The sequence below is a fragment of the Amblyomma americanum genome, chromosome 1 (genome assembly GCF_052857255.1).
Source record: "Amblyomma americanum isolate KBUSLIRL-KWMA chromosome 1, ASM5285725v1, whole genome shotgun sequence".
NCBI classification, from domain to species: Eukaryota; Metazoa; Arthropoda; class Arachnida; order Ixodida; family Ixodidae; genus Amblyomma; species Amblyomma americanum.
The window spans coordinates 73688790-73760878 of NC_135497.1; the positions used below are offsets into that span (position 1 = coordinate 73688790).

Here is a 72089-nt window from a genome sequence, read left to right on the forward strand (position 1 = left end):
GGCGCGTCTCTAGCACTGCGATCGTGCACCTCCTTCCTGCGCTTCGCCGCTTTCTTTAAGGACTCCTTTGCGATGTCCCTCGCCACTTGCAAGCGCGATTCTAGCTCAACCTTATAGTCGTCCAGTGAAGCGTATGGGACACGACGGGGGCCCTCTGGCACTTCACTAGGCTGGTCCGGGTCTCGGCCGTAGAGAAGAAAGAATGGCGATTCCCCCGTGCTCTCGTGTGCTGCGGAATTGTAGGCAAACATTGCATACGGGAGCCACAAGTCCCAGTCCCGCTGGTCGCGCGAAACAAAATGCGACAGGAACCCGGCCACGGTTTGGTTCAGTCGCTCCACCGCGCCGTTGCAAGCCGGATGGTACGGTGTTGTCTGCTTCTTAGCGATCTTAAGCAGCTCGCAAACTCTCCTCATTAGCTGCGACACGAAGTTCGTTCCCCGATCTGTCAAGAGTTGCCTCGGGGGTCCATGTCGGAGCACGATCTGTTCGACAAATGCTCTTGCAACCGTGTCTGCCTTCTGATCGGGGAGTGCTACCGCTTCCGCGTATTTTGAAAGGTGGTCGACAAATACTAAAATGTACTTGTTTCCGGAAGTGGTCGTGGGCAATGGGCCCATTATGTCCATACCTGTCCGCTCGAAGGGAGCCGAAACCTCAGGGAAGGGCTGAATTGGAGCTGGTCTTCGTCCCTTGGGTGTTTTTCTTTCGAGACAGGAATGACACTTCGCACAGTAGTCTCTAACATCCCGTCGCATGCCACTCCAAAAGTACAAACGCTCCACACGCCTGCGTGTCTTCGCTACGCCAAAATGACCGGCGCATGGCGCATCGTGAAACGCGCGAAGAACCCTTTCTGTCCACGACCGAGGTATGACGACTCTCTCCCAAGCGGTTTTCTCTGGTCTCCCTTTCCTGGTTGGCCTCGTGCGCCGACACAGGGTGCCGTCTTTGCCAATGAAATAACCTAGCTGTTCGGGGTGAGACGGTGCGCCCTCTAAGCTTTCGATTATTCGCTTCAGGTCAGGATCTTTGCACTGCTCTGTGCGTAATTCGGCGGGGTCGACTACGGGGACAAACTCATCTATAGCTGCCACGGCAGCTGTGCGGCTGAGTGCATCAGCATTCAGATGTGTCTTTCCTGACTTGTGCTCAACTTCAAAGCAGTATTCCTGCAGGTGTAGATTCCATCTAGCGAGTCGCGAGCTAGGGTCCCTGACACTCATCACCCATTTCAGAGGATGGCAGTCTGTGACTAGCTTGAATTTGCGGCCCTAAAGGTAGCATCTGAAGTGCTTTACTGCCCAGACAACGGCGAGGCACTCCCTTTCCGTAGCTCCGTACTTTTGCTCTGTGGGGCTCAGCTGTCGGCTAGCAAAAGCAACGGGATGTTCTTTGCCCTCGATAACCTGAGATAGCACGGCACCAACTGCGAACTTTGACGCATCTGTGGCCATAACGAAGGGCAAATTAAAATCCGGGTGGCGCAACAGCGGTGCACTCATTAGCTTCCTTTTCAGGGCCCCAAAAGCATTCTCCGCGTTTTCGTCCCAGCGAAAGGCGACATTTTTGGCTGTTAAGGCGGTGAGCGGCTTAGCGAGCTTGGCGAACTCCTCTATGTGCCTTCGGTAGTAACCGATCAGGCCGAGAAACTGCCGGACCTGGCGGACGCTAGTCGGGGATGGAAAATCCGAGACACACCTTAGTTTCTCAGGGTCCGGTCGCACGCCGTCAGCTGAAACAACGTGCCCGAGGTATTTCACCTCGTTTTTGAGGAATTGGCACTTAGAGGGCTTCAGCGTGAGACCCGCTGCTCTTAGTCGCACCAAAACCTGCTCAATATCGCGCAAATGGTTATCAAAACTGTCACTGTATATGATAATGTCATCCATATACACGAAGCACAGCCTCCCCAGAAGACCTGCCAGGATAACATCAGCGGTTCTCTGCCAGACAGCAGGGCTGTTGGCCAGACCCATCGGCATTCTTTTCCATTCATAGTGCCCTGAGGGCGTGTTGAATGCCGTTTTCTCGGCATCTGCCGGATCCATTGCTATCTGCCAGAATCCCGCCGCCATGTCCACTACCGTGAAGTACCTGGCAGAGCCCAGCTGAGAAAGCGTCTCCTGTATATTGGGGATGGGGTATGGATCGATGCGAGTTACGGCATTTAGTTTGCGGTAGTCCACTACCAATCGATACGAGCCATCTGGCTTTTCCACCAATAGTGCTGGTGCTCCCCAGGGTGACTTTGAGTGTTCGACAATGCCGCGATCAATCAGGTCCTGCACCTGCCGCTCCATCTCCTCACGTTGGGAGTAAGGAATCCTGTACGCACGCTGGTAAACGGGCGATGAAGTGCCGGTTTCTATCCTGTGCTTTATAACGCCACAGCAGCCCAAATCCAGGTTGGACGCGGCGAATACCTCCGAGTAGTCGTTCAGCAAACCAGCCAGAGCCTCCCTCTCCCTGGATTTTACGTGAGAAAGATCGAACGACACCTTTGGAGCAGCCGAAGAACTAGCATGCTCTACAGTTGCGAGTACCGTATCGGTGGGCTCACGTTGCTCTATCGCAGAGGTGAAGAAAGCCAATGTTTTGTTCTTGGGAAGGCTCAGTGGCTGCTGGCTACAGTTAACCACCCGTAGGGGCACTCTGTGGGCGTCATTAACTGTCACGAGGCACGCGGCTGCCTTCAGGCTATTGCTGAGAGAGTCGACCGGCTCAAGCACTCCCACGGCGCCGCTCTCTACATCTGAAGGCACAAACGCGTACAAAATGTGCTCCGACCAAGGAAGGACGACCGCCTCCTCGACCAGCCGGACGGCAACCCGCGAATATACCTTCTCCAATGATCCCACTGTTTGACGGGTGTCAATATCGGTAATGCGAATCTCAGCCCCTCTCCTGTTCAAAAACGGAACTTTTGAGCCGCCCGCATTAACCTCTTCCTCAGAGAATGAGACTACTACCTTCCCTTTTCTCAAAAAATCCTGCCCTAATATACCTGACACTCCGTTTGGCAGAGACACCGTGTCCGGGCATACGTAGCAGTTGTGCTCCAATGCAATTCCGCCGAGAGAGAAGTGTAACCGGTAGAGTCCACTTATGCCAAGAGGATCCCCCGTTATGCCTACAAATTTGGTTGTCATACCACCAGACGCTTCCAACACCTCGCGGTCCCCCTTCCTTCGAAGCGTGTTAAAACTGCTCTCCTTAAGCAATGTCACCTTTGACCCCGTATCTATCAACAATTCCATACAACAACCATTTAACTTGCAACGCACAACAGGGCATGCCTCGTCGGCCACACAAACTACCACCACCTCATCATCTACTGCTCCCTCCCCACGCTCCTCAGGCTGGGGAGGACTAACTAGTTTTTTGACTCGGTATCTGGAGCCCCGCTGTAGGCTTGCTTAGGGCGTGTCTCGCCTGCTTCTCTTTGTGGCTCCCCACGGCGCACGTTTTGGCAGAACCTGGCGATGTGTCCGCGACCCTGGCAAGCGAAGCATACGATTTCTTCAAAATCTCGCATACCGCGCCTGTAGCTTTGTGGCGGTCTCCGGTTTCCAGCGAATGGGCGCTGTTGAGCGCGCGCTTCAACCTGGCATTCTACCTGCTGAGTTAGCAGCTGTTCCAAGCGATCTAACCGCTCTGTCAAGAGAGCAACCTCAGGGTTGAGCACCGCTCTCTCTATGACGCGTACTCTCGCTGCGGCTGTTGTTAACGCCTCATTTCGTTCCTCATCCAATGCGGCCTCCACGGCTTGGTCGAAATTGCTCGGCTTGCGCGAGAGCACGAACCGGCGCACGGGGTCTTGCAGACCAGCCACGAACAAAGCGGTCATTTCCTCTTTAAGTATATCCTCTGCGTATTTCTTCCTTAGCTGGTCTCCTTCCTCCTCCCTGCTTAACGTATCGCGTGCTAGGCGCTGAAGCCGCGACGCAAATGTTCGCACGTCCTCCCCTACCATCTGTCCGGCGTCACGGAACCTCTGTACCCGCACGTGACGTGGTTCAGTGTCGAAATGCTCAAACGCGAGCTTCTTAAATTCCGCAAATGATTTTGTGGATTTTACTTTTTCGTCTCGCCAGGCAAAATCATGAGCAACTCCTGCCATCTTACACCTCGCCATTCCCAGCATTTGAGCATCGGACCATCCCCCCATTTTCCCAATCTCTTCTAGCATGGAAAAGAAATCGCAGATTGGAACCCCTGTCTTATCTCCCGTAAACGTTGGAATGACGCTTCCTAATGCCAGCATGCTTGCTCCGAGCGACGGCTGTGGAGTGGGAGCTCCCTCAGATACAGTCATTTTTTTTTCAAGCCCTCCAGTGCCTCAAGCCTCTCAAATGGGGTAAAAGTCCCACAATCAGTCCCGTGATTCCCTTTTGATTACAATTTTGAAGTCATGAATGTCACAGCATTCAGAGGACATTTGCTTTTGAGACCCCACTTCTGACACCAGTGTGATGACCCCCATAATGCGCAGGTCCACACGGGACGGAGAGGCAAAGAGACACCGTATGGCTCAGTTTAAACAAACAGGTATATTCAATAATTACACATGATTAAGGTTATACATCAGAGGCTGGGGCGTCCGAGCTTACGTGCCGACGACTTCATGGGGGCGATGGAGTGGCTCCGGAGTTGGGCTCGAGCGGTTGCTGGCAGAAGCTGCACGCCGTCGGGCCTCGGCGCTGAAGGCCCTCGTGGCGAACGATGTCGTCTTGAGCGTGTATGCAGTAGAATTTCAATAGTCGTCCGTTTCTTCGAGGATGGTTCACAAACCCTTCCTCTAGTGTCGTTCGGCTTGGAAGATGAACAGGAGGCGAGCTTGTAGATGATGACAGCAGAGCATATTTTACAACATACATATGCAGAGAGTTAAACTGGAAAAAGCAGAACTGAATTTACAAAAGAACAAACTTTGGACTACTTCACTCATCGACCGGGCAGGTTAGTGCCTAAGTAGCATCACATTACATGCTAAGCATGGAGCCCCAGCTCAGACTGGACTGCATCCGTTTACATGTGCTTTTAAGCACTTGATTAACAAAGGACTCAGGGCGGTCATTTCCAGTGGCCCGCCCAAAGCATCAATTCTCCAATCCAAAATAACATGCGAGATGGGGACCACCCCTTGGGTTGGGCTTAGCCTCGAACCCAGAGTCTGTTAACGATACAAACTAAATAAACAACAAAAACGCCACCACTCTCTCTCAAGTGAGAGTATACACAGGCTCTCTCTTCGGAGCTAATTCACTAGCGCCTGTCTTTCCACATTCTTGGCGAGTACTGCCTGTCCGCCATGACAGGTGTCCGTCGCGGCCCTTCTGGGAAGCTGTGGGTGCCTTCCCGGCGATAGCCCACGACAAAGGGGGGGGGGAGGGAAAGAATGTCGTCTTCGCGGTAGCGCATAGCGTCGGCTGTGGTACGGCGCGCTCTGGCCCGCTGACAGCTCCCTTGTCCTGGAATGTGCCCGGAAATTGGGGAGGATAAAGCCTGTTTCACCGCGGCGGCGGCGGCGGGTCTGGTTGTTCTGGTCGTCACTCAAAGAGCATGGCTGGGTAATTGATGATGCCGCTGTCACGGGTCTCCGTCTACGCCGCGCCGTCGAACGTGGATCCTCGTAGCACACACGGAATGTCACAGTAAAAAGGAAGGAAAAGATTTTTGCTAGCCCCGGCATCTGCCATCGATACTGAAGCACCGGAGCTGGGGCAGCGGAAATAACAGATAACAGACAGAATGGTGAAATGAAATGAAAGAGGTGAGGGGACAGAAAGAGAGGATAGGGGGAGAAGTAATATGTACAAACTATTTACACAAAAATAAATGTGTCCAGGTTGTGCGCGTGATTAGTTCATTTTAGAGGACTTAAATCACACACGCGCACAGCACTGTGTTGGCTACAACTGGAGTGGGGCGTCCAGTTATTAATCGTTCAAGGTAGAACTCGCGGAGCGTTAGGTCACTGCGTGTAACTTGCTGACGGAGAACAGACGGGACGTCAAGCCCGTGTGTTCGAGAAATGCACAGAGGCTCACCAAAGTTCGCTCACGAGAGCGCGCACTGCCCTGCGGCCACAATTGCGTCTTGATGGAGTCTGGTAGTATGCCCTGCGCCCTATAGGCCGCGAGCATATCGCGACGATCATCGGCGAACGCGGCACAGTGAACGAGCAGGTGTTCTACTGTTTCCACTGCACCGCATCCGTCACACACATCACTCGTCGCGATTCCGTGACGCACCCGTCGTTCCCCGGGCCACACGCAGCCAATGCGCGCGCGGAGAGCTCGATGACCAAGGCATGCCATATGACACTTTCGCGCAGACGCACTGCGAGTGCTTGAGCAAGCACTTTGACGTCGCAGCACTGACCAGAAGTCTCAACTGACATGCATAAGAAAGTTTGCCATGAGTTGTCAGGTTTTTGTGGCCTCATCTGAGGCCATATTTGTAACTCAAGGGCAAGATAGGCAACAGCGTCCCAGCGACATGCACTGTATTTCCACCAACTTGCCTCCAGAACAAATCAATTCAACAGCCGAATTGGCAGCTTCTCGAGCACCTGTGCACTTCTGGGATGATGCGTGGATAAGCAGTCAGTGCACTCCCGTTGTTTACGCGGATGACAAAATCTTCAAAATCAGGATGGTGGGACCATATTACACATTGAACGATGTACTTCTGATTGAAGAGTTATATGACAAAGGACTCATCTACGTCAGCAAAGTGGATGTTCAAATTGACTAAAGAGGGACAAAATTTCTGACGCCCATTTTCAAGCTCAGTGGCGGTGCAAACAAAAAACTAGAAATTTTGCACAAACCATGACCAATGAGCAACATTTTAGCATCGAAACTAAGTAATTTTCATTACTTAAGGCAGGTAATTGTGATATAATGTCATTACGTTTTGAGACCAGTAATTTGTAATGTTTTTTTAATTACTTCTGTGATTTCTAGGAAAGTAATTAGTAATGAAATTTAATTACTTTTCAAAAGTAATTTTGCCACGTATGATGTGTGGTCAGCGGCTGCCTAGGGAACTTCTCAGTGTCCTTAAGTTCTTACGCAAACAATGACACATCACCCATATTCCTACATGTGCAATGTCCATGAGAAAAAGGAATATTGTAACAAAGACGACGAAGCTGGCTGTGGTGCGTTACAGAGCACTCGCGCTGGGCCAACGGCCATTAAATTATATCTCTGCCATCGTTCATCGCGCCTCACTCTTTGGACGGCCACCAAGTAACAATATTATAAACCACACACCATTTGCATTGAAGGGAATGGCCAATAGCATTTTCCATTTGGTTTTCTGCATGCTAAAGGAATATAGACACGTAATTTTGGTGGCATGTTTTCTTCTCTACAACGATGCAGAAAATACTACTACGCATGAATCACAACGTGATATTTGCCCATGGCCGTTAAATAATTTTTAATTGAATTTTTCATTCACGCTGTTTCAGTTTCAAGAGCCGAACAATTGCTGTGACGTCAAAGATTGCTTTTGTGTCACGTGAGGCACGGGAAAACGCCCATATAATCGCTGCTTCATCGTTATGATTTACTGCACTGCTGAAGCCAGCCTTCCTCAAGAGCCGTAATGAAAACTAATCTGGAAGCAGCGATTATATTTCAGTTTTTTCATGCCTCACGTGACCTGTAAGCACACGTCACGTGAGGCATCAGTCCTCATTCGGCTATTGAAACTGTGACCGAAACAGCACGAGAAAGAAATGCTATTATAAATTATTTAGTGGTTATAGGAGAATACCAGGTGGTAATTCATCTACAACAACGCCTTACGCATCATTACAAACAAAAACACGCACCAAAAAGTTACGTGTTTATAGACCTCCTTCACCCCGCGACGTCACGAAGATGCGGTGGCGCTGATGTCAGCAGCGACTTTCGCATGGTAGGCAAAAAAATGGCCAGGCTTAGCTTGGTTAAGCCAAGAATGCGTTGCATGTCTCGATGGAGTTCCGTTCTGCTCCGTTGACTCGATAGGCTATTGACTCGATCGCCATTGAAACTGCCCGTGTAGCAGCGCTCGATCGCCTTTGAGTCGATAGACTATCGGTTCGAGGGCCCTCGAAATGCCCGTGTGACAGGGGTATAAGACTGTCCCGGCGAAGGAGCGCAGCTCTTTTATACATATGCCGTGACGTCAATCAGAGCGCAGCGCCCCTAGCGGGAGGAGTGGGAGTCAGGTGGTGGCTGCGGCCGCGCGCGACCGCGCGAGTTGGGGCCCAGCTTTTCCTCCGTGACGTCACGCGCCGGCGCAGCGCCCCTAGCGGGAGAAGCGGGAATCAGGTGGTGGCTGCGGCCGCGCGCGACCGCGCGAGTTGGGACCCAGCTTTTCCTCCGGCTGTCGTGACGTCACGTCACGTGGTTTGGTGGCTGCCCGGCCGCGCCCAAGGGCTGAACTGAGTGATTGCAATATGCAACGCATAAAAGGTTCCGGCTGCTCGTGCCTACCGCAGCTGCCGCAGCTCCGGTGGCTGCATGATACCTCTGCACTGCAGAAGCAGCATGTATTGACCAGCTGCGTCACTGTTGGATCCGTGTAGTAGCATAAAAGGAAATTTTAATTAGCCCCGATAGGTTTCTTGCACATAATTACCGCATTAGGAAACTGCCTAACAAGCAATGGGCAACGGCAGTAAATCGTGAAGTATGGGAGTCGATCGGCACTGCCACTCAATGCACTTAATACCATGCAAGTTACTGCGTTCTTTCACCTGAACATCGGGATAGTAGGTTGATAACTGCGCAAAGAAAAAAGTACATAAGTAGCTACGCACGTATTTATCACCTTGGGCCGGTGTGCAAAGGGCGCTGGCAGGTTCACTCGCCCCCAAGGAATATATTCTTTTGTTAAAAGCACAGCACATTTTAATGGCGCGTTTTATGGCATTTAATATTTACTTGAAACTGTTTCTGAATATGATCGATGGAATTATTTGATTCGATTAGAAAGAAGTTTGGTAAGTTGTGTCAATCTTGCGCGGTCGCGTTGGCGTGCTTAGAATAGCTTACTTTAAGTGTGCTAAATGCCACATTCTTTTTCAATGCATCATGCTTATGTCATGTTTCATTAGGTAGTACATGATCGCGAAGCTTGTTTGGAAAGAAGCAGCCGCAAGCTTGCTACTAATAGACACGTGGCTAGATTGAGAGGGGACGCGGCAATGAAAAGTGTCTTCGTTATTTATGCATACGATATGCAACTAATCTTGGTGTAAATATGAAATTGCTACCCTAGTTTCAGTAGTGCCTTTTATTTTTAGCTATACCTGGTGCAGTTCCGGGTAATTATAATTGTCACCCCCGTCAAGTCACCCAAAGTCTTAAATAATTGAGTAGAAAATGCGCAATTTTTTTATGCCAGCATGTACAAAAAGCCCCCTGTTCTGTATGATGACGCGATTAGTTCTTTTTTCAGATGTTCAGTACTTATGCACGCATAGTTACATGAAAACGTCTCTTACAAAATAATTACCATAGTACTGCACAAGTAGGGAAAAAATCGAGAGAGTTATTACGCTCCTCAACGTCTCAGGAATAGTTTGCGACAAATGGAAGCATTTTATTTTCATGCGTTACGGAGTTACGAAGGTGTAAGTGATGCCAGTCGTAGAAAATGTGAGAGGTCAGAAAACGAACCTTAAAGTTTATTCCCTCATTTATGGCCTCTTCGTTTTCGCTTTGGTCAAAGAAATGCGGCACTGAAATCAAAGAAATTACTACACAATTTTCGATGGCCACAGATCTAAAAAGCGTAATTTATAATTTTCTACTGAATATTTTGCAATAATTTTTCGTCACGAAACAAGACTCCAGGGCTAGGGAAGAAAATAATTCTAGAAATTAATAATTTTCACCAAATCGACCAGCTTAACAAGGAGAGAAGTCGGCCTGGCTGGTGCGTGACCATGCGGCCAAAAACAGCGCTTAAGCGAGACAGATGAGATCGGGGACACGACGCTGTCCCCACTTTTTGCACAGCGCGACAGGTATGTCAAGAAACGGTGAGCGCACGTCTGCTCTGCCTGAAACAACGCCAGCACTTCTCCTCACTACTGTCCCGAAGTAAAATCACACCGGCTTGTGCAGAGTGTCAAGACTTTTTTTATTCAATGCCTAGCGTATAAATCAACGGCAGAAACGCTTCTTACGTGTTTACTACTAACGCTATATACAATGCAAAGTTGCAAACTATTTATCTGAATACGCTATACGTGGCCTACGCGGGCTCGTGTACTTCGAGAAATTACTAAGTTGGACGCATCAACCGCTGCTGTGATTCGCAGAAACTGGAAACGCGCCTACAAGCCTTGAAAACCAGCGTTCAACACCTCTCCGCGACGGCACTCCCAGGCCTTTTGCCTACCGCGAGCCCGCTAGCGACTGCAGCGCCACCTCGTTTGTTTACAAAGATGCAGGAGGTCTATACTCCTTTAATTCTTTAGACCAACCATTCTGCTTACTGATCTTGGTTTGCAGTTCATCTGCAGAACGACTTAGCGATATCACCTGAGAATTGCAGATTACTAAAATATTCTCCATTAACTCTTATCCCGAACTGTTCCCAATCCAGGCCTCGGAATAGAGCAGGTATTCTAAATACCTCCTTTTTACAGGAGTGATTTTGTTGCAGAGGACGCATTGCGGAGACTCATTTTTTTGCATGATTGGTGATGTATTAGACACTGCAGTCCAAGACTTCTTCAGCACAGTTTGGTATTGACACTGTTGCTTCCATCATTTCCAAAACGCAATCCAATGAAAATAACGCCTACATAGAAGCTGAAGACTGCTAAACTTGTACTGTTGGAAAAAACTGCATGCGTACTAGACAGTTGCTTGTTCACTCAAATACAGCCTAAAAGAACAGCTGGGACACGGGACCTGGCTTACATACCTTCGAGGCCGCACTCGTAGCTATGTGATTAAAAGGTTTCACCTGCGCATTCTTTGAAATGCCTAAGGTATCATCTTTTACCAGGTCAACGAATATACTCAGGCTGCTTTCAGTTTGGGCATATTGTTACGTGGCGACCAGCCGAAGAATAAGCGGCGATGAACGATGGCAGTGAGATCATTCTAATGGCCGCTCGCCTATAGTGCGACATTTCTGTTCCCGCACTACTGCCAGCTTCGTCATCTTCGTGACAATATTGCCGCTTTGCAAGCAGTTTTTCCACAGTGCCGCGAGGTATGCCTTAACGAGGTTTTACTGTACCTGTGAGTACTAACGTTGCTGAATTTGATGCGTCTCAATGTGAAATCTGACCAATTTATACACCTCCTGCAGTAAGGCCCATGATCCAACAATAAAATTGAAGCTCTGATCTATTGTTATGCGATGCATTCAGAACAGGTGCTGCCCTTGATGGTCTCACAGATAACTTCAACCACAATGGCAACAAAGGCATCAAAGGTTGCTTCCAAACTATAGCTCTCCACCATTCGTGGCATGTTTTCCGCTGCTCTACTGTCTTTTTCCACAGTGGCCCACTCATAACTCACCTCAGCCCTGAGTGCGGGGCCAATCCAGCAAACATGTCTTACTCAGTGCTGTTCGGATGGACCTTATGGCCATGCCACTGCTCTGATTACACCCCACCACTTTTACTTGGCCCCATGGCGACATTCCTAACAGAGGTGGGGGAATGATTAAGTTGGAGCACCATGAAAGCGAAATGTACAACAAGGACGTAGTGCAGTGGCCTCGCTCAAAGCTCTTGCCCTGAGCTCAAACAGCACAGGTACTTCTGGTTGAGCTTATAACTTCGTCATGCCCGAGCTGACAGCTCACCAGCCACACACATCGAAACGAATTTTTAATTACACATGCCAACAACGCCACATCTATTAAGATATGGAAGATGGTAATAAGCCATCTATGCTCTAACCAACCCAAAATTCTTACGACTGTCAAGCAGATGACCTCGGTTCTCTTCGCTAATACATCCAGCACATTACTGTTCACAGCTATGGTAAATTGTCATTTTGACCTCTCAGATTTTCTCACCAAGAGACACGGGGGCAATTGGTTAACTGTACGGTTCTTGGGACCAAGCGCCATTAAGCAATCACTACAAGTTCTGGGCAAACACTCCCTGAAGTGGCCACCGAAAATGTTGCACCAAAGCTGCAAATTATACTGTGTGAAAGGACATTACTTTTTTATTTATTTGTATCTCAAAGGCCAACTAGGGAGTATTACATGAGGGGTGGGCTGACATGTATTAAAACCTCCTGCCACAGAATTTTTCAGAAAAGGCAAACTGAAGAAGTAAACTATTCATCTGCATCATTGAGGATTTTTTTCCCTCCCGTAATTCCTACTCACGTAGAAGCCGTGTGTTGGTGCTTGAATCTTAATGCCACACAGCCATATGCATGTAGCACACATCCTTTTAACGGCATAGCACCACATAAGATCGTGTCAATGCCTCATTTGGGGACAAGGGGTGCAAGCACACAGAACAGTAGGAACAAAACGCACACTAATGTTGTGAGAGTCACTCCTGTGCTCTGTCTTTTGGGCCACATGTCTCAAGTGAACAACCCCCTCCCCATTTTCCTCAAAAAGTGAAACTACAATAAACATCTACTCCTAACTTGTGAAAACAGAACGACGAACATAAAAGGAAGAACATAAACATGTCTTGTCCTTGTCTTTCCATGCATTCTTCAATTATGCGAACTTCTACTTCGTTCAGCTCCCTGTTCTACATACATTCGTCTGTGGCTTCTCGCTCCTCGCCACTGCTTGTCTCTAGGGGCACAAACGTTGCCAGTTTCACAGCAGGAGGCCCACTTTCAAAAATATAATTTGCTAGATCCGTGACAGCCTAGTTGCTTTGTTCACTATACAGGCATGCTTTGTTCATTTGGGGACTGCAGGTGAAAGCTGTTGTCTTAATAGTGAATGTTTCCACGTTTCCTTCTTGTTTCTTCTTTCTATGTAATGGCTAGGAAAAAAACTGTCGCCCACCCAATGCAAAGGAAATAGCCACATAATCATAAGGACCCTTCCATTTGGCTGCACTTGTTCAAGAAGTGCAGCACGAGTTCTAGGCTGGCTTGCACTTGCCGAAATGGAAGCGCAGCTGCGGTGCAGCAATACGGCGGCGCCCATGTGTAGGTAGAAGAAGCGGAAAAGGTATGGTACTAGTTATTTAACGAAATGATGACAGTTCTTTGTTAAAACTTGTGTGGTTTAAGGGGGTTTACCGTCCCAAAGAGAGTCAGTTTATGAAGGATGCCAAGCGAAGGGCTCTGAAAATTTCGACCACCTGGGGTTCTTTACCATGCACTTAAATTACAGTTCACGGGCCTCTAGAATTTTCCCTTCATCGAAATTCGACCGCCGCGGCCAGCATCAAACCCACGTCTTTCGGGTCACGGGTTTCATCCCAGCCTCGGTGGTCGAATTTCGATGGAAGCGAAATTCTAGGGGCCCGTGTACTGTGCAATGCAAGTGCAGGTTAAGGGAGCATAGAGACCTAATTTTGGTGGCATATTTTCTTCTTTATAATAATGCGGAAGACACTACTATGCATGAATCATCATGTGGTATTCGCCTATAACCGCTAAATAATTTATAATCGAATATTTCTGTCATGCCGCTTCGGTTTAAAGAACCGAATGAGAGCTGTGACGTCAAAGAGAGGTTTTAGGTTATGTGAGGCATAGAGAAACTGCGATGCAATTGCTGCTTTATCTTTTTTATTTACTGCAGTGCGGAAGCCAGCCTTCCTCAAGAGCAGGAATGACAACAAATGTAGAAGCACAAATTATATTGCAGTTTTTCACGCTTCACATGACCTAAAACCTCTCTTTGAGGTCACAGTCATCGTTCAGCTAGTGAAACTGAAACAGCACAAGAAAGAAATTCAGTTATGAATTATTTAGCAGCCATAGGAGCATACCGCGTGGTAACCCGTGTATAATAAAGTCTTACACCTCATTACAAAAAAGATTGGTTTGGTTTATAGGGGTTTAACGTCCCAAAGCGACTCAGGCTATGAGGGACACTGTAGTGAATGGCTCTGGAAATTTCGACCACCTGGGGTTCTATAACGTGCACTGGCATCACACAGTACATGGGCCTTTAGAATTTCGCCTCCATCAAAATTCGACAACCGCGGCCGGGATCGAACCCACGTCTTTCGGGTCAGCAGCCAAGCCCCATAACCACTTAGCCACCGCGATGGCGTCATTACATTAAAAAGAAGAAACCACGCACCCAAAAGCAAGGTGTCTATGCTCCTATCATGATCCTATCATGATCAATCTTAACAAAGTATAGTTTGGGCTTGTTCGTACAGCATATTAGCAGACATAGCGCAGCACAATGGGACAGAGAAGGCGGCTCAAGGTCGTTCGTCGGCCGCGGCATACGGCTAAGTGCGCGAGAAGCTGAAATGGCTCGCTGGCTGGCGTAGTAAAGGTTCCGCTTTAAAAATGAAGCCTACACACCACCAAGCAATGGACACTGCTACCGTGAACTACGCTATAGTTTTCTGTCGGGCAGTATATATGCGGGCCGGGAGTGGATGTTTAGTACATGCTAAGGCGACTCAGCAGATCCGATCTACCGGGAGGAATTCGCACCGCAATTCGATGCTTTCATGACGTTAAGAGTCATCTGTATTCGGGACATATACGACTTCACCTTAGTGGACGATCCTACTTATTTGTATGGTCGCCGAAACGTCCACAGATGCGTCTACGAAGGCATAGAAAACGTTTGTATTAAAGAGTCTGCGTGCATGTGCAACGAAACACATACACTCCAAGAAAAGAACAAGCCAACTATTGGCTAAATCAAGCCTGTTGCTGCAGCTGCTCCACAATCCCATTCTGTAGAAGGCGCAAAGGCGCGCTGGTTCCCAGCTAAGTTGAGCTTAACTATGTGTGGTATTTAAAATACAAGTATCCCGACCACTTAACGGAATCACTTGGAAAAAAAGGCCTTAGTCTTCTAATCCAGAGGTTAGGCAGAGAATCTCACAACGCAACAAAATTAATATAGCCTGTTGCTTTCGCAGTACTTTGAAGTTTGACGTTTCACTGAGGCTCCATGTCTGTGCAGAGCGCGAGAGAGTGAAAAAAAAGAACTTTCGTTTAGAGAAAAGGAAATGGCGCAGTAAATGTCTCACACATCTTTGTGGACACCCAGACTGTGCCGTAAGAGAAGGGATAAAGGAGGCAGTGAGAGAAGAAAAGAAGAAAAGAATTTGCAGCGGTTCAACTACTGCTGAACCTGGTTAGCGATCCTCTATTTTTTTGTGGCCGCTCAACCGCGGGGAACGCCGTTGTTAGGCGCCGTTCGCGCTAGTACGCGAAGCTGCCGACGAGTGGCGCGCGCAGCCCTAGATGTAAGCATAGTGTTGAACTATATCGATGCTGGAAAAGGCAGATCAGGAAGGAGACATTTTATAATAACTCAAGAGGCAGTGCCCTCCTATTTGAAGCTAGGTCAGGGTGTCTAAGAACGCGAAGCTACAAAAAGAAATATAACGAAGAAGATGACACATGTGCTGTGTGTGGTAAATCTGTAGAAACAATAGAACACCTAATTATAAAATGTGATGGTATCCATCCCGATGTCGATGCAGGGACCGTCACTCTTCCTAAGGCCTTAGGGTTTAGAGATAACAATAGTCATGCAAATAAATCTGCGGTGGAAATTAGCAAAAAGCGATTGGAGGATTTGTGGCTCAAAAGCAGAGAGGTGACAAAAGTTGTAAAGTGTAGGAAGACGTATTTCAAAGATAATGGCGAATTGTATTAACAACTTACAGCAGAGTTAAACAAAAATGAAGGAAAAAAACAGCATGGTGGCAACTACCACTGCCCCGTTTCAAAGGGGACGCTCCTACCTTAAACCCATCCATCCATCCGGAGCAGACAATGCGGCAGTAGCAGCAAGCAGCGTAAAACTCGGCGCGCAATCCTGCTACTGTGTATACTCCTCTCCTTTTAGTAAGAGTGGTATGCGGGCACGATAGTTAAATGCTAAGTTGCTTCTGTTGAGCCATGTGCACATGTATTTATTTATTTATTGGTACATACTGTCAATCCCATATAGGATTATAACAGGAAGGGCATAAGTTGAACAGTCTAATAAATAAGCACAATAAGGCAAGCAAGCATAACACAAAGGTAAACACTCAGCGTTGTGAGGGTAAGATGTTTAACAAGAACTCAAGAATAGAAGTAAAAGTGTATAAACTTTCAAATGGACGGAACAGACAACAGTAATCAAGGAACAGAGAACAGACACTGGAAGCCAATGAATCAATATTTTAAAAATGAAAGGCAAAAATGTAAGGTAATGGAACGGAAGAACATGTAGAAATGCGCACACAATGAACACGATCTGTGCCTGACGGGAAGGCGGGTACATATGCAAAGGTGCGTAAAGCATTTATTCCGTACCCAGTTGGTGTTCGACGAGGCCTACAAAGGTATTTAATGATGAGCAGCTTGTGATGGTTGGGTCAAGGGTATTCCATTCGCGTATGGTTAGCGGGAAGAATGAGTGTTTAAAGCAGTCGGTCCGGAAAGTGTACTCGTTTAAAGTATGAGAGTGCTTAGGGTGTGTGGGCCTGGTATCTGTAAAGGATAAATATGTAGAAGTGTCAATATGCAGCTGATTATTGAGCAACTGGTGCATGAATCTAAGACGTGCTAGTTTGGCTCTCTTCTGCAAGGTAAGCATACCAGCTTTCTGGAGTAGGTCAGTTGGTGAGTCAGTTTGGCTATATTTATTAAAAATGTATCTGATTGCCTTCCTTTGTACTCGTTCTAGTTTACTTACATGTTGTTTAGTAGAGGGAAACCAGACAATATTAGAGTATTCAAGAATTGGCCTTACAAGGGTATTATAGGCTAATAGTTTTGTCTCTGATGGGGCTACTTTGAGGCGCCTTCTCAACAAGAAGAGTCTTTTTAGAGCCTTGGATGTAATGTGAGTTATATGGGAGTTCCATCTAAGGTCATGGGATATGATTACACCGAGGTATTTGTGTTTTATTACTTGGGGGAGTGGGATATTATTAATGACATACTGAGATGCTGATTTTTGTATTTTCCTGGTTATTGATAACGCGGCGGATTTTTTTACATTTAGGTTCATTTGCCAATCATTACACCATTTATTTACTGTTTCAAGGTCGTCGTTCAGAGCTACATTGTCTGCGGCTGAACTGATCTCGCGGTATATTATGCAATCGTCGGCAAAGAGCCTGATGTTAGAGCAAATATTTGATGGTAAGTCATTAATATAGATGAGGAAGAAGACAGGGGCTAATACGCAACCTTGTGGTACTCCGGATGTTACAGGCACTAAGTTCGAGTTTTCCAGGTTAAGCGAGACGTATTGTGATCTGTTTGTTAAATAGTCTTTGATCCAAGTAACTATGGGGCTATTTCCTAATGCAGATTCCAGCTTCATTATTAGTTTACGATGGGATACGCGGTCAAATGCTTTCGAAAAATCTAATAGTAATAGGTCTATTTGTCTTTGATTATCGATACCGGAGGATAAATCATGCACTAATTCAATTAGCTGGGTAGTTGTGGACAACCCCCTTCGAAATCCGTGCTGTAATGGTGATAAGATGTGTTCCCGTTCCAGGTATGTCGTTATATGTTTTAGGACGATGTGTTCCAGGAGTTTACAAATCGTGGAAGTGAGTGAGATGGGCCTGTAGTTTGCGACATCATCCTTGTTTCCGGATTTGTGTATCGGTATGATTTTTGCAATTTTTCACTCATTCGGAAGAGCACAGGATGACAATGATTTGTTAAAGATTATGCATAGATATTTGGCTGTCCATTCGGCATATCTCTTAAGAAATGAGTTCGGCAGGTTGTCTGGGCCTAGTCCTTTCTTTGTGTCTAAAGCAAGTAATAAATTTAGTATTCCTGACTCGGTCACAGTGAGTGGTTCTAGCTGCTTTTCGTTGGTGTGGATCAAAACCGTTATCTTTAGTAAAAATCGATTGAAAGTAGTTGTTTAGGGATGTGGCAGCAATATGGTGTACTTCTCTTGAGCCTTCAGGTTCACTCTTTTTAGGGTTTATATAATCCCAAAATTTCCAGGGTGCGCGTTCCAAAAGCTTAGGAAGCGTTTCTGCCAAGTAGTTAGTTCTGGCTGCTTTGATTTTTAATTTCATTGTTTGGATGGCTATTGTAAGTTGATCTTTGGCTTGTGGATTTGACTTCAATTGCTTTCGCAGTCTTTTCACGTTCCTCTTGGCGTGAATGATGTCCCGCGTAATCCAGGGATTTTGTTTCTTTGTTTTAGTTCGAACAAAACATTGAATGCAGTGCAATACAATGGTTTTGAACCTAAGCCATAACATTTCAATGTCTGTTGAAGCGTTGGAAGAGAAAACCTCGAAATGTGAGAATTCAAAATTCAGGTGATGTAGGATACTGGTGTCGTCTGCGTTACAAAAATCAGGGTACAAAATTTGCGTTTGAGACGAGATTACGGCATCATGGACGGGAACATTGCATAAAACCAATTTCTGATCAGATATTCCATCTAGGGTTTCAGTTTGAGCTTTGTCAGTAGGAAAATGATCGCTGAGAAATATTAAGTCAAGGATGTTCGATGCGAGTCCCTGTGATCGTGTGGGTTGATTTACTACTTGTAATATGTTGAAGTTGAGGATGAAATCAATGATAATTTCTGAGGAAGGAGAATTAAACTCTAACGTCTGCCAGTTGATGTCAGGAAGATTGAAATCGCCGAGTAGTATTAATCTGGACCCAAAAGCATAGTGGCGCATGTAATTATATAGAGACCACATACAGTCACGATCGGCTGTAGGGCTGCGGTAAACACATCCAACGGTAATGCTACGTGAGCCAAAGATTAGTTTGCAAAATAACGCCTCGATGTTTTCGACGTCCGGGAAGACTGTGTATGGTATTTTATTTTTGATGAAGATAGCCACTCCGCCGCCACGTGTTCTTCTATCTTTTCGTATGACAGAATACGTAGGTGGCGTAATCTCAGCGTTCCGGACATCGCATGATAGCCACGTTTCGGTTACGGCCACAAAATCAGGTTCCAGGCACAGAAGCAAGGATTCCAGTGAGTCTGTCTTGTTTATAATACTGTGGACATTTATGTTTAGGAAGCTTATTTGGGACGGTTCGCTTTGTGACGGGTGCGCGACGCCGGTGCATCTGCCTGTTCGTTTTTTTCGCTGTGGGGGGGGGGGTGAATCAGGCTCCTGTGGAACGTGTGAATCTGTTTCAATGAGTACCTTATCATTTGTTGTGTCATCCCAATGGTAAAGGTTTCCGTTTATGCGTATTTTATCGTATACCAAATGTACTTTGTCTCCACTATCCTTATTTGGTTTTGCACACTGCCATCCCAGTCGAAAAATGCAACAAGAACACAACAAAGAACTTGGCTTGTCGTATTTTTGGCATGTCGTATGTCTATTGTCTGTCTTGTGTCGTAATTGTCTTGTCTGTCTTGTCTTATATGTGTTGGCCTGTCTTCTGTTGTGTCGTATTCCTGTTGTCTGTCTTGTGTTGTAATTGTGTTGTCCTGTCTTGTGTTGTGCCGTATTCATGTTGTCTGTACCCTGTCGTAATTGTGTTGTCCTGTCTTCTGTTGTGTCGCATTCTTGTCGTGGCTTAATGAGTGAATATACAGTAAAACCCTGATAATTCGAACTCTATTAATTTGAAATCCTGGATAATTAGGATTTCTGCAGTCCCGCAATTTCTGATATAAATTTTACAATGCTGCAGCGTGCAGCAGCTCAGTTAATTCGAAGACCTGAAATGCCATGCGAGGATGTCTGATCCCGATTTCGCTGCAAACCAAAGAAGCGATGGCCCCTTGGAGCCATGAGGTGGCAATGTAGGGCGATGCCTATTAGCAACGTCGATGCTCGATATGCAAGGCACCCAAGTCCCAGTACATCTCAGCACAAAAACCGATCTCATACAGCTTGTAGACCGCCGGAGCGCACGCCTGCAGAGAAGTCGTGCTTCACTGCAAAACAGGCATGGATAGTAGTTTGAAAGTTACATGCTATCGGCTATTAATTCATCAAGACATGGCCAGACTGATAGCAGCGGTGCATGTGCTCCTCTCCAACCTGGCCGCGATCAAGGCAGCATCTAAAGGAGGCGCTGGCATTGAAGCATCCGGCCCTAGCAGTGTCAGTGCATGTCTAGCGATGGTTAACTGCGCACAATGCTGGCAGCGCCGCTTTTGTGAGTAGTGTTCCGTAGAGCGATAGGTCGACCAAACAGTAGCGCCGGCCTCTTTGCGCCTTAGGTAGTTTTGGACAAGCGCCAGGTAGTATATGCACCCCATGCCGGTACCTGTTCCCGGCAGGAAACATGGGCTTGCTCCATATGAGTCAAACTTTGTCAATTCGCACACTAATCGCTTCCGCTGAAGAAAATTCGAATTGCTCAGTTTATTCAGCTCTTTCGTGCTGGCGGTCACTTCGTCGGACAAGCGGAAGTGCGAGGGCAAACTTGATTCCTATACTATCTAGGTGTCCAAGGCGTACGTCGCACCAGAAGCCGAAACTTCGAGCGTTTACAGTTCAGTTTCCTGTTCGGGCAGCACGTGTGTGTTTAGGCAGGGTGGAATGCCGCTTTTAAAGCGAAAGCTTTACTGGCCTCACACCGCTGAATTTGCCATGGGCTGCAGTTTGACCTTGAACGTCCTTGCTGTGCCGCTACCACAGCTACGCATCACGTGACTTCGCCGCGCAGCCAAGCAGTCTTCCATCGCTGTGCCGGGGCTCCACAGCTGCGGAGCGGCTGTTGCCTGACCACGTGATCTAGCCAAGCAGACACAGCTTGGAATCTGTAACGAGTGCGTTCCATACACTGGATAGGCAACGCGCCCACCCTGCAGGTAGCATTTTATAGTTGATCGTGAGCGGTTGGTCACCCAATGAACACTGCTGCCTATTGCTGCAGTGCTGCGTGTTTGCCACAAGGTTGTAAGCGCTAATGCATGCAGCCCACATCTATCACCACCGCCATGAACCTCAAAGCGCGACTGAGGTGTCCACTGACCCAGTTATGTGCCCTTCCTTTTCTCAAAAGTCATCAGCGTCTGGAACACTGTCAATGCCAAGGCCAATGAACACAGTGAAAGCTGACAGCTTTCACTTTGTATACCTTGGATTAATTGAGTTATTCCACATTCATTTTTTCACTTTTTATTTCAATTGGCTTCAGATTGCTGTCTTTGTGATGGCATCATTACACATTTGTTGCTTTGAGTTGCACGTGCGTGCCATGCCATCCCGTGGAGAGCTACAAAACAAAATGCAGCAGTGGTAAACGCAAAGTTCGCCCAGTATTGGGGTAGCGCATTCCCGCAACAGAATTTTTCGCCCGTCTCCATATTTTTGCTGTGGTCAGTTAATTCTAATAATATGCGTGGTCCCAACGACTTAGAATTGAGTTTTTACTGTACTTCAGTCATTGCCCAGTTATTGAGCAGCTGACTGGTCGGCTCTGTATGTGCACTCCAGAACAGATACGAAAACACCTTACTTGAGCACAACCATATTTATTGGCCGAAAAATGCCTTTATCGATGCTCTCCTAAGGTGCACGATGTGGTTCACCAGACAATCGCCTCCCTCCAGGCAGTCCTGAGAAAAAAATAAGCAAGAAAGCTCGTATTCATGCCAAACACCATATTTTTCACACACATTCTAAAATTGGATGCAAAAGGCACAATAAATGGACCACCACAAAACCAGATGCAGAAGAAAACTGTACTTTTCGAAGCAAAATGATATGCATCACACTGGCCCACTGTGTTACCCTGTAAGTCTGGCTTCCTGCAGTGAAAGATTGCGTTCAAGGTTTACCATTAACAAAAGAGAGCTGAACCCTCAGATCAGTCACTCAGAAGACGAACTGCAAAGCATGATCAATGAGTTAGACAATCAGATTCGAACAGTGGGTCTAAAAATTAATATGCAGAAAACTAGACGAAGTAATGCTCAACAGTCTCGGAACGAAAAAGCACTTTACAATTAGCAGCGAGGTGCTGGAAGTGGTAAAGGAATACTTAGGGCAGGTAGTGACCGCTGATCTGATTCACAAGAGCGAAATAACTATATTAAAAATGGGGTGGAGCGCATTTGGAAGGTTCTCGCAGATCATGAATGGAATGGCAGTTTACCAATATCCCTTAAGAGAAAAGTATAAAGCAGTTGTAGTAGAGCCCCTCATAACGAACCTGACATCACACAAATTCTGTTCGTTACATCCGACGCTCGTAGTTAAGTGGACTCTCCGTATAACAGCCAAAAATACTAAGGAAACCGAAGCGGCATTTATTTCGCATAATTCTGCTTTATGCGTGCCTACTTGTGTCATGGCTCCTTCCAGGTTTCTAAGGTATCACTAAATCCTTGACAAAACCCTTGCTGCCAACTATCAAAATTACAGTTGGGATTTAACTGAAGGTTGAAGTGTCCACGGCAGCTGGTGGCAGGTCAGCCACATAGATTCCTGGCAGTAGGCGAGTGCTCGCACTTGGTGTTCAATGTCTTAGTCAGAGCATGCGCCTATGCGATTTCGTGGTGCGTAGGAACATCGTCATTCGAGGAAACATCTGGCAGCTTTGCATTACAAAATGTAGTGTTTCGAACATCATCTGTTGTTCCTTGGCTCATGCCCAGGAAAACAGTAGCACAGCGCTCATGGCAGAGTGCATCAGCTGCACTGTCCGCTGTATTATGCTGCCTGCATGCGGTAGCAGCACAAAAAGATGGAGCCGACTGCGCAGGCGATGCATACTACTTGGCCAGCCTGGCTTTCAAAATTCTCAAATTGCTGCTGCTAGTTGATCTACGGCCAAGGTCATTATATCTGCTTTCGACGATGCCCCTGTCTTTCCACGGCAGTGTCCAGAAGGGTGAAAAACGCTCCTTGATCTCTGTGCTTGCTGGAAGCATGACCTCTTCAACTTCTAGACGTGTCGATGCCTTCCCATTTACTATAATAAGAGTGGTGCGGCCAAAATTGTTCGCTGTATCCACGACGAATCGCTATGGACTTTATGCGTAATTTGACGGTAGCAATGCATCCGTTCGTAATAAGCGAGCATTTGTTATATCTACGGGCATTATAAATGGGTTCAGCTGTATCTTACCGGTACTCACCTATGGGGCAGAAATGCTGAGGATAACAGAGTTCAACCTAATAAAATTGAGGACCACGCAGCAAGCTATGAAAAGGAACATGATAGGTGTAGCATTCAAACAGAAAGAAGGCAGAGTGGGTCAGAGAACCAAAGCGGGTTAAAGGGAAGATGAAGCACTTTTCGAAAAAATGACTTCTCAACATCATTTTATAGCTTTTGGTCCGCAGCAAAAGAATTTCTCATTGAAAAAGAGCGGAAATAAATGCAAAAAGTTGTTTTTTAGAAGAAAACGCGCCCCACCGCCTCAGGGCGCCGAGCGAACGCTGCTCTTGCCCGTGATTGGCCAGGACCCTCGTGATGTCATCCACGGGGATCTCCGGCCGGCACTGACGGCGTTGCTGCGCAGCGCCTTGCTTCACCTAGATTTTAAGAACTACGTTGTGGAAATTATGGCTAATTCAAGCAGTGTTGAACAGTTAGTACTTTCGTCATACATGTTCAAACCATCAGCAGCTTCAGAAAGCGGTGGAACCAACGACGCCACGGAGTGCGCCTGCAGTGAAAGTCAAGTCGCGACGTTTTCACGTGTTGGAAATCTCGACTGGATGGATGGGTGGATGACAGCTTTTATTTCCACGAGAAATAGAGACCCCTTACTACTCACAGCCCCGGCATGCAGGCCTGGAGGGCGCGGGCTGGAACCTCCGTGACTAAAGGCTAACAAATATTTTCTCTTCGTGGCATCAGCCGCCAGGCGGATTGGCTTGACTCTGCCGAGCGGGTTCTTCACTGCGCAGCAGGGCTTTCCTGCTTTCTCTGCTATCAATATCTTCGCCGACTCAGGGGTAGTCGGCGCACTCCCATATTCTCTGCTTCCAGGTAACTGTGGAACCGCCGGACTGCAACATGGACGAGCATGCACAAACCTATTCCGAAATCGTTGAGAACTACAGACTAAACAGAAAACTGGTGCCCCCGCCTGATAAAAAGCTAAGAAATAGAGAAGGGACCACATAACGGTGTATGCAAGCCGGAAATTTCGTTAACCCAGTATGGGCCTTTCACGTCCTACCAGGGTAACACGAAAACCAAATCTTGACTGATACGTATTCTTTGCGTAGGTGCATGCGCGTGCATATCTTTTATGTAGGTGAAGCGGCAATAAGAAAAAGCAAATTGCGTCGAAACGTTTCGGTGTACCACTGATGCATAAAAGCCTGGCCACGAACTTCTTGTAACGCCCGTAAACATGATCTAATTCAGATCACCGACAAGCTTACACGAATCATGCGAGGTAAAGCATTTGTTTCATCATTTATTCATAGTTACTTGCCTAATTACTCCCAAAGGCCTTTTAGAACTACAAATAAATGCCAAACTAGATGAGTTGGAGTGGGTGTACGGCTGTACTGCAGCGCGAAGAGACGAGGCGACCAGGAGGAAGCTCCCATGTGCACTTCTGTCGCATTTTCGGGTTACTGTTCAACCATGAAACTTCTGCACTTACCCCCGTACATTGTTTTTTTTTGCATGCTGAATTCGCTTTTGAACAATAATTATGACTGCATTTCGGAGCTCGCAGTGCTGCTAATCAAAACTCGTGTGCTGCGAGATATAGTTGCTGCTGTTGCGTATCGAGATAACCGGCACGATTGCTTGTGACAGATATATGTGTACCGCGGCTCGACAACTTTGCCGTTCTGGCTCAAGGAAAAATTTGCATGAATTCTGGTGCCATATTCAATCGTCAGCCATTACCAAGCGCTCATGAATGCAAATGTTTGCTTTGCTCAAGTATGCTAGGCTTAAATAATCGGTTTTTATTGTTCAGTTAGGTGCAGCTGCATGTGCTGTGCACTGTTGAAGGATTAAGAGAATTGCTTGTGCTCCCATCAAGTGCAAGCAATCAGGAAAAAGCCAAAAGGCATACAGTGCGTAATGAGCTCAAAAGAGTTCAAGACTGTGCCTGAAAGACAATGCTGGAAGTGGCCTTAGCTCAACATGGATGTGAACCAGCTGGAAGAGGCAAAGAGTTTACATACAGGTAAGAAATTAATATAACAAAAAGAGAAATATTGATGCACATATTTTGTGCAGGCAGTTTCGGCATGCTGCGTACCACTAGATTGTCAGGTTAACGTGGAGGAGGCTTGGGGAGAACCGACGGATTCTACCACGATGTGTGCTGAGCGCGGTTCGAAAGAAGTACCATGTCAAAACTGGTTAATACACAGGCTTCAAGCATTACACGGAAAGCCCGAACGAGAGAAAGTAAACGGCACTGGCAGAAGATTACGGTAGTCTATGGTTCGCCAAACCGCGGGCCGCAGCGAAGCAAGCGCAGCCGGACAGCCGGCCGACTCTCCGTGAATAGCGTCACTTCCGCCAGTTGGCCCTCTCTGCCGTACCCCCCCGCGCTTCCGGAAGCGACGAGGGCGTGCCGCTGGCGGGTTTTGAGAAGCGATTGCAGCTCCCTTTGCGGATAGAATCGGGAAAAAATCTACACACATGATTTTCAAGTTCCTTTCTTCCCAACCACAGCGTTTCGTGCGATTCGAAAACCATTTCAGCTTTCGTTTAATGATGTCCTAGTTAAAATCAAGAGGACGAAATGGGTGAAGGCAAGATAACCGATGTTTCTTAAGATTAATGGAATGGATTCCAAGAGAAGGCAAGTGTAGCAGGGTGCGGTAGAAAGTGAGGTGGGCACACGACAGCTGGCAGACGACAAGGTTAACGGAGATATGGGAGAGCTCTTTGCCCTGCAGTGGATGGAATAAGACCAATGATGATGATGAAAGAAAATTATCAGCTCACTTACTCGATTAGCGGCGTAAGTCCGAGCACTTTTGAGCCAAGTAACGAGGTAGGCGCTTGTGGCGTTTTAGCATCTCATCACCAAGGCAGCCTTTAAGCTTCAAAAAATGCCAGAAAGAGTCTGCAGAGACATGGCACAAAAAGAATATGCGGCAGATCAGAGAAAAGCCAGGACAGCAGCTTGGTCGTGCTGGTTACTGATATGTGACGGAACAGCGCAGAACAACGGGACAAGAGACAAGCACCAACTTACAACTCATTTTTACTTCAAAGAAACACTGCTTCTGATAACTTCTTCACAGCTTCAAAACACGTGCCAGAACCATATCATTCAAGCATTTTAAAATGACAACCTAAGATTTGTAATCATAGAGGTTTGTAGTCACATTTTAGTGTGTCAAATTTTTTATTTGTTAACTCAACAGACGGCGTGCTGACACAATGATCGTGCAGCCTCGCTGTCTTGATTATGTCGCGGACTAACTGCTCTTTCATGATTAGTCAGTGATTTACGTCTGCCAAACAGGCGCACAAGTTTTTGAGGGGCAGTCTCTGCAATGAATTCCGAGGTTTCTGCAAAGCCCGGCAGTCTCACAAAATAAAAACTTAAAAGTACAACTCCTAGTCACGGGTAGCAATTCTAGGTTAACTGATCTACAGTAGAATGTGAATAATTCAAACTTTGTTATTTCGAATCTTTTCTGCAGTCCCAGTTACATAACATTAACGAGGCTTTTCTGTACGATACAAATATGTAAGAGAAAAAAATGCATGAGCATGAAACATTGCAGCTTGTAGAAAATGTTATTAACCAAGCAATAACCAAGTGTTTTCCACTCACCTGCCATTGAAGCTACCTTGGCAGGGGAGAGCGGAGGGAATACTTTCGTCGCACCTTTAGAAATGGCATTGTTCGAAAGAGTCCCCGTCACGCTCCTCTCCGACAATACCGTGTTGTCCCACAAGCGGACTGCTAGCTGCTTACAGAAAGCCGAGTCATTGTTGGCTGTTAACAGCCGCTCCCACGTCCCTGGGTCAATGTAGTGGCCATCACCAACGTGTACCTGAAAAAAAACAGATGATTTATTAGTGCACCTCAGGCACGGCGCAGAGGCCAACAGCACAGAGCCTGCACAGGACACGAAGCAGAAGTGCCCAGAAAACACATTCTGCCTAGACAATTCATTCAGTCTGTCTTCATTCACAGTATTCGTTGCAATATTTTTAGATTTTAGAGCTTTTGAACCACATATTTCTGTGCACTCCGGTTTAGATTTTAACTTAATTGTTTCCTGTGCGGAAAGGTGAGCGCGCTAAAAAATGGTTAAAATTGCGGTTTGAGAAGCAGCTTAGGATTGAGCATGGTCGGGCGCAGTTGAATAGGCCATGTAGCAGCACCGGATCAGCACTCAATTTGATCCCGATCAACTCATCAAGATTGCAATTGTCCGTGTGATGGTGGTACAGGAACCAAAATCGTTCAAAGGGATTTCTATATAAGAGGAAGCTTTCCAAGCTTCTCTGAATTCCCTTCAGCACGGCACTATAATTGAGATGAGCTCAAAAATGAAGCAAGAAACTCCCCTAAAGGGAGGAGTGGGAGACAAATTCAACAAATAATGATTTACTGCATGTGGGCAAGCTCCACATGGTCACCATTTTTACTGACGTCCTACACGCCATCTAAAAAAACAAATATGGAGTTAAAAATTTTGTGTCCCTATTTCTTTACAGAATATATGTGTAGCAATTCTAACCAGTGAAATCTTGCATTTTCTTTGCAGCTAAGTTTGCGATGATTAAGGGGCACTGAGGCAAAATTTCAAACACAGCGAGACTAACCCTTGGGAACACTATTAAAATTTTTTCCTGAGCACAAAGGGGGCTTAATTGCTTTCTTGAATGAGCCAAATGAGATATGACGGTGATTGCATGTGGAGCTACTCAGCTAATTTTCAGCGTATATATGCTTGTTACTGAGCAGAAAAAATGAGAGACCATGCTCTTGCATCACACTTTGCATGCTGACTATGCAAACTCATAGGCATGTGGCTGCATGACCACGTACTAAATAAAAGAGACAAGCACTCTGCAATTACAGAACCGCAGCCTGCACAAAGTGGCCGATTCAAGTGAGAGCAAAGCTGCTTTACAGGCAACCAAAGGCGTTACGAAGGCGTTGTAGGCGTTACCGAAACAAAGTAACCAAATATGTCACTTGTTACGCTAAAAAAGGAACGCATTACCGCCCTACATTAGCTACAAAAAGGTAACGCGTTACCGTTACCAAAAAAAGTATGGCACGTTACGTTGCCATTACTCCATCGCAACAAATTATCAGTGCGTCTTCACAGCACGAACTCATGATAACAATTTTATAAGGCTCATATTTCACAGCACGCGTTTACATGAACCCAGTACCGGTTTTCGGCCCGACAACTTGACAACCAGGCCCTGATGGGTTCACGTAAGTGCCGCTATCGGCTCAAGGGCCACCTATGAGGAATATTTGCAGCTGCATTCTTTACTTGTATTGCCCCCTGGGTTACTGTGCCCTGCGCTGGGCAAGGAACAAAGCTGTTCTTCCACATGTCCTGAATAGGGAGCCCCCTTCCTGTGTTTTGGCCCCTTGCACCACAAGCTCGAGCAAAAAAGAAAAGTAGAAATCCCTCCCGAATACAGCCCAAGAAAGAAAAAAGGAAAGAGAGCTCAAGTCCGTTGAAGTTCTGAGTAAAAACCTGCGCGCACGAACACAGACAACCAAGAGGTTGGTGGTAGAATGTAGTAGCGGCAAAATATTCTGACGCCAGATGGAGCCATGTCCCGCTAGTCAAGTTTGGCACGAATTTCAAATCCCCGCAGAAAATGCATACACAACATACAGAGCCTGTAAAGCGCAAACACTAAGCTCGATATGAATTATAATTGCAGCTTGACAATAAATAAAGAAAAAGGGAGGAAATATTGCGGACGAAAGTCTGATCTTGGCTGTTTTTAATGAGATGACATGAAAACAGACATATCAAAAATTGCAATTTTTCTGAATATTTACCTGTCATTTGTAAAAAAAGAAACTTAAAAAATAATATCTGTCCACATTTCCTCTATGCACTAAAGAAGAACACGCTGCCACAGACCCCATGAAAATCGACCCATTTTTACATGCGCTACAGCTTCTGAAAGTTCCCATGTATTTCCTGTGGACACTGTAAGTGGTGAACCCTCTTAACTGCATGTTTTTGTGCCAACATTTGTGCACTCCAGAAGGCAGATGCTAATGCAAATGCCAGCCTTGGTTCAATGTGCTTGATGCCTGGTTTAGTCAGGGAAGCTGACATACAGTTGTCTGTGGCACAAAAGGCATACCTGATATTCTAAAATATCTTTTTTAAAAACAGAGAACCACAATTCGCCTTGGTGTATGCAGCTGCACTTTTTGATGATTATTTGCTATCAATATTCAATCGGTCCAGCACATAATTTTAAGAAACAAAAGCCAAGTTACAAAGCAAAGAAAAAAGAGCAAAAACTCCCATGTCATTAGTTACATCACATTACCGGTCATGTACAGATTGCAGATTCGTAATCAGTGCAGAAGATATGCTATCATCAGTAGCAGATGCCCATCATTAATGTTCAAGCGTCCCGGTACTGCTCACCTCCCCAGTCTCATTTGTGGTGCCAACAGTCAGGTCAAGGTCTTGGGCTGCCTTGCGAGGAGCTGCAAAAAAAACAAAAAAAAAAGAAGTCGGCCTCATGGAAAGCAAATACACTGCGTCCTCTCAAGGCCTGCCTCTGCTGAAGGGACGTGGAATGGCTGTTTTTGTTGGGAGAACACTGAAGAGTCACCAAGCACGCAAGCTCGCTGTACACCAGAGCAGCCAAAATAAATACCTTTTGACATTGGCCGAGCTGGTGGCACAGCAGGGGTGACATCAGCCCGAGGAGGGGCGACATCAGCCCGCGGAGGGGCGACATCAGCCTGCGGAGGGGCGACATCAGCCCGCGGAGGGGCAACAGGCGGTGCGGCAAGTGGCAAGGCCACATCAAGTGGCAATACTGGAGCTATGGTGCCGAGGGAATGACTGTGCACTAGAAGAAGAGGGTACAGGGATGAAGACATTGTTTCCTGTGGTATCAAAGACAGGACTAGATCATCAGTGAATGGTATTTAAACATACATTAAATCTCCTACATTTATGCAAGCACAGTGCCAGATTGACTACGAACAAGCCGTTACAAGCAGCACTTGAATGCTCAGCAGTGCAGCCCTACATTGGGTATATCAAACAGAACCATCAAAAAAACAAACATTGTTTTGAAAAATGTCCATTTTCACTCTGACCACCAATGAACAATCACCTACTGGATGCTTGTTTTAAAAAAATGTGGTCACAAAATTATTTTCGCAGGATACAAATTCCAAGAAATCATGATTTGCAATCTGCAAATGAACTACAAGAGGAATTGAAGGCTAAAGCTTGCCTGAGGTAACATGCATGTATGCTTACTTGCAGAGTTGACAGCCTGAGTGGCACTGTCTCCTTCCCAGAAAACCTTGTCAATCGCGGCACTCACATTTTCATTCTGTGAATGATCTAAAGAAAAAACCAAAAACTTGCACACTGGATAAAGAGTACGTACATCAAGCAGAATGAATTTATGCTAGATTAAAACTTCTACCTAAATTACAAGCACTACATAAAATATGTAACTAACAAGTCAATTGTAGGAAATGCACAATATCAAACATTGTACACATCCAATACATGCGAGAACAAACTATGCACAGCTGACCATAACTTCAAGAGCCACCTGAAACTCAGGAGTCATCCCCATATAACAGTACTGATGTGACACTGATGAATTTCAAATGTGGTTTTTCACCTCACCATGCCTACGCAGTACTGCTAACATTTTATTATTATGTTGCTTGCAGAATGATAATTATAAGAGCGTATGCAAGCATGAAAATAAAGTATGAGGGAGAATCAGAAAGTCTTTGCCCTATTTTTTTATCCGAATGACTGCTGTAAATGTGGAGTAAACATATTCATTCTCATCGGTGAACTTTTCTTGGAACAGCCCGCCATCTGCTGGCTGTTATCGGGCGGAAATGCTCAAAAATTCTTGATGTGAAGAATGCGGTTATCCTCCAAAACAATGCAAGGCCACATGTGGCAATCAGAACCGCCGACAAGCTCTGGTCATTTCACTTGGAAAGTCTTGACCACCCACCATAAAATCTGGACCCTAATGATTTTCACATGCTCGGTTCGCCGAAGAAGTCCCTGGCAGGACAGTGATTCACATGCAACGATGAAGTCAAGGCAGAAGTCAGACAGTGGTTCGACAGTCAGCCGGACAAATGCTACCACAAGGGCATCTTAAATTCAGTGCTTCGGTTGGACAAATGTCTGGAGCGGTGTGGGGACTGGGCGGAGAAATAATGCAAGGTAGGTAGAACAGTACATATATTTGTAATTACCTGTATGTGCCGTATTTTGCTTGATACAAAATAGGGGCAAAGATTTTCTGACCCCCCTTGTACTAGATCCTAGTCTATGCACTAGAGTTGCCCTCACTTTTGTCTTGCCTTCATTCATAAAATGTTTACATAAGCTCTCATGACAGAAACTAGCCCAATGGTACATTATGGTATTATTATGCTGGTCATCCCGGCCTGTGCCTAAACAAATGGTTACATGATCATGAATTATCAAGAATACTACTGAGTCATGACTGCCATCCCAAGGTAAAGTCTGAACAAATGGCCCGAAAGAGACCGTAACCATGTAACCCGAGAAATAAAGGAAATGCACTATGTGACAAAAAATGCACTTTTGGCAACACAATGCTGTGTCAGTCTTGTACAGAAATCTGTTTAGTATTTCAAGACTTCTACTGAAGCAAATGGAATGTTCTCATATGCTCCTTTTCGTCTTCTCAGTTTGATATGTCTGCAAGACTTCATTCTGCAGCCTTTTTTTTGCCCACAAATCACCTGTTAGTAAAACCATATCCTGTACTTCTTTCGAACGCCCTTCTTAAGCAGTGCTAACTTTATCCCAAAAATGCACCAACAAGGCTAGCAGCAAGTCTAGCTCGACTTCACCGAAGTAGAGTAGCTTTGACAACGGCCTGCACATGGAAGAAGCTGTAGAGTATGGTTGTTTACATACCATTTTGCAGAATTTTTGTGCACAGTGCTTTCTCGAGGCTTTCATTGAGGCTTCTAAGATTTTTCATTTCTTTCTCCTTATCTCCAATCACTTCCTTGCATCTCTCCAGCTCTGCCTTTAGGTCCCGCACTAGTGACTCAAGGTGGGCCAGCTTGGACTCCTCAGGAGAGTTTCCTACTCGACTACTGAGCAATTCCCTCTCAGCATTTTTCTTAGCCACTCCTTTCGCCTGCTCCTCTAGTCTTGCCTACAACAAGAAAATCAGAATACAACAAGAAAATCAGAATGCAAATCAAGTTACACAATAACAAATGCAAGCTCACCTATGTCACTGCCAAATTTATTTACAGCATTTCAGCAGGAAACAATGACTCAGTTATAGGAAGACACCACTTGCATGACTGCCACTTCAACAAACTGAAAAAAACTTAAAATGTCACTGCACTCAGTGCAAGTTAAGGTCGGCTTACCAAGCCGGATACATTTCAAATTTTACTCCTGAGAGTTGTTGACACAGCTGTACCTAATGTCAACAGGCCAATCCCCAATAGGCAGGCCATAATAACCATTCTAGACTTCTCTAAATGTCCAGGAGGACTATGCAACAGGATCTATAGCTACGCCCGTGAGGCCTTATATCATACTACGCTAGGCTCCCAAAATTTAAGTGGCACTTCCAAAATACAGAATTCTATAATAGAGCAATGGGAGGAAGTGCTGTCCATCAAGAGCCTGAAAGAGCAGCGAAAACTGAACGACCATGCCAGGATCGCTGCAGCAGCCACAGATGCCCTGAACAAAGGGCTCCATCCATCCGCAACCAAAATTTCCGAGCCCAAGATAAGTTTTTCCCTTTTTCTCCTCTGCTACACCAGTTTCAACAATGCCGGAGAAGTCACCTGAATTTATACGAGGTATTAAATACAGTTCGAATTCTGAGTAATGGAATATAGATGTTACCAAATATGACTCAGGTTTGTAGCGACAGCTACATTACGGTAGCATTTCGAGCCTTCAGCATGGCAGCGCCGTGGCTTATCACGTGGTTGGTCACATGACCAAGTTCTACTGAGCCAGCTGTAGCTATCGCGTCACTCCTGGTTTAACCAAATCTAAACCACCGCCAATTTTTTTCACTTCTGTGCAATAACTTCGGCTGCAAACTTTTTATGACATCTCGTGACGTTTTTGAAAATGTAAAATTTGATTTGGGTACTCTCAATTTGTAATTTAAAAGAAAAAAAGGAAACACTCCAATGAACGGCCCACTTTCTTCACACCTAGAAGCAACACTCAAATCGCCCTCGCCTTATGTGCTCAACTTGATAGCACTGAAGACAGTGCTACAGTCCCTGTAGATATTCAAGACATGAAGTTTTTCGTGGCATAACCCATTGACAAATCACTATAAGAACAATGACAGTATTTATTGTCAGCCGTGCATTTTTTTTGCAAACAATCATTTCGCATGCCCCAACAGCAAGCCTTACTGAAAACAATTCATCCTTGTCTGAAACTGTGCTGACAAAGGCGAGAAATATTACAAAAATCGCTAGTTACTTGCACCGGTCATAGGTAATCACTACTGACATGAAACAAATTATCCCACAATTAGCAGCACACGCTATCTTGAAAGCAGCACTTTGAAAACAACCTTGCTAAACCACTATGACTGGAGTGGTGAACTACTGCCATGCAATGCAAACACATGTGAACGTACAGCCTGTTCCTATTTTTACCACGGGCGAACTTCTCTCAGCTCATGCAGACGTTCACATTCCACTCTGCATGCGATACATAGGAACTCGCACTTTCTGGACATCATTTGTTTTAGCGTAAAATTTGCTAACATCATGTTCACATATGCAAGGAGGATGGAGGGCTCCCGACTGATTTCGAGCACATGGGGTTCTTTAACTTGCACTGACATTGCACAGCACAAAGGAGTCATGCATCGAAAATTCGATTTGGAGGAAAGGAAATGGTGCAGTATTTGTCTCACACATGGCCGACACCTGAACCGCGCCGTACGGGAAATGATAAAGGAGATACTAAGAGAAGAAAGAAAGAGGTGCCGTAGTGGAGGGCTCGGAATATTTCGACCACCTGGGGATCTTCAACGTGCACTGACATCGCACACCCCACGGCAGTATTCTGCATTTCGCCTCCATCGAAACGCGGCTGCCGCGGTCGGGTTCGAACTCGGGTACTCCGGATTAGCTGCCGAGCGCCCTACCCACCGAGCCACCGCGACGGGTTCCGTGCATTTCACCTCCACTGAAACGCGGCCGGCGCGGCGAGGATGCATGCAAGTTGCTGGTGGCGGGGTTTCTGATGACCAAGCACCACAGGCTACAGCAAATTCGCTTGAAAGCGATTACTATTCGCACCTTTTTCCTCGGAGGTATGTCCGTCTTGCGGGCGCATTTGCGTGCTTCCTTGCGCTTCCTCCACTGCTCCATTTCTTCTTCCGTATCTGCGGTTTCCAGTGCACATTATGAATTTACAGGCGCTACAAAACAACTCCAAAACCCAGAGAAAAAGAGCACCTACCTGTCATATGGATGATTTTCCCGTCATAGTACCCTCCGCAGGTACTCGAGTCTCCCGCCCAGAAAATATCGTAAACTTTCTTGGGGTCATAGTCTTCAATGTCGTGCGGAACAAAATCCCGCACGTCCGTGTGTTGAAGAATATAACTCCTATCTTCTCCAGCGTAGCGCACAAGGACATACATGTTCTATTGCTCGAGCAACAAATCTAGAAACGCTAGACCAAGCACGAAGGCAAAAAAATGTGCTGACAGAGTCGCCTAGATTGCTATTTTTGTATTCACTGAAATGAATAGTGCAGCAGGCGCACGTCTCCGCGAAACACCAGCAACGGCGGCGCTGCGATCGCCAACGCTAAACATCGCGCCTCGCAAAGAACAGTTTAGTTTTTACATTTTCCTGTGAATGCGTACGCATTTTCTGGCCCAGATGAACGTCTATTCATTAACTTTCTAACGTAAAACAGTAAAACATATATTTTTATGTTGTTTGACTTTGCTAATGGGTTCAGGAGTGAGCGTTTGTAGCGCCGCCGTTTAGCAAGCGGATTGCTGTTGTAAATGCCTCACGGGAAGTCTGCTCCACGGGCCACTTCTCTGCTATACCTGTACCATGACCGCGACCAAAGAGATCACGTTCGCGCCAAATATTCTAGTTCACTGTAGTCACGCGAATGATAATGTATACCTTCTTTTGGAGCAGAAATAACTGGTGTTACATCTTTACTCTTCCACTCTGCTCCGGCATGTAACGATGTAACCACGTTTAAGCCATTTGAATTGCAATACAGTTTGGTGCACTGAAAACCTTGCTTTAAAAATTAGTATAATTTATTGAGGACGCTTATAAGGTAGCTTCTAATGCTTTTTTATTTTTTAGTTATAGTCTGAGTACATGTTTGCATGTATTGTGCGCCAGGGCTGTTAGAAAAAATGTAATTTCATGACGATCTGGTCTGCGTCGCATATTTTGTCCGAGTTCGCTTCCGAATTTTCCTTTTGGCTGTTTGCCTATTTTCGGGTAACTGTTTTTCTGTTGCCGGCATATAAAACAAAAATAGAAATAGTGATTTCAATCTGCCCTCTAAAGAATATTTTGTGTGATTTTGTTGCAGCCTTTCTCCGCCTTGGGTACAAATGCGGAAGAGCTATTTTCCCAATCGTGTTAGCGGACAGCAAGCCTCAAGTGAAATATCTGTGGACCCCGACCATATAGTTCCCTATTAATACTTAATAGTAGGAAACACTATGGCCCCAGGAGAGACAGGACATGTGTCATGTGTTGGCAGCAGAACAGCATTGAGATAAAAATGAACTAAGGCACAGCTAGAATGCACGATCTGTGTCTGTAAAGTGTAATCTCATTCAGTTAGCCTGTAATCGAGGCGTTCGATTTGTTACCCACCCACACTGGCTATTTTGTTCGCGAAAATTGCACTTGGTTCACATATATTCCCCAGAAAACGCAGCAAAAGTAGCGGGAAACGTGCGCGACCAAGGCGATGTCCGGCCGAATAAGCTGTGCGACAAGGTGGTTCAGCATTGCGCCATGCCTTGGGATCAATCATAAATCAATGGACGGCGCTCGAACCCACTTTGAAGCAATGAAAAGTAGGGACTGCTGATTCAAGAGTATTAGGCGAAATGTCCATATCAGCAAAATTTACTTTTTGTCAAATTTCTAAGACCAGCCTTTGATGAATTCGAGCTTGAACATGCCCTTACAGTCCGAGCTAGGACACAACCTTTCAGGCTATAGCCTATATATGAGTTCATTTATTTTGTGGAAACGTATTGCAAGAGTTAATTGGAATGCCTGGCTACGCGGAGCCATATATTGCAACGCAGAATGGGAGCAGAACATGTTACATGTCAGGATATGAGGCATGAGAGTTCTTTCTCTGAGTGCCTCAAGAAGTCTTCCATAAGCAAATCTCTTAAGGTTGTATGTGGGAAAGGAACCGCAAGTTTATTATCGCTAGCGAAAGTGCGCTGAAGTGGCTTAGTTCCTGCATATCTGTAGCATGCATGCTGAGCGACCTGCAGATTCTCGAACCGAAAAACATGAAATCCGTACTTCTTCGATTTCGTGCATATTTATAGCTCATTACAAGGTTACACGCCTTCGGTACATGCTTTTATAGCGACCAAATTAATCAGTTTCTGCTCTAGAATCTGCGTGTCACCTGCTCCGAACGAAAGCCGACGATCTGGCAAAGGAAACCCGGATCATAAATGAATTCTGGGGAAACGTGAGAACTGGAAAAAAAATGTTGCCGGTAAGCTGACGTTTCCACTGATGTCAGAACTGGCGCTGTTTATCGCTACCCGTATCAAACGCTACCGTGGAACGAGTGTTCAGCCAGGTCTCTTCACTATATTAAATGATGTGCGAAATAGATTGTCTAATGAGAGAGTGTTATTAGCGTTCCTCCACGTGAAGTTTCGCCTGGCCAGAAATGGAGGCTTTTGAAACGGTTTTAACCCGGTTAAGAAAATTTTTGAGCCGGTTAAGCTTCAACGCTTCAACAAGAGTGGAACAATTCCACTGCCAACTGACCCATAACAATGTACAGTACGACAAACGGTACAGAGAAGAAGATACTCAACACAGAGCACTGAACTAAAACTTTTATTGCCGCCAACCAACTGCCCTGGTGGCAGGAAAGGATGCAATCACGGTTGACGTCCACTTCCAAATCGGCTAAGATCCTTCTATAGCCTTTTTCTTCTATCTACGGAACTATATATACATTTTTCTTGAATTTTAAATTTCAAACAAGCGAAAGACTACAATAATTATTGTAGTTTTTCGCTTGTTTTGCTGCGTCCAGCAAAATTTCTGAATGCATATGTGGAGCGAGTTTATTGTTCGGTGCTATTTCTGTTATTCTTTCTCTGGATTTTTTTTCGCTTAAAAAAAAGAAAACTGCTTTTGTGATGAGCCCCGCATTTGCCTTAACGTGATTTTACTTGCCTGCCTTGCTGCCCTCCCACGCGGTGCATGGCTTGAGGCGAAAAACAAACAACAAAAAATGCCGCGCCTGGCATCAGTGGTGGCATCTGAAGAGGTCATGACGGCAAAAAATAAGCTAGTATGAAGATATACCCTTCCGAAAATTATTTCATTTGAAACAAATAACTAATTCACAAAAACAAAGCTTCTACATACTTTTTGCTGGTGAAATTTTTTTCGGTTTCGGTTTTAGCCACATTTCGGCTACTACCACTGATCTCCACTAGGGGGCTGGATGCCGCATCGGGCGCCCGAAAGCATAGAGTTTCTTACTATTAATAGTAAGAAATTCTATGCCCGAAAGGGAAGCCACCAGAAGTTGTGCGGCATGTCGTGGAAGTCAGCCTTTGGCAGTGCACGAAATCGGACCTCAGCACGGTTTTTCAGTTTCAGTTCTCGTTTTCCACTTAGCATTTTGTCTTTTCGACATTCTCGTCTTTTTTCATTTCATGACAATGCCTACCTGTTGCGCCGCCAAATGCATGAGGAGAGCAGCAAAGTCCTCGGGAAATACGTTTCAAAAATAAGGGTCAATTGCATCGCTATGGGACGACACTAGCAGACGACAGAACGTCGCTACACACAGTACGTACGGAACCTCGTCTGCTCAGCTCTGTGTCGTCCCGTTGCGCTAGCGTCGCCAACTCTGCTCTTTGTTGTGATGTACGTTGTCGCGCCCTAAGCCAAAGTTATACCATAAATGAGGAATAAAGTTAAGAAAGAATGGGTGGAAACCTTCATTAAGCAGCTGACTTTGCAGTGCACCATTTTATCGAATTATGTTTAGACCGGACCGGGGCGAAGGCGAGGCCACAATCTGGTGATGTGCCGCCGGTAATCTGCTGGTTCACATTAGCGCGTCCAAGATATATGGTACTGCTTTTTCGACGAAGCGTATCAAGTACTGTTTCGTGCTGTGGCAAATTATGCCTGAATGGGCTGTTATTCGTGCGATGCTTGGCACTGTTCACTTCAAACTGCGCTTGTCACATGCGCTGCTGCATTCGTCTTTCTCGACAGTCGTTTCTCTCGTGCTGTGTAGGTGAAACGTTGCAGTGCTATTGAGTTAGATTAAGAGCACGTCTGGAAGGTAAATGACACACTAAAGCGATAAATATCACCTGCCGTCGATGCAAAGAGGCATCGTCCGCCACCAGCCCGAAACTGAAACAGCTGAAGTTCGAGTTTTATGATTTCCGCACCATTGCCTTTTCTTTGCAACACGAAAATTTATTTTTAAGATGACCTAGACTCATCGTCATTCCACTACTTCCCCTAATTACGCTCAGAAGAAAAGGACCAGATCAGAAAATAGTGTTTAATGCACGTAACCCTTTGCCGCGACATGGTGAGACCTGCGTGCCTGTTTTCTTCAGTTTCTCTGAAATTACAGGGTTCCCCAAACAATGCACACATGTCTCGCGTTGAGCTTGCTTATTCCTTTGATATTACAGTAGACGTTACACGAAAACAACGCGAAAAACTGAGAATGGAAAGGCGAAAGACGCGACTTTCTGCATTGAAATACACAGCAGACATCAAACTTCCACGACATCCAACCGAACTTGCGGTGGCTTCACTTGCGCCCACTTCGGAAAACGGGAATGCGGCATCCAGCCACCTAGTGGAGATCAGTGGCTACTACGGAAGCCTATTTGGCCATCAGTGGCTGGAGTACGTGATCTATAGTAGGATACAACTTAAAAAAAACAGCAGTTGTAAACACTGGGCCAACGTCCGCGGCGTACTGTATTACTCCGCTAGCCAGTCACAAAAGTGAACGAAATCAGCTTTTTAACATTTGACTTTATTAAACAAGCCAGGTATCAAAATTCTAGAGGTTATAATTTTTTTCTCATGGATAGCTTCTTGTTTAGGTGACAAGAGAAGTTTTAACAACGCCCTACATTTTTGTCGTGGAGGAATTCTGTGCGCCGGTCCTGAATGTGGGCGGAGCTTCACAGCAGACTTAAGTTGTATCCGACTATAGTAACAGGCCTGGGCCCTGGGATAGACAGCAGTGAGACTGCCGTCTTTGTCGTGTGAATGCGCGGTTTTTTGCTTCCTTTAACCATTTCTCACAATGAGTTCGCCTCAAACCAAGCGGTATCGTCAGTACTTGGAACCTGGGCGACCGCGTAAAGTACCTAGGCAAACTCAGCAGTACCAAGAGCTGCTCAGGGAATCGCAACAAGCTTCACAGGAGGGCGACTCCGACGACTGCGTGCCGGCAAGCACTGGCTCTGACCATCTCTGCTCGGATGACGAAGCGCGTGATACGCCTGAACGCGAGGACTGTGAAGCTGATGGTCTCGACGCTACTGGTAGCACCTCCTCTTCCGATGTGCACGACGAAGGGGCAGACGATGAGGCTACGAACTGCGATGAATCGGCAACGCAGGACGATGACGTGAAAGAGTATTTCACAAGATGTTCGAGAGAGACCCTGCCAAATCAGAATATGAACAAAGCTCAAGCCATTTTACTAATTCTGACTTACGTTGTTTACGCAAGTCTTTCGTGGTCTCAAGTGGAGGGTCTCCTTAAGTTGGTTAACACCCTCTGTGGAACTGATGTTGTGCCAGATACCAAGTATCTCTTTCGGAAACTGTGGAAAGGCAAATTAAATTCGCTTCAAGTGCACTATTTCTGTGAGACTTGCTATGGATATTTCGGCTGCAAGGACAGGAAGGAAGTGTCACACACCTTCACGTGCGACACTTGCCAAATTACACCAACCGTGCGGTCTCTAATGGCGAAAGGCTGCTTTTTTCTGGTTTTCGACCTCAAGAATCAACTGCAGAGCGTCATTGCAGGCTACTCGAAAGCGTTGTATGCACGGCTGAAAGGAGCCACCGCCGTTGTGCATGGCGCTTACGCTGATATTACTGACGGCCGCCTGTACCGAAACATTAGACGTGGCGTGAATGCAAAGTGGTGCGACCTCACTGTCACTCTAAACACCGACGGATCACCTGTCTTCAAATCCAGCAAATCGAGTGTATGGCCTATTCAACTCATTATTAATGAATTGCCGTTTAACGTCCGATTTCAGAATGTGGTCGTCGGAGCTCTATGGTTCGCGAAGAGGCATCCACCACAGCACTTGTTCATGAAGACATTTGTGGAAATCTTCAACAACATCGGATTGATAGCGTGGAGGCATGATGGAGAAACAGTGCTGTCTAAGGTGTTTGTGACATGTTGCTCTGTGGACTCCCCAGCAAGAGCTGCATTGCTCAACATGAAACAGTTCAATGGGTACTTTGGTTGCTCCTGGTGCTTCGAAGAAGGAACAGTTGTTGAACGTAAGTGAACTTTAAGTTGCGAAAACAGATTGAGATGATCAGGTTGTGAAAAAAAAATATTCAGAAAGCCCCATGGCAAGCCAGATTTAACTCCCAGAAGCTGGGTAAATTTTCAACCGTGGCACAGTGACTATCTGGTGAGGCACAGAGCAGGCAGCATATATCGCACCTAAAACAGCAGTGCAGTCTCCACACTTCATGATCATTTCCTGAGAACGCAGCTTTGTGTCGCAGCTACGTGCACCATTTCAAACAAACATGGAAATTATTCGTACTTTCTCGACATTAATTGTTTTAAACAAGCACAAGCTGCCTCATGCTTCTGTGTTAGATGTCTAGATTGAAGCATTGGCCGTTGTTTTTGAAGCGCATTTTGATGCAGTAAGCTTGTCTTGAGTGTTAAGAATAGGGGGCAGCATAGTTAAGCTATTTTGAAGTGATTTTATTTTAATCAATAACTTTCTTTTATACTCACTTCCTTTTAACTTTTTTTTCGGAATTGTCCGATCGGACAATTCTGAGCTTCCCCAACAAAGCATATGGTACTGCAGACTGACAGCAACCAAACTGACCCTAAATCTCCCCACCACCTATATCTCTACACCACTGGTTCATTGCCATAGGTGCTCTTTTTGAACATAGTTGAGCTATATATGATCTTGTGCAACACAGAACAAGGCTTACGCTAGCTAGCAAATGCGGTCCTTGTTGGGAATGAACTGCAGGTTTTTCTCATACATTATTTTTCCCATCTACTGTGTTTTCAAAGTGCTGAATGATGGTATTTTTTCATTTTTGTCCCAGGTACCCTGCGGTACATTCCTGGAGAAATGCCCGCAGCTCCACGCACACACAGCAGTATGTTGCAAGATATGCGGGATGCCTACGAGCAAGGCCGGCCAGTTCATGGAGTAAAAGGGCCTTCTTCACTAAATCAGCTCCAAGGATTCAACCTTGTGTGGTGCTTGCCACCAGACTTCATGCACTGCGTACTGGAAGGTGTTACACAGCAGATAACTGAGTTGTGGCTAGGTGCTACTGGGAAGGCTTTCCACATTGGCCGGAATTTCCACGAGCTGGAAAGGCGCATTAAGGTATTGAGGCCACCGATATTGTTTTGTCGCCTGCCACGGCCAATCTCAGAACGGAAGAACTGGAAAGCCACAGAATGGCTATTCTGGCTTTTGTACTACTCTCTACCATGTGTATCTGGTTTGATCCCTTCAAGATATGTCAGCCATTTTTCTTTACTCTGTCAAGGCGTGTTTCTTCTTCTTCAGACTTCTGTAAGCGATGCTGACCTTCAGGAAGCAGACCAGCTTCTGTCTTGCTTTGTAAACAGAATTTGTTCACTGTACGGAGAGAGCAGTACCACATTTAATGTGCACCAGCTTTTATATCTCGCAAAAAGTGTTGAAATGTTGGGCCCTTTGTGGGGTACATCCACATTCCCATTTGAAAATGGAAATGGACAGCTTCTGAAACTTGTGACAGCTGCACAGGGTGTCCCACTACAAATTGCAGAACGTTGCATAATGAAATCATGGCTCAAAACTTCCAGTAGGTTTGTTGAGCTCTCGTCGTCTTTGGCTCAAAGACAGAACCAAATCATCAACATGCATGACAGGCAAGGAACTACTGCACAGGTATTAGGAGCCCCTCTGAGACCCGTTCATTTAGAAGTAGTTGTTGCAGAAATGTTTTTCAGACAGTATGGAGTGGTGCCAAGCATTAAGCACTATGCCTTTGCCGAAACCAATGGTTTTCATATATACAGCACTCAGTATAGTAGGGCATTAAAAACTTGTTCATACTGTGTGAAAATGATTGATGGAGCCTACTGCATAATAACGGACATCTGTGCATTCATTGTGAATGTACAAAAGGTTTACTCTGGTGTGCCAGAAATTGGTAATCTCTGAGCCTGCATTCAGGAACGTCACTTATATACATAACAGCAAGCTGCCACCTCCAGGCCGTAACATGTTCCTTTACTCTCTTGAAGATGTTGCTTCGCAGTGCATTTTGCTTAACCTGGGAGGAGCATCATATGTCTGTGACATACCAAATAATTATAAAATGGATTGAAGGTTTGCAGAAGCTTATTGAGATCTGATTGCCCTCTGCAAATAATTTGTTTATGGGGTATCACTTCTCAAAGTGACTCAGACTAGGAGGGACGTCGTATTGAAGGGCTCTGGATAATTTCAACCTCTTGGGTTTTTTAACGTTCACTGACATCGCACAGTTAGTACATGGGCCTCTGGTATATCGCCTCCATCAAATATGACCTCTGCTACCGGGATCGAACCTGTGTCTTTAGGGTCAGCAGCCTAGCACCTTAACCACTGAGCCACTTTGGCAGTCACTGTAAATATATAGGTTTCTGTGTCAAATATTTTGAGACAGGGGCTTCAAAACAAAACAAATGAAAAATTATGTTTACATAGCAAAACAGAAGTCAGTCCGCTTCGTGAAGGTGAGCATATCTAGTTGAATGTCTGAAGGAGAAAAACGCTTTCACAGAGTTGAGAAAAATGGCTGATATATATCTTTCAATATGTATATCTTGAAAAAATCAAAGCAGCGCTGCTTTTCTTCCAGTACCAGTGTTCTTTCCGGATAGCATTGAATGTGAAGCTTTTTTATGCATTGATCAGAAATATTACTCATATAGTTTGTTTGCTTTTAAATATAGTAATGTCACCACAGTTGAGGCCTCTCATTTGCAAAACGCGATTTGCTGGCAATTTTTTTTGTGGTCAACCACATTTTTCAATTTGTTATTGCCTACTTAATATGAAAACACGCTGTCCAGATAGTGCACAGGAAGCAATTAATGCACGACACGTACCGTTGGAGCCCATGTATTTTTGTCACTAATATATGGACAGCGAAAAGAACCGCCTTGAGTTTTCTAACCAAATAATTCCTTTCTTGTATTGAGCAAATGCAGCTAGATGCCTGAGTGATGGACTTTTTTATGTAGTGCATGCTTCACACTGCAAAAGTTGAAGGCGGTGGTCGGCAGCTGTTTGCTCACTAAACACATACGCGTGAGTGGTTATAGGTATGTGAACACCTGTAGGAGATAAGCTGTCATGCCATGAGACACAATCGCATGCCTCATAGATCAATAGGCGCGTCAGACGTACTGCACCATTATTTAGGGAGAATGGTGGTCATAATACATTAGGAATTCCCAAGATTTTTTCTAATTTTCACTTCACTGCTCACTACTATGCACAGAAGCAGATGTTTATGGCTGTGTTTATTGAAGTATATTTTCTTTGTTTTCATCACGATTTGTTTTCATGGACTGCAGCTCGCTTCATTGGCTTTTGCTTGGGAACTTGTGCCCATAGTAACGAGGCATGACTGTATTGCTTGTGCTATGTGATATTGAAACTGATTCTCTTACAGAGGACTGCAAATGTTGATATTTTAATATTTTTGTTTGTGGGTCATTATGAATATGCCTGCACAGTATCTCTGTGTTATACAGCAGCATATGAGACATCTATTTGAGGGAAGCTGCACTGCCCTTATTGTGATAAAATTGGTTGGAGCTCTTCTGCAGAAGATCGATCAGCTCTGAATGTACCAGTGAGTGCAAGACCTCTCTATGCGAGCAGCTTTTCTAGGTTTTAGAGAAGCTTGCAGTACATATAGCTTGTATTGTCTGATACATCTTTTACTATGCCATCTAGATTATGTTGATTGCTCATTGTTTTGTGAATTAAATTACGGCAAATGTATACATACATGTGCATATATGTTGCTATTATTTTGGTAAAAAATGGCTTCAAAGTTTTTGGCAGCTCACCTCGCATATGTTCGTGCCAATTGTGATTCGTATATGTATTTCATACTATAGATATTGAAAAAATTTTATATGCATTAATAAAGTGCCCTATTTCTTGTGATGACCATTTATTGTGGACACATTTTACTGAGCAATATAAGCTTCAACCTCTAGTAAAAAGTTGCACGAGCACAGCGTGCAATTGCAACCCGTTGTTTGACTGCTGGAGTGCTTTCAACATCAGCCTATTTTAGTTTTGTCATGCAGTGGTGTACAAGCTCATTCTCAAAATGAATAATAACTTGCAGACACGAAGTAGTTTGCTTGCATCATGCTGCCTTTATAACTGCATTTCATTTGTCCCCAGAGGTATTCTGTACGACCAAACGGTTACATATGCGCATATGTGCGCGACCCCGCCAACCATCCCATCTCACTAACTCTAGGATACAACCCCATTCCCCTGGTCTCCAAGATTCGCATCCTGGGCCTCGTCCTTCACTCCTACGGCGCGCATGGCAACGCCATCCAAACTCTCCAGACCCAAGCCCATCAAGCCACCCGTCTCATTCGGCGCGTTGCGAACCGGCGCGCGGGTCTGCGAGAGCGGAACACTCTACGCCTCACCCAAGCTTACATCACGAGCCGCACGGCGTACTCATTCCTCTACCTCCCCCTAAAGCAGAAGGAGCGGGACCGCATCAACGCGATCCTCAGTAGCTGCACGAAGGTTGCCCTCCGCCTACCCCCCAGCACCTCTACTACCCGGCTCCTCAACCTCGGTACCCGCAACACGTTTGAGGAGCTTGCAGAAGCCACCCTAACAGCTCAGCTGACTCGCCTGTCGAGTATTGCGGCAGGCCGCACTCTACTCTGTCAGCTAGGCATCACCCCGATCACCAATCCTACCGAGGGGGTACCCCTACCTCCAGACCTTCGCTCCCATCTCATCATCCTTCCAATCACTAAGAACATGCACCCCGAGCACGACGGAGAACGCAGGACAGCCCGCGTCAAAACCCTGCACAAGCTCTACGGCAACAGTCCCGAGGTAGCCTACGTGGACGCGGCAGCGTACTCGTCGGGCTCCCGCATAATTCTCGCCGTAGCTAATTCTCAGGCCCGACTAATCGCATCAGGATCTGTCACCACAGACTCATCGGAAGTTGCAGAGGAAGCGGCCATTGCACTCGCTCTGACCTCCACCTCTGCCACCAAAATTATCTCCGACTCAAAATCCGCCCTATCCAATTTCTCCAAAGGCTTGATAACCAGCACCGCGGTTCGGCTTCTACGATTCTGGCACCCCACCCACCCCGTAACCCTTATCTGGAACCCCGCACTCGCAGGCCTCCCGGGTAACGAAGAGGTCCACTCCCTCGCCCGAGGTGCCACTTTCCGGGCCGGAGTTGGAGTTCCTCCGCCATGCCGGGAGCGTCTGCTTACGTTCAAATATATTCTTGCCTACAACCGAGATACCCGGCGCGTTTACGAACCGCCGGCTCCCTCCCTAACCTTAACCCAGACCTCCCACTGGTGCCGACTCCAGACCCGAACTGCTCCTTACCCTATTCTCCTTCATTCCCGCTACCACGATCAATTCCTTTCTTCTTGTAAGCTCTGCGGGAAACCGGGAGACTTCCTTCATGTCCTCCTCAGATGTCCTGCCTTCCCACACCCTTCATCCCCGACCACGGCGGAGTCATACTGGGAGACTCTCCTGGCCAGCTCCGCTGCTGCTGACCAGCGCCGGATATTACCGACGCCCTGAAGCGGATAGACCTCCAAGGGCTGTCCTTTGCCGTGTAAGGACAACCCCCTAAGGGTTGGCTCGTGCCATGTTAGGGGGCTTGCCCCCTTCGGTATTTTGCAATAAATGTTTTCGACACCACCACCAAAGGATGGCTAAACACTCCTTCTCGGTGACAGAATAGTTGGCTTCACCTTTTGTGAGTGTCCGGCTAGCGTAAGCGACAACGTATTCGTGAAAGCCTTGCTTGCGCTGAGCGAGTACTGCATCGAAGCCTACGCCGCTGGCATCGATGTGGAGTTCCGTCGGAGAACAATGGTTGAAGTGACGCAAAATTGGTGGAGTGGTCAGGAAGCGACGAAGTGTCATAAACGCTTCATCACAGGCTGGCGACCAGGCCGGAAGGTCGTGGCTGGAAAGGAGCTTGGTCAGGGGGTCGATGATAGTGGCGAAATTGCGGACAAAGCGGCGGAAGTAGGAGCAGAGACCGACGAAGCTGCGGAGGTCTTTTACAGAAGTGGGCTTTGGAGATTCGGCCACCGCTCGCGACTTGGCCGTGTCCGGGAGCACGCCATCTTTCGACACGACATGTCCGAGAATAGTGAGCTGCCGAGCTCCGAAGCGGCACTTTTTCAAATTGAGTTGGAGGCCAGCGTCGGCCAGGCAGCGAAGAACAGTCTCAAGGCGCTGGAGGTGAGACGAAAAGTGCGGGGAAAAGATGTTAACGTCGTCAAGATAACAAAGGCATGTGTGCCATTTGAGCCCTCGGAGTATGTTGTCCATCATGCGCTCGAATGTGGCGGGTGCATTGCAGAGGCCGAAGGGCATGACATTAAATTCATAGAGCCCGTCGGGTGTGACGAATGCAGTTTTTGGGCGATCGGCCTCCGCCATCGGCACCTGCCAGTAACCGGAGCGCATGTCCAATGAAGAAAAGAACTCAGAGCCCTGCAGGCAGTCGAGGACATCGTCGATACGGGGGAGAGGGTAAACGTCCTTGCGTGAAATCTTGTTCAGACGACGGTAGTCCACGCAGAACCAGATGAAACCGTCTTTTTTCTTGACCAAGACCACTGGCGATGCCCACGGGTTGTGCGACGTCTATATCACGTGGCGCTTGTTCATGTCGGTCACCTGCTGGTCAATGATGCGGCGCTCAGCGGCCGACACGCGGTACGGACGTTGGCGCAAAGGGGCATGGGTTCCAGTGTCAATACAGTGGGTAGCGGCGGTGGTGCGGACCAGGAATGTTGCTGGCAGTCAAACGAAGCTTGAAAACGCTGCACAACGGCGACAAGCTGGTCTCGTTGGTAGACGTCAGGGCGGCGTCGACGGAACGATGAAAAATAACGACAGAAGACTGATTGGTGATGGGAACAGGCGTAATGGTAGTGACTTGAAGGCCGGGCGTGCTATCGACGAGGAGGTATGCTGAGGCGGGATCGAGAACGGCGACACTACAAGCGATTGGCCACGGTGTAAAGTGGTAGGGCAGGATAACGGGTTGGCCACATAAATAGCGCTGGAGCCACGAACAATAGTCAGCATGGTATGAGGCAGCAAAACCGACTTCTGGTCAGCGCATCGTAAAGACGCGGTATAAGTGACAGTTGCATCTGAGAGAGCAGCACAAGAAACAGGCACCAGCACTGAAGAGAAAGGCGGAACGTGTGTGTCCTCCGACACAACCACAGTAGCGGTAGCAGCACCGGTTACGTCCAAGGGGGCTTCACTGTAGGGTAACAAGTCAAGCTGAGCATGGGCGCAGTCAATAACGGCATGATGGGAGGAGAGGAAGTCCCAACCAAGGATAACGTCGTGAGAGGATCGGGCGAGGACGATGAAGTTGATTGTGTAGGGAACGTTATCGATGAGCAGGTGGGCGGTGCAGGCGGCTAATGGTCGAATGTCCTGAGCGCTGGCGGTGCGGAGAGAAACGGGAGGAAGGGGCGTCGTCACTTTTTGGAGTCTGCGATAGAGGGTGTGACTGAGAATGGAAACGGCTGCGTCAGTGTCAACAAGCGCTTCGACGGTGACTCCTTCAACGAACACGGTAATAATATTGACAGGCACCGAAACAGGTCTTGAGTGAGTCGCTGGCGACACAGTTCTTGCCTCCAGAACTGCGCCTGTTAGTTTTCCGCGTTCACGGCGGGTTGGCGGCGAAGCATCGGAGAACCGGAACGGCAGGCAGGAGACGGCGAGCGGTGGGAGCGGGGATGGTATTTGGGAGAAGAAGAATCCGGAGGCGGCTCGTGTGATGCAGGCGAGGACGACGGTGGAAGGTCGTACGTCGGCTCACGCCTATAGTCGTAGGGACGGTGGTCACGACTGCGACACAAATGAGCCACGTGGCCAGCGACGCCACAGGCGTAGCAAATAGGGCGGTTGACTTGTGTGCGCCAGGGGTTGAGTGGCTGCGGCTGTGATCGGGGGCGGGAAACCGGACGGTAAGGCGGGGTTGCAGGTCGCTGGGGCTCCAACTGCCGGGTAGGCGGCCTGTAGACAGGGGCAGCAGGTGAGGGCCGCGGCCGCACCACGGCATCGGCGTACGTCAGAGGAGCCGCGATCAGGGGTGGCTGACGAGGAGGTGGCAGGCCTTCAGCGACCTGCTCCTCGATAACACGCTGTAGGTTGGGAGTGAACGACGGCGCAGGCGCAGGCGGGCAGGTAGACAAAGATGGCTGGCGTGCGACGTCCTCAGGTACAAACTGCTGGATGCACTGGAGGAGCGACTGTTGGTCCAGGGCACGGGCCCCTGGGAGAGCCAAGCCGAAAAGAATGGCCTCCTGATAGCCAGCACGCCGGGTGTAAAATCGCTTTTTGCGGAGCTCGTCAAAGCTTTGCCAGTAGCCGATGACACTGGAAAGTCTGGGGATCCTTCGCGACGAGCATCTGGAAGGCACCATCCTCAATTCCTCTCATAATATGTCTGATCTTGTCGGCCTCGCTCATAGAAGGGTTGGCACGCTTGCAGAGGTCGACGACATCTTCTATATAACGGTGAAGTTTCACCGGTTTGCTGGGCCCGACTTCGCAAGCGTTGCTCGGCGCGAAGCTTACGCACTGCGGGACGGCCAAATACTTCTGTCAGACTGGTTTTGAGGGCTGCCCAGCTTGAGATGTCAGCCTCGTGATTTCGAAACCAGAGATTGGTTATGAAATAAAAGATAACGTTGGTGACCTTGACGCTATCGTCCCACTTATTGCATGCGCTTACGCGTTCATAGGAGGCCAACCAAGCCTCCACATCCGTGTCATCTGTGCCGCTGAAGATGGCCGGGTCACGCTGGCGCGCGGCGCCGGAACAGAAGACAGCCGACGGAAGCGGTGAAGCGGTTTGGATGATGGTATCAGGCATTGCAAAGGCGGTAGGCAATGCGCGGGTGCGAAGGTCCAAGGCGAGGGGATTGTTGGCACCTCCATCACTTGTGATATGAAAGGTCTTGTCAAGCACAGCGTCACAAACAACCAGTGGTAAAGTCCAGGCACAGACCAGCGGCAGCGTTCAGTCCAGAGCACGCACGAGGGACTAAGCGTTCGGCGCTTCTCGCCGTCTTCTTCGTTGAGCACCAGCTGTAAAGAAACAAGGAAACAGAGAAGCAGAAAACAGCTGTTGCCCGGAAGGAAGCGCCAAGCTTGGGTAAAGTGCCACAAAGCAGAAACAGACGGCAACAGAAACCTGGGCACCCTTGGAGACACGCGAACGGCGGCGCCCCGAAGAGAGCGGACAAGAGACCACCAACAGCCCGGCGCCTTTAATTGGCAGCGACACAGGTGAGAGCCGCGCGGTCGGCGACAGACGGCGCTTCAACTACACGCCCGCAAGCGGTATCCTTCCCGAATGAACTCCAGATGTCAAACACGGCGCAAGTGTGGGGGTGGGGACGCGACCACCAAGCCATGTGCACGTGCGGGTAAGAGAGAAAAAGTGCCTCGTGGACATTGATTGTTAAAAGCGTGTGGACGGGGCCAGTGCGAAAAGAACAGTCGTCGGAAGAAGACGTGTGTAATGCCTCTAGAATATAGCCAATGTTTTTGTTATCGTTAAACAGTTTTGTCCCTGTGTGATATTTTCGCTGTTATTCGAACCGCAAAAGTTTTAAAGTTCAGAGTTGTAGCATTATCGCTAGATTTAAAAGAAGCTACTATATATACATTACACCACCGTCTGAATATTCCAAAGCCGAATGCCAGTCTTACATTTTATTATTATTATAAATATTATTATTATGTTGTTGAGGAAAGGAAATAGCGCAGCATGTGTCACATCTCGGCTGACGCCTGAGCCGCGCCTTAAGGGAAGGGATATAGGAGGGAGTTAAAGAAAGGAAGAGCTGCAGTAGTGGAAGTCTCCAACAATAAATTTGTCCACCTGGGGATCTTTAACGTGCACTGACATCGTACAGCACACGGGCGCCTTTTGCCTTTCGCCTCCATCGACGCTGCAGCCGCCGTCGGGTTCGAACTCGGGTACACCGGATCAGAGGCCGCGCGCCCTAATCACTGAGCCACAGCGGCAACGTTCTCAGTGCTAATGAGTACAGCCGACATTTCTCTCTCCCCACCGCTACGTACCTCAAAGCGCGATTGAGGTGTCCACTGCCGCAAGCAGACAGTTATGCATGCGTCTTCCATTGCTCAATATCATCGGAGTCTAGCGTTGTCAACGCCAACGACAATGAAGAAAGAACGCCAATGGTCTAAAGCTTCAGTGCCGCGTTTCTGCTGCAACGTTGTAAGTGGCAACGCATGAAGCGCACATCTGTCGCTAACGCCACGTAGCTTAAAGCGCGACTGAGGTGTCAACCGTCCCAGGGGGCCAATTATTCGCCTTTCCTTTGCTTTCGAAGAAAATTAAAGATTGATTCGGTGGTCACCCGAACCACGCCATAAAAGTTTTGACCTCTGGCTCACTTGAAGGCCAAAACCACAAGCAATGGGAAAACGTTATGAGGTAGCGTAGTGAAGCTTTCGCTTAAAAAAAGCAATTGCTTGTACAGAATGATCATTTTATTTACGAGCTACAATTACGAGGTCAAGGCAGTCATAAAAGTGAGGCAATGCGAATATATGCCAAACGGGGTATTTTATTTAAAAGAAGTCTCGATGAGCATTTAGACTTTTGTCCCACAGACTAAAAGTCACGTGATTCCCGTCTCATAAAATTCCTTTGGTTGCTGGTTCAAAAAGTCTGACTCTTTCACGTCATCGTCCGGCAGGAATTTCTGGTTCCGTTGAGCAGTTTTTTTCAAGCGCCAGAAAACGTTGATGTCGCAAGGCGACAGGTCTAGGCCGTATGGCGGATGTTGCAGCGTTTCCCAGTTGGCTTTTCCAGTTTTGTGGAAACTACATCAGCGACGTGGGGATGGGCATTGTCGTGGAGCAAGATTACCCCATTCGTCAATTTTCCACAACTTTTGTTCTTGATAGCGACATGACATGCAGCCGATCCAGCTCTTCACAATATCGGAAAAGATTGGTAGTCTCTCCCGGTTTACAAAATTCGAGCAGCAATGGTCCCTGACGACCAAATAAAAATTGTGTCGGGGGTGATTGCACCATGGCATTGGCCTAGTCTTGGATTGTCTTCGCAACTTTCACATTCTTTTTTGATCCGTTTACCCCAACGCTTCACAATGGCCAATTAAATGCAATGTTCGCTGTACACGGCAGCCCCACGGCGACTAATCACTTGTTGGGAAACACCTTCAGCTGTCAAAAACCTCACGACATCAAGCTGCTCAACTTTTGGAGCGTCCATTACGTCGCAGAACCGTGTTCAACCCTGTGTATATGTGAACATTAAATAACATTGGAATCCTGGCACCTGCGTCTCAGTTTCGTAAATGAGAGATTCCTGTGTGCTTTCCGCATGGCCCGGAGATAATGGACCGAACCATTATTGCGCGAGGTGGGTTGGCTCACTCTCATCTGACTCGCCCTCGTATTTGGGTTAAAAAAAAGACTACACCAAAAAGTGCCGATATAGCTGCTCTTAGCGGTTCAACTTTTTACTTCCACTGCCTGGGCATTGTGTGCTTAGAGTAGTAACTCTTGATTTTTATTTTCTAGCATTTTACGAAGAAATAAGTCAAACGAGACGTAGTTGTCATAATGAACAAAGTGATTCCGACACTCGCAATGGCAGTTGGGTAACGACAGTAAAGGCAACGACTTCCACGGATGCTGCTAAATCCCTGCCGGATGGCTTAGAGGCACCTCAACCCCCCCCTCCCCTTCCTCCCACTCCTCGGACTAAACTTTTGAGAAAAACTGCACGCCCACCAACTATAGAGCCCCTCAATGTTCTTCAGTTCTTGCTTTTCGTGACTGTCGATTTCTGCGGTCAAGTCACGCAGATGCTCTGGTCTTGCGATTATGCAGCGCTATTGGTAATATTGCAGAACGAATAATTTGTAAATGCATCTGTAAATAAATTCTGCCAGCATGTACAGCGACTTCGATGACAGAGTCAAGCAATGAAAGAAAACTGCAACGAAGTAACAAGCAGCCTATTTCCCCATTATCCTTTGCGCATTATTTGAAAACGCACCTCGCACATTTATTCCCTTGAAATTTTGTTAATTACAAATTAAGACAGCAAAAGAAGCGAGCCGGAGCCAAAGGGAAAAGACGGAGCCAAATAAAAGTAAACATAACCTCAAACTTAATCATATGGGTGTGTTAAAAAGGTAAGAGTTTACGGGCTATGTTGGACATGCATGTCACTAGGAAAGGAACACATCAATGATTTGAAGGGAAATGGTAGTCGTTGCCATGCTGTGACATACACTTTAATGTACTGTATTTTTTTACACTGCTTTTAAGTTTGGTTTTAGTTTCTCACTCAATATATGCCTGTGCATTGCAAAACAGCGGCTTTGTCAGTCTGTACTGTGTGTACTGAAGATTAACTTAATTACTTTGTAGGATTGAACAGCGCACACAGGACGAGGGCACTAGGAGAGAAACCGCGAGACACGAGCGCCGTCGTTGCCGTCACCTTCGCTCTGGCCCTAAAAAACAATGGCGCTCGCGCTTTCCCGGTGGCATCAGTGGATGATGAACAATGAATCGCAGCGTTGCCCTGACAAGAGCGCAATTCGTTATAACGAACTGTTTATAATTTGCGTTCTGATGAAAATGCGTTCGTAACCGCTTTATCAGCATATCAACATATGCACAATTGGTCTTTGTACGTCGCTCCTGGAGCACCATTTGTAAGACCAAGCCTTGGGACAAACATCGACGAAGTCTTGAGACTCGGGTCAGTGTAGCCACAAATCCGCTTGGACCTTTCTTTTGTTTTCTTATATAGAGAGACGAGGACCCGCCTCATCGTGGAGGCTTAAGTAGGGCCCAGCCTCTACGCTCCTTCTTCACGATTACGCGCTGCAGGATTCTGTGCTGCATCGTGGAGGCTTTGGTAGGGCCCAGCCTCCATGCTTCTTCACGAATTACGGGTTGCAGGATCGCCTCCTTATATACCAGCCGGAAAGGTCACGTGACGAAGGGCCACGCGAAGCACAAGCGACCACGCGCCCTTGAGCGCTCGGCTTCGTCTTTTCTTCTTGGTCACATGGGGGACGAGTTCCTTTCGGCATTGAGAATTCGTTTTGGGGGAAAGGAAACGGTGGAGTGTCTCTATCACATATCGGCGGACACATGAATCACGCTAAGGCGCCCGTGTGCTGTGCGATGTCAGTGCACGTTAAAGATCCCCAGGTGGTCGAAATTATTACGGAACCCTCCACTACGGCACCCCTTTCTTCCTTTCTTCTTTGACTCCCTCCCTTATCCCTTCCCTTACGGCGCGGTTCAGGTGTCCAACGATATATGAGACAGATACTGCGCCATTTCCTTTCCCCAAAAACCAATTATTATTATTAATTAACCGCGCCATAAGGGAAGGGATAAGGAAGGGAGTGAAAGAGGAAATGAAAGAGGTGCTGTAGTGGAGGGCTCGGGAATAATTTCGACCACCTGGAGATCTTTAACTTGCACTGACATCGCACAGCACACAGACGCCTTTGCGTTTCACCTCCATTGAAACGCTGCCGCCTCAGTCGGGTTCGAAACCGGGTACTCCTAATCAGTAGCCGAGCGCCCTAATTTCTTTCGACATTACTGTCATTTTCGGTACTGATTTAGGCTCACCTTCCTACGGCCCAAGAAATTTAAAAGCAGCAGGAATAAATGCGCACACACGGGTAGCCAAGTCCCTGGGTGCTTTGCCTGTGCCCTTCTCGAGCTACATTGAGAAGCAATTTTGCACCCACGTGGCCGGGAACCACTGTCGAAAAAAGATTGACGAATTCAATTTGGGTTAGAGCGCATAAAGCGTGTGTCGTCACAGCATTGCTGTTGAAACTCGGCGCGCAACGAATAAGCCTTGCAAAAGGGAATTGAGTGATGACTATTTCAATACCTGTTTTAGTTTGGAAATTCATGAAAGTTTGATTAGGGCTTGAATCAGTACAATTAAAGAGTAGTTTAGGCTAATCATTAGCTAAACCACGAACACTATCCTGTTAGCTGCGTCCCGAGCACAACAAAGACGAAGTGAAGGCAGCATTCACGTAATCAGAAGCGTTATTTCTTTATAAATCTGCTGATATTAATAATTATCATTCGTTATATTTTTAAAGATTAACCATTCCGCATTCCTTTCTTAGCAACCCTCTTAGCCTTGTTTCAAGCGCCTGTAATAATAATAATAATTGTTTATTTGGGAAAGGGAATGGCGCAGTATCTTTCTCATATATTGTTGGACACCTGAACCGCGCCGTAAGGGAAGGGATAAAGCAGGCGGTGAAAGAAGAAAGGAAGACAGAGGTGCCGTAGTGGAGGGCTCTGGGATAATTTCGACCACCTGGGGATCTTTAACGTGCACTGACATCGCACTGACATGACGTGCCTATTTTCTATTCAGCCTTTTCAGCCGGCTACAGGTCAAGTGTCTGAGGAACTATGGCCGTTTCCGCTGTCGGCACTCCCAATATTTCTGGTTGAAATTGAAATGAATTTGTTTTTTTGGGGAAAGGAAACGGCACAGTACTTGTCTCATATATCGTGTTACACCTGAACGGCGCCGCAAGGGAAGGGATAAATGATGGAGAGAAAGAAGAAAAGAAGAAAGAGGTGCCGTACTGGAGTGCTCCAGAATAATTTCGATCACCTGGGGATTTTTCAGTGCACTGACATCGCACAGCACACGCGCGCCTTAGCGTTTTGCCTCCATAAAAACGCAATGAATGAAATTGGTTTCTGGGGAAAGGAAATGGCGCAGTATCTGTCTCAAATCTCGGCAGACACCTGAACCTCGCTGTAAGAAAAAGGATAAAGGAGGACTAAAAGAAGGAAGGAAGAAATAGGTGCCGTAGTGGAGGGCTCCGGAAAGGTTGGCAGTGACTTAGCTCGGCTATGCCTGTATATACGTAGCGAAAGCTAAATGATAACGTGGTCAGCCTTGGTTAATCTTGATTGCAAGTCCAGGTTAGTCTGTTTGTCTAGGTATGCTGTTGTCGCATTAAAGACGACACAACTGTGGTTGCGGCGCATGCGAGCTCTCGTTTTCAATCGTCCGACATGTTATCAGGGACGCGACGCAGCTGGCGAAGCGAGCGGAGGCGAGCGCAACGATGAGGAACGCGGTGTGACGTCATACCAAATGGCGGCGGCGGCGGTGACCCGCGCGGTGTGACGTCATGCCAGATGGCGCGGCGAGCGCGCAAAGCAGATTAATCGTCTCACATATCTGGGTGGATACCCAAAGCGCGCAGTAAAGGAAAAGACAAAAGAGGGAGCAAAGGAATAATAGTAATAATAATTGGTTTTGGGGGGAAAGGATATGGCGCAGTATCTGTCTCATATATCGTTGGACACCTGAACCACGCCGTAAGGAAAGGGATAAAGGAGGGAGTGAAAGAATAAAGAGGTGCCGTAGTGGAGGGCTCCGGAATATTTTCGACCACCTGGGGATCTTTAACGTGCACTTACATCGCACAGCACACGGACGCCTTAGCGTTTTTCCTCCATAATAACGTAGCCGCCGTGGTCGGGTTCGAGCTCCGGATCAGTAGTCGAGCGCCCTAACCACTCAGCCACCACGAGGGGTACGAAAGGGGAAAGAGAAAACTGAAAATTGAAAGTTGCATTTTGAGGAAAGGCGCGGCGCTGCGCAGCGGCGGAACACCTGAGGCTGGTGCTACTAGTGGCGCATACGCAGTTGTGACTAGGGAGCGAGATAGAGAGAGAGAAATATCCGCGTCGAGGCGCGCGTTGTGTCGTCATGTGCCTCCTCGAAGTGCGGCCACGGCAAAATCGCAAGTTCGCGGCCAGTAAAGCTTTCGTTTTAAAATTCCACGCAATAATGTCAAATTTCTCTTCCAAGCTTTTGCCTCATTGCACTAGAGTGAAAAGCTGAGGAGACGTCTGAAACCAAAGGGTCCTATTTTCTGAACTGCTTCCCTTATGGGCCTGTTACACTAGGCCAACAGTCGGCCGATTTGGTCTGCCAAATCCATGTCGTCGTGATGTCTGGCTCTATGTCACACAGGGCCGACTAAAACATTCGGACGACTGTCGGCGTCGGCGCCATGTCTCCCACAAGACGGCAGTTGGCCGACGGTCTGCCAACTCCCATGTCACACTAGCGAGACAACGTGCGAGACCTCCCGCCGACTAGGCCCTTTCTCGTTCTCACTCTTCTTTTGTCATTTCCTGCCATGCGAAATTCATGGGCCGGGAAGCTTCATTTTTAACTCTTTTAAATAAATCCCACCATAGTAAAACAAACTCTTTAAAATCGTGATTATGAACCTAGATAGACTGCAGCCCAGTACTGAGCGGCATTTATTGCTGGGTCAGAAAGGCATGGCTCGAAAAATAAATCCAGTCGCTCGCGGGTAAACAAGACGGGTGAGATTATTTAAAAGTAAAATAATAAAAAGAAAAAATTCTAAACCACTCGGAGTCGAGCTAGGGACCTCTGCAATGCGAAGCCACTGCCACGGCCGCTCAATGGCAACGCACTTGGTGCGGCCCGTCGCGTCGGCCGAGAGAGGCGTGACGCGCCTAGTTCCCATCTCCACCGCAGCAGCGCCACTGCTCCGGGACAGTTGCGGGCGGAGAGCTGTGCTCTCCGCCTGCAGAGGCCGCGCGGTCAGCGCTTGATTTGTTGCGAAAAAAGAGCTGTGTAGCGGTATTTCACAAAATATGAATGGTAATGCCAACTGGCGATTTGTTACTGATAGCAGTACGTCAGCATCGCTGCGCTTGTCAGCGATAGTTTGCCTCGGAAGGCACCTATGTTGGGTGCGCTTCTTCGAGCATTCGCCTGTTCAGTAACTCGCGTTCGACACACAGGAAGCCGGTTATTCGCTATATTAACTTGTTGCATATATTAGCTGGTTAGCATAAAAATGCTGGTTTTAAGAAGTCCGAACTCTGATCAGTCTGGTTCACAATTAGAGCCGATGATTGACGCTGTTTTACATTTCTGGACACGCAGAATTCTACAGCATTACAGTTCAGCCGGTTCACGGGTATACGCGGGAAATATTTTGCAAATGGGCACTACTAGCCTACATCAGTGGTCGAAAAGAAAACACGACAACCAGAAGTCAGTAAGTTCAGTCCAGTTCTTTTCATTTCAAAGTTTATGTACACAGAATCTGAAAGCTTTACAAGCGCAGAACTTTCCTCGAGAGAGGTTTATGTGTAAGCAAAGTTTTTGCCACTGTCGAATTCAGGTTGCTAGCCCAGTTCGTCAACAACGGTCTTATCAGCTTGCTCAAAAATACTTTGCAGAGGTCCTCAGCGTGGCTGCGATCCTCTTTTTCACAAGTCAGCGCCGGACATTGTGTGAAATGAGGAAGTATTGCGGACGTCAAGGTGTTGCATAGCCTGCTGGTTCGTCTCACGTCCGAGCACTTCATGACCTTGGTGACAAAGGTGCATACAAGCTTACACAGGCCAACTGCTTCCATTGTTGGGTACCTTAGCCGTCCATCGTCAACGTTGCGTATCAATCCATAAATTGCTCCAGCTGGCCTCGCTGCTTGAAGAAGGAGTTTGCAGGAATCACAAGCCACCTGAAAACGAGCATAACAATGAAAAACGGTACTAAAAGAGTTAAGGCATATTTCAGTTTATATATTTATATGAATTAGACATCTAAACAAAGGACAAATAAATGCAAGCCTAATCCAATTTTTTAAACTTGTAAACCAACTGTACCTTTTCCTCACATGCACGTGCAACGTAACCGGCCAGGTATACAATTGGTGCCAACTCTATGTCAGCTACCGGCTCACCCTACATAGTGATGAATTCAAGCTCATTCGAGAGCTCCTTGTCTTCAGATGAGATGGCAGCTGACAAGGCATAAGTTTTACCATCCTGGATGGGAAGTTTAACAGCTGCTTTCGCCTCGGAGTTCATGGGAGCATTTGCTGTCTTTGCTGCTTGCGGGATTCCAACCTGCATAAAGAATGGCAAAATATGTAACTCCTCACCTGCCTAATTGTTTTTTTTTTACAGATGGTACCTTCAGCAGTTTTTCTGATGTGAACACGGCCGCCCGTGCGTCGACCCTGTCGTTTCCACCATTGAATTGTCTCAGTTTGCTGAAGAGCGATTCCACAGGATCGCTGTTAAGAGCTTGTGTAAGGACATAGCGGAAGCTGAAATACAAGAGATTCAGTTAAATGAAATGCAATAGTATGGGCGTGAAAGACTCCACTGAGAAGACACTTACTTGACGTGATCCAGGAGGTACTCAATTAGTGCCACTGTTGATCTTGTTGTCAAGAGCGTAGCTTCGTATGTCTCCTTGGTTAGTTTTCGTTTGGACCTGCCGCCTTGTATCTGAATGTCCTCAACATAGCACATGAAGACCAACTCTAACCAAGACAGTCTTTCGTCGTCAGATACAGTGAATGATTCTTCCTGCTGTTTCCATGGCTTCACTGAAGCGATGTTGTGTAGAGCGTACCACTTTACTGTCATCCTCATAAAGGTGATTGTTGCAGAGCAGTCTTGGAATTCAGACGCATCCGGGTGGCACTGTGAGTTTTCTTGAAGGTACTGGAGAGTGGCAATGACACGCAGAGAAAATATTTGCACGGCCCTGCGCACTTTCATTTTTTCGAGGTTGTGTGGTTCAACATGAGCCCGTGTAAGGAACCTTACGGGCTTAACGAGGAGTTGAGTTTGAATTTCAAAAATTTCCTTAGGTAGAATCCACCTCGAATGGCTTGCCCTTCATCTACCATTTCCCTTTCTAGGATGTTGTTGCGGAGATTCTTGATTAAATTGTTTGGATCAAAAAACAAGAAGAGTGGATCACCTTCCCTAAGAGGGTGAGGTACAGCGTGGGCAAGTGCACCATCCTCTGAAAGGCGTTTGAATAGGGCAACATTAGTTTGATGGTTGTCCGTCACAATTATAGCCACACGAAAACCAAGTTCTTCCACTGTTTTCATTACTTCCATAGTCATAGAATGAAGCTTGTCATTTTTCAGGCAGCGGGTGAAAAAATAGCCGACTGGTATAACGTAAGGTGTCGACAACCCTCTCAAAACAAAGCACAGCAGGCGATTTGCCACCTGAGGGACTGTTGTAGCATGCTCTGTAGAGCCGACGACTACGAGGCCAAAAACCTTGTCAACATCCCGTTCATAGATTACTTTTTGTGCAATCGCCATTTCATCGATGATGAGTGAACAGAAAGCCTCTTGCGGCACACTCAGGCTTTCGTACTCAACACGAAGACGTTCTCTGATGAGGGATGTGACTCCAACTTCTGCTGTTGAATGACCCACATATTTCTGTAGTGTGCTACAACACGGTAGCTTGAAAAGGCTTCTCGAGCGAACATGCTCATAGCCCTTGCTTGACCACGCTTTCCATAACACACACTCTCTCAAGACAGGTTCATTGTACACTGATTTTTGCTTGCAGCAATTAGAAACCTGATTTTTGATGAAGAAAGCTGTTTTGTCCTCGGCTTCGGATGATTTGATTACCTTCTTGAAATCTTTAATCTCCTTGTTTACTTCGTACCATTGCAAACGTTCTTTTAATTTATAGTGCTCGGCTTGCAGCTTTTGTAGTGCTTTACACTGACGAGCTATTTTCATTTTCAGCCTGCGCTCAATCTTCTTTGCATCATCTATCACTCTCGCAATATCGAATGTTGTCTGACAAGCTTCATCAACCAGCGCAGAATTACCTCAGCCGGCTTTTAATGTGAGCTGGTGTACATTCTTGACTAACAAGGCACTTTCACTAGAAACTCCTGTGCATGCCTCTGCAAAAAGTTCATTTCCACTCATATTTGGGCTCTGTTTATTTAGCCGTGCAGTCAGCAGAGCAGTCAATTCGTGGCCTCTTCTTTCTTCTTTGTTCACTTTCTTTTTACATGTAATTTGGGTAGTTCGGAAACACAGTCGGAACCGTTGTCGGAAGTAGAATCTTCAGTTTCGTTTCTTTCTTGTAGTCCGCGTCCGTAAAGTGCAGTGAGCATACCAGCGATTTATCACTCGGCTCCCACTTGGTGCCTCTTCCACCCGTGCCCTCCCGGGAAATGTTCTTCAACCATGCTGCTCGCCGCTGAGGATCGCACGGAAATTCATGATATCGGATCGTCGGATCTTTCCTTGCGTTGGTGCTGCACAGCGGCACACAGCAGTTGCGCGGCATGGCACTGCATGTGCTAAAACATTTGTTTACACCGTACACGAACACACACGTGCGCACGTACAATACAGCAGTCGTGAATCGAAAAGAAACACGCTGCGACACGTGAGACCCACTGGTTCTGCGGCGCTCGGGCGCTCTCCCCACTGCAAAGTGTCCCGGAGCAGTTGCGCCCCGACGACGGAAACTGTAAACTCTCGCGTCACGCTCTCGCCCAGCAGAATCGGTGCGACGCGACGGGCCGCACCAAGTGCGTTGTCATTGAGCGGCCGTGCCACTGCTATACCCACGACGCCATGGAGAACAGAGCACTTCGCGGTTTTCAGAGGTGCAGTTAAGAAGTACTTCGCAGTGTGACACTCGCGACAAGTAAAAATTAGGCGACCCATGTGCGAAAACTCGGCCGGCGCGCTGCACCGGTCGCTGCTTGCGAATTGCAGCCCCACTGCAAGCAGGGACACACAGAGCAGCAAGCATCGTTGCGGCGCTCGACTCAAACACTCGAGCGCAAAGCGTACGCTTTGCCACCCGCAGTGGTCTGATTACTGCTTGGCTTGGTGTTGAAGTTCGCACCATAAAAGAGAAAATAGCCATATTATCAGAAAGACCACCTGCTATAAACGAGCAGCGACAAAGCATGCTTGCGCTAGTAGCGAGCTTTGTGCAACGGCACCGCGGTCCCGCCAGGCGACGAACTGCGCTGCTGCCTGGAGCAGCGGACGCCGCTTCGCAAGTTGCCTGTGCTATATCTGTTAATTTCGCTTTGCTGTTAACAGTATAATTGCACCATAAACTAAAATTATGGTCAACTTCCGCGACACCTTCGGCTGCGGAGCTAGCGGACCGCTGCGGGCGACAGGCGAGCCGGACCACAACGGCGGGCCAGCGGCAGCTTGCGAGGCGATTCTGGCGAGAAATCTTCCTCGTATCAAAGTTGTTACCTTTATCAGCAACTCGGTGTTGATCAGGGATCCTCAGAAATGATACATTTGTCACATTTTTCTGTCTCAGCGTTTATTGCTTACGTCAAAAACAATCTTAAGCTGATTTTTATTACAGCGGCGGACCGGATCCAGGCTGGCCTGCCGGCGAGCAGGCTCGGTTTACTTCACGTTCGCACCAAAAAAGACAAAACAGCCATGCTATCAGAAAGGCCGCCTGCTATACTCGAGCAACGACAGCATGACTGCGCAACAGCTGCGCTTTCGGCAACGACGCCGCCTGCGGGAGCGCCAGGGCGACGAACTGGGCTGCTTCCCGGCTGTCGTACTCGTCGCTAAGCCTAGCTGGTTTCTCATCGATGCCGCAGCTTAGGGCGCTTTGGAACTAGCCAGCGCAGTAATAAAGGAACTTCTCTAGACACCCCTTTACTGCCAACCTGTCCCATAATGAAGTAAAGGTATGCTCGATTTCCGCAACGGCTTCAGCAGCGGATCTAGCAGACGTGAGGCGAGCCGCACGAAGCAGCAGCAGCAGCAGGCGGCTATAGGATGAAATTTGCTTGTATCGTAGTTATCACTTCAACCAGCCCCTTGTCATTGGCCAACGATCCTCAGTAATGATACGTTTTTGGACATTCATCTATCTCAGAGCTTGTTATGAACGTAAACAAAGAGTACTATAGCGGAATCGTGTTCGTGTCTGGTGAATGTTTTTGCTCGGCGACCGATCTCGCGACGACACGGTCCGCAGACTAATTTTGTCGCAGTCGCGGGCGTCAAAGCATGTCACACTGCGAAGACATCTGGTCCTCGGACGCGTTGGTGCCGTTGTCGGCCTAGTGTGACAGCTTGGTCTGCCACAGACAAGGCCTGCCGACCGGGTTGGCCTATCTTTGGTGTCTTTGTCGGGTCAGCGTCGGCGGCGTGTCGGGCTAGTGTGACAGAGCCCTTAGTGTCTTGAGTCGCGAAAAAATAATTCAGTTCTTTGCGTTTCCTTTTGAATGATGTTGACTACACGTAGGCTGATAGGCGATGCGACGACGTCTTCCTAATTCGTAGTGACTAAGTCGCTTTATTCTAGGATAAATTTAACTTAACAATTTATTCTTACTTTCAAACCATGAAAAAAAATCGTCAAAAGATACTGATTCACAAAGAGACCTCAGAAAATCAGCCCCTGATAACTACTTATTTTCAATCCCATTGTCCCTGCCAGGGTAAACTAAGAAAGAGAAGGGGGGGGAACACAGGAAATAATAATAATAATATTAATACAATAATTCGTTTTGGGGGAAAGAAATTGCGGAGTATCTGTCTGATATCGTTGGACACCTGGACCGCGAAGTAAGGAAAGGGATAAAGGATTGAATGAAAGAATAAAGGAAGAGGTGCTGTAGTGGAGGGCTCCGGAATAATTTCAACCACGTGGGGATCTTTAACGTGCACTGTCATCGCACAGCACACGGGCGCTTTTGCGTTTCGCCTCCATCGAAACGCGGCCACCGCGGTCGTGATCGAACCCCTTACTCGCTTCTTTGGAACCGTCTCCAACAGTTGCTAAGAGATGCTTGCTTGCTGTCTCACTCCATAGACGTCGGGGAAGGCAACAGATCTCTCATTAAGGAATTAGTCTGAGCTAGTTGTAAAACCACGTTTGAGGCAAAGCACGCAGGAAGACGCTGGGTAGTGAAGTCGAATGACAAGGTTTCATCCCTGCTGCTGCTGTCATCGAAAGAGGCAAAAAAAAATTGACAGCGGCTTATCTCAGCTATGCCAGGATATACGTAGCGAGAGCTGTAGTTCTTCGCTGGTTACGCATGTTGTCTAGTTTGTTGCTGTGACTAATATGTTAAGCATTGAAGAAGTATTCGGTGAGACACATTATTTATTCGATTGTTCTGACAGAGATAAACACTGCCGATGATCGGTAAAGTAACACGCAGTTGTCTCAATGCTGCCTACACAGTATTTAGACTGGTTGCTTTGTCTTAGATACACAAGGTCAATCCTTCCGGTCCAGGATCCGGAGTACCCAGGTTCAAATCTGACCACAGCGGCTGCGTTTTGATGGAGGCGAAACGCTAAGGCGCCCGTGCGCTGTGCGATGTCAGTGCACGTCAAAGATCCCCAGGTGGTCGAAATTATTTCGGAGCTCTCCACTACGGTACCTCTTTCTTCCTTTCTTCTCTCAGTCCCTCCTTTATCCCTTCCCTTATGGCGCGGTTCAGTTGTCCGCCGATACAGTGAGACAGATACTGCGCCATTTCCTTTCCCCCAAACCCAAATTTTCATGAAATGCCGGTGCACTTTGAGGCGTTCAGCGGAACGGTAGGTGTGATCCATGCGACGCCTGCCGTGGAGACTGACACCACGGACCGCAGTCGCAAGGTTAAATTGGTTTTTGGGGAAATGAAATGGCGCAGTACCTGTCTCACATATCGGTGGACACCTGAACCGCGCCATAAGGAAAGGGATAAAGGTGGGACTTCAGAAGAAAGAGCGGCGACGGCGGCGACGAAGCGCGCCGCACCAATACCACCTAGATAACTTTACAAGGCCCCCGCATGACCTCCTCGCCAAGCGTCTACGTCACTGCTAAGAGATGCAGCGCGCAGCAGGTTGACGTGGCGCCATCTGGGAGAAAACTGACTAAGCGGAAAAACTGTTCCCTCGATCGGATTTGGAATTATCCTGGCTTGGCTCGAACTTGGCTATTTTCTTGTCGCTTCAATTAAAACTCAAGAAAGCTCTTTTCTTATTTTTGCCACGCTTATATTAACGAGTTTATAGTTTGAAATATTGCAAAAATAAATGTCGTGTTAAGCCTTGCATCCTTGCTGTCAACTGCGGCTTTAACAATGTTTAATATCAAACTCTACTTGCGCTTGAAAGCTAATGCCAGTCCGCATCCTAAGTTGGTTGGGAACACTGAGACAACCAGTACGCACATGGTCATGGTCCTAGCTGACGTGAGTGTGTCGCGTTTTCAGGGAAGAGCTCATGAACTGTGCAAGCTTTTTCATCTGCAGAGGCTTCGTTTGCGTGTTTGAACCTGCGTAGCCTCAGTTCTGAAATGCCTGGCTGCTGCTGCGCCCCAGGCTTCAGATCAAATTATGATGGTGGTCCGAGTGTCCGCGTCTACAAGTTTCCTGCCGACAAGACGCAAAGGGCAGCATGGACAAAGGCTATTTCTCGCGAAGATTTTGTGCCAACCAAGCACACTGTGGTAAGCGTCGCTTTTGGTGCTGTTTTTCAGGATGCTAGCCTTAAACTTTTTGCTTCAGTAAAACTTCTTTTTAGCCTAGTTAGTGCATTTTGAACCAAGGAAAAGGAGCAGCGCAAAAGCATGCACACACGCAAGAAAGGACAAGACACGAGCGCTGTTTTCGCGTTTTGTGCCGTGTCTTGTATTTTCTTCTCTTGTGGTTGCATGCTTCTGCGCTGCTCCTTTTCCTTTGTTTTGTGCTTCACACGACATTTTTTTTTATGGCTTGCTTCGGAGAGGGGACTTTTTCTTCACTTTCTTATTACTTCGCTTGCGGAGTTTTATTTCCCAGTTATTTCGCTTGCCGAATTTTGTAAGCATGTCGTGCAAACCTAATGGCCTTGTGGTTTTACTTTGTTTTTAGGTGTGTGAAAAACACTTTCAAACGAGTGACTTCGTCAGGTTTGCAACGTACACGGACGAGAACACTGGAAACGTTATCGAAGTTCCGCTGCAGCGTGTCCGCCTGAAGCCAGCTGCTGTCCCGAGTGTGTTTCCCGGCTGCCCGAAATCTCTCTCAGCCACCATCTTCGCGAGAAGCTCCTGCAGAAAAGAAGGCCCGACTCGAGGCAGCGTCACTGCGAAAAGCGATAGAGCTTTCTGTTGCTGCTCAAGAGGAAGAAGCTCGCAGGAACAAAATTTGCAGTTTTGGGGAGCTGTGTTCTACCCTTCGGAAGCTTAAGACTTCTGACTTTTGGACTGTGGTCACTACGCAGGCAAAGGTTTTGTTCCTGGCGCTCTCCCTCGACCAAGCTCCCGCAGTGCGTTCATCAGTGGTGGTTTTAGCCGACCTGTCTGTTCAGGTGTTTCTCGGAGGGTCCCGTCTCCACAATCTTGGAGACGAATGTGTGCCGTCACAAATGAAGGATTTAAGGGAGCTTGATAAAGTGCTGCAGTCTGTTGAAAAGCTGCAGAGTTGTGCTAGTGGCAGCGAAAAGGAACACCAGCTTCTCGCATCTGTGCTAATGCCCCTGGATGAGGTGAACAAGGATTATGAGCTCCAAGAACATCATGGATGGAACTTACAGGTACTGAAATTTGTACGAAGCCAAGTCAAGCTTGTTTTGAAAAATGTGCCTCGATATCCACCAGATGTACTCGTGTTTTCAGGTCTGCTGTATACCATTTCTCCACATGCATGCAGGTTCATCAGAAGCTCGCTTAAAATTAAGCTGCCGCACCCAGACACTATTCGACGACTGTGTTCGTCATATCACATGAATCCAGCACTTGAACAGCAAGATCCTTGTTTCTTGAACTATGCTAAAACTGTATTGCAAGCAATGGCCGAGCATGAGCGCACTGTGACATTAATGATGGATGAGATCCATCTTGAAACCTATTTTGAGTACAAAGCAGGCTTCGTTACAGGTGCCGCAGCCAATAGTTCCGATCCGGCTAAAACAGCATATGTGTTCATGCTACAAAGCCTTTTGTCAAGCAACAAGGATGTTGTTCACATTTTGCCAGTCGCACAGATAGATGCAAAAGCACTGCATCTATTTTTGCACAAGCTCATTACTGACCTTGAGTCACTTGGATTTAAGGTACTAGCTGTTGTTTCAGACAACAATGCTATCAATCGGAAAGCCATGACATTTTTTGCTAGCCCCCCCAAAGCCAGTATAGTTTACACACACCCAGCTGATTCCTCTCGTCCACTGCTTTTCATTTTGGACCCTGTGCACCTTTTGAAGTCAATTAGGAACAATTGGCTAAACCAGAGAAACAGTGGAAAGTGTATATATTGCCCTGATCCAAGCAGCAATGACCAAAAGCCACCTATTCTTACGGCATTATTTAAATCCTTGTGTGATCTGCATGACGCTGAGCAAAATAACCTTTTAAAGCTGGCACCAACACTCTCACTGAAAGCACTGAACCCATCAACTATGGAGCGCCAGAATGTTAAGCTTGCTCTCAGGATTTTTAATGAATCGACAGCAGCTGCACTGCAATGTTCCGCTGTACACCATGCTAAAGGAACAGCAGATTTCATAAACACCATTTTGACATGGTGGCGAATAGTGAATGTAAAGACGCCATGAAAAGGTGAACGCCTGCGTGATGAAATGCAGTCTCCGAATGCGTCAACAACATGTCCACAGCTTCAATTTTTGAGGAAAATACCAGAGTGGCTAGACTACTGGGCTAGCCTCAGACACGATGCTGGCCACCTGACGAAAGAAACTCACATGGCTTTTGGCCACACGAGCCACGCTCTGCATGAGATCGCTTTATACTGCCTGGAAGAGCTGGGATTTCGGTATGTGCTCCTTGGAAAATTTCAAACAGATTGCCTTGAGGATAGATTCGGGAAGTATCGCCAGCTATCCGGAGCCCAATACCATGTCTCGATCAGGCAGATTTATGAATCTGAGAACAAGCTAAGGTTTCAAAAAGTACTGGACATGCCTGATCTTGACATTATTGCAGAACCGATCTCTGTCATAAGTGTTGAATCACTTTGTGCACAGTTCAGTATAGCAGTGACCAATGCTGATGTAGCAAAAAAATCGTCGATGATTCCCGCTGTTACATATGTTGCGGGATACTGTGCCCATGCAACACTGAAAAAGCTCATATGTATGTCGTGCAAGGACAATCTCGTCCTGGATAACACCAGTTTGGACCATGATGACACACTGCTCATTTCAGGCATGACAAGAGGAGGATTAAAGTTTCCACGAGATGTCGTAGTGAACGCTGTACTTTATACAGAAATAGTCCTTGACAAATTGAGGGGTGAGCAGTATGCATCCAAATTTCTGGCTCTTCCAAATGAGGAGGAGGCCCTTGTTTCTCTTGTGTCAACCATTCTCCACGATTCTGGAGACCATGATACGTGTGATTCTGGTCATTCGCCAGAAAAAGTCATGCACCATATTTTGAGTGCTGCTGCCAACACGCTGTTAAATAATCTGTGCAAAACGAAAAACAACACAATAGTGTCGAAGGGGCAGAGAAAAATGCAAACTCTAAAGAGTTGAGGATTGATGACTGTATCGTTTAATGGCAAGTGTTTCTGAGATAGCGGACCTTTTTTGCACACCTGATTACATTATAAAGATAGCTTTGTATTAAGGCATTTTATAATCTGTACATGTTCTTTTCATACTTAGCAACTGCAGCTATAGAACATTTGATAGAACTGTAGTGAGTGGTAACTTGTGTACCAAATTTTTTTCCCTTCTGTATGATGGACATGTAAATGCAAATTGGTATGTTTGTTCCTGTTTCATACAGTATGGCACTGAACAAATTGTACTGGATTCTTGTGTGCGCATCTCACCAAATCACACAACTTGGTGACAGCTATATTCTTTGTGTATGTGTGTGTGAGCGTGAAGTGCTTAAATAAACTCTTTATTCACTGTATTCGTTGCAACTTTTTTAGAAATCTTGCTGGTTTGTTGTGAAACATCCGTGCAACGTGAAGTAGTATAGAATAACATATGAAGGAAGCTGACAGTCAATGCAACCAAGGAAAGCATAGGGGAATGTTCGATTTTTACTGAAGTGGTTATGAGTGGGAAGTGAATAGTGTAATCATTTTATGGATGCAAGACAACTGACTAGGAAGAATTAAAAAAAAGTCAAAGGAGCTACAACTGGGGCTAGTTGGGAATGCATTCTTGAAGGGGATGATAAGCGCTGTAAAAATACGAGAAGGGATGAACAAACAGGACAAAGCGCTTTCTAGCAACTGTTTATTCTATGAAGAAACATGAATATATATACACATGTTAACGTCAAATCATGCGCCGAAGAGGGAAGACCGCACCGCACTGACAAGAGCGATATGAAGAAAGAAATAAAATAGAATAGAAACGAACAACACGTGCCTTTACAACAGCCGAAGATTACTTATCTTGAGGTAGTTTAATTCAGTTCTCCCTAACAGCACCGAAGCGGAGCTGACGCATTGCTTATCTGGAGCAACATCATAGCGAAGTCGTCGATTATTTCGCGCTCCCGCCTGTTCCTGAAGAATACATATTCTAATCCGAAACCGTTAAATACTAATATTACGCTGGCACAAAACACGCAGTATTTTGAGAAATTGGTGCCCGACGGGCAACCGGAAAAACTTCGTGGGGTGAAGCTGACTTCCAGGAACATCTGCTGTGTATGACGTCACGGACGCGTGCGGAGGCCTTGAGCTAGTCTAGGTGGTATTGGCCGCACCCACTCCTCTCCCCTGTTGCCGTGGTAACGGCGCATGTGCAGAACTGCCTCTCGCGTGTACCGCGAAATGCTCGACTGGTAGCCTAGACTCGCTCCCGCTACAAAAGTATTCTGTAGGATGGGATTGCCCAGAAACACGCGTGACGAATTTTACTGACGTGGCTGCGTGACGGCAATGAAAACCTTTTTCAAAAACCACAACCCCAGTTGTGGTTTTTAAAAGCGATACGAAAAGGAAGGAAAATAAACCATTAGTGGGGGAAAAAGCCGCCTTTCTTTTGCATCACGCAGCCAGGGCTTCTTTGCTTACTGGCGCACATAAGATAGGTTTGGAGCCAGGATATTCGTAGTGAGCTGCCGCAAAGAAGTAGAGAGAGGGGAGAGGTAATAATGCTTTCGTAACATTAGGATAAAGCAAATAATGAACTGAACAAAATGCTGCGACGAGAACTTCACTTACACTTACCCGCTAGAGCGCGCAAATAATACGGCTGCCTTATTGAGAAACGCCTTTGTGATCAGGTTGCGAAGAAACCGCTAGGCAAATTTTGATGTAGCCTGGCAGGTTTTAACACTCGCCTTAAAGCTTTCTTGGCCTACGTTCTTGGATTTGTTGGCCTTGGCCTATAGTGCAAGCGCTTGTGGTTTAGTGGACAAAACATGCGACTTCGGACAGCGTGGTGCAGAACGTGCGATGTGTACCGAGGCGGCTGTAAACGAGAGAAGAAAGGCCGCGACGCGTAACGACAACAAGGCACCTATAATCGGAAGAAGAAATGCGGCGGAGAACGCACCAAACTTGTAAAATCGAGGCGAGAACGGTACGCCCCTTTGCTTGAAGTGAGCTCGTAGTGTGTGTGATGCAGCAGAGACCAAATTATGAGGGACTGTTGTGTTCCCGGGTGTTCTGCCTTACTATTAAAGTGCAACGGCTATTTGGCTATGCTCGTGACAGCGCGCGCCGAAAAAATTGTCAATCGCAGGTCAAACCAGACAGCCTGACCAACATTTAACCCCAAAGGATGAGACGTAAGGCATGAAAAATGTTTGTTTTCCAGAAGAATTTTTGCTGGGGACGGAGTTATAGTACACAACTTATCTTTGCATCCTCATATAAAACACGAATTTTCGCATTGATTTCATGGCTCGAAATATGTAACCCTGATTTTTGTGAAGGTAATTGAAATGTACAGTATCCTGGTCAAGAGACTGCAGTGGAATATGCTAAGCAAGTTGTAAGAACAGCGCAAAAAGAAGGCTACAGGAGGTAACCAACACGCATGAGTGCACCGACTGTTCATAAGGCGCCGACTTTCTCGGCAGATTAGCTGCGAAAGATAGTATACTTTAGAGTAACTACCTCTTATTCGCTGTTCAAACAATCTCTGGTACCACTCTGTCTCAGTAGAATAGCATATTTCTTGAATTCCACACGGTAGCTACAGTTTTCTCATCGAAACGGCGCGCCGCCGCGTTGTGCTAAATGTAGCTGAACGGGAGAGTGGGACCCAACATGCTCCCGCCGAGAGCGGCGCCTTCACCCTGAAAGCGGCGCTGGCCCTTCGAGGCACCCTAGCTGGCCCTGTTGACCCTATCCTTTGGTTGCCTCTCGGCCTGTGTGCCTTCCTGCATGTGCTAATGCTACATTCAGCCACTTACTGTATAACGAAGAGGAGCAGCACCAGGAGCAGATGTCGAAGGCGCGTGTCAAGTCCCCTTATAAAGCTCTGGTGTAGGCTACTGTGGTTAGGGTTAATAAATGAACGCTTGTGGAAAAGCGTCTCAAGATGTAGAATGAAGCCCGAGGTCACACTTGAGAGTTTTGCTTTTGGTTCTGAGATCGTTGCAATCGGAATGGGAGCGGAACCGCATGAGTTCCGTTGCCAATGACTTAGTCTAACAAGATGAGACGCTTGGGCTACGAGCGGGATTCGTTCGTGAGCGGCACGCTTGAGAAAATTGCTATCGGTGCGAGCTAGCAGTTTTATTTCCACGTCATGTGGGCTTTGCTTTAGAACGTGGGAAAACTAATACAAATGAGATTTCAAATTGAACATTGCTAATTTGGTTTATTAATAAAACGCAGGGGAAGCGACAGGGAATGAGCTAGGGAGATTGCCGCGGCGGGCGTATAGGACATGGCTAATGGGAGATCACTAAGCGATGCTTTTCTTCCGCAAATGACATAGTCTGGTCGATGACCAAGCATAGTGTCGATTAGTTCGGGATGTATTGTTTTTCTTTAAAAGCAGAGAACTTTCACACTGCGACATAACTTGGAATAAACAAAATAATCTGACTTTCTCCACAGAGTGGGAAAATAAGGAGATTTTCTTGTTCTTTCTCGTGC

The 72089-nt window shown here is 46.9% G+C and overlaps 1 protein-coding gene and 1 pseudogene across 1 annotated transcript; both read right to left on the reverse strand.

Moving 5' to 3' along the window:
- Nucleotides 1-21604: 21604 nt before the first annotated feature.
- Nucleotides 21605-35026, reverse strand: LOC144133371 (uncharacterized). The gene is made up of 9 exons (XM_077666451.1): nt 34763-35026; nt 34600-34685; nt 32210-32456; nt 30539-30625; nt 29922-30119; nt 29687-29748; nt 26869-27091; nt 26032-26148; nt 21605-21705 (listed from the first exon to the last, which is right to left on the reverse strand). The coding sequence occupies exons 1-8, from the start codon at nt 34944-34946 to the stop codon at nt 26036-26038; spliced, it is 1200 nt and encodes a 399-aa protein (XP_077522577.1). The 5' UTR covers nt 34947-35026; the 3' UTR covers nt 21605-21705; nt 26032-26035.
- Nucleotides 35027-39973: 4947 nt separating this feature from the next.
- On the reverse strand, nt 39974-59919 carry LOC144106402 (uncharacterized; annotated as a pseudogene).
- Nucleotides 59920-72089: the final 12170 nt, after the last annotated feature.

Coding starts and splice junctions, on each gene's coding strand:
- LOC144133371 (XM_077666451.1), bottom strand. CDS start 34,946: ATGTATGTCCTTGTGCGCTACGCTGGAGAAGATAGGAGTTATATTCTT. Junction 34,686..34,762: donor GAAAATCATCCATATGACAG/GTAGGTGCTCTT, acceptor TGGAAACCGCAG/ATACGGAAGAAGAAATGGAG. Junction 32,457..34,599: donor ACATACCTCCGAGGAAAAAG/GTGCGAATAGTA, acceptor TTCTTGTTGTAG/GCAAGACTAGAGGAGCAGGC.